This window comes from Anabas testudineus, chromosome 1 (assembly GCF_900324465.2).
Source record: "Anabas testudineus chromosome 1, fAnaTes1.2, whole genome shotgun sequence".
NCBI classification, from domain to species: domain Eukaryota; kingdom Metazoa; phylum Chordata; class Actinopteri; order Anabantiformes; family Anabantidae; genus Anabas; species Anabas testudineus.
Genome location: NC_046610.1, coordinates 169,627 through 223,854, shown reverse-complemented (window position 1 = coordinate 223,854; position 54,228 = coordinate 169,627). Strand labels below are relative to the sequence as shown.

At 42.9% G+C, this 54,228-nt stretch overlaps 4 protein-coding genes across 7 annotated transcripts; 3 read left to right on the top strand and 1 right to left on the bottom strand.

The window, feature by feature from the left end:
* Positions 1–3,515: 3,515 nt before the first annotated feature.
* Positions 3,516–8,011, bottom strand: opn6a (opsin 6, group member a). Its single transcript, XM_026360440.1, has 6 exons — positions 7,882–8,011; positions 6,701–6,906; positions 5,675–5,774; positions 4,782–4,886; positions 4,467–4,690; positions 3,516–4,309 (listed from the first exon to the last, which is right to left on the bottom strand). The coding sequence occupies exons 1-6, from the start codon at positions 8,009–8,011 to the stop codon at positions 3,830–3,832; spliced, it is 1,245 nt and encodes a 414-aa protein (XP_026216225.1). The 3' UTR covers positions 3,516–3,829.
* A 2,675-nt stretch (positions 8,012–10,686) lies between these two features.
* si:ch73-173h19.3 (calcium-binding EGF-like domain-containing protein) lies at positions 10,687–22,070 on the top strand. Of its 3 annotated transcripts, none has more exons than XM_026360970.1 (9): positions 10,687–10,780; positions 11,084–11,171; positions 12,793–12,838; positions 16,975–17,247; positions 18,586–18,705; positions 19,020–19,139; positions 19,566–19,689; positions 19,826–20,018; positions 21,666–22,070. In XM_026360970.1, exons 2-9 carry the CDS (start codon positions 11,085–11,087, stop codon positions 21,825–21,827), a joined length of 1,125 nt encoding a protein of 374 aa, XP_026216755.1. In that variant the 5' UTR covers positions 10,687–10,780; position 11,084; the 3' UTR covers positions 21,828–22,070. The 3 variants fall into 3 exon arrangements, with proteins under 3 accessions (XP_026216755.1, XP_026216754.1, XP_026216753.1); XM_026360969.1 differs by having other exon boundaries at positions 11,081–11,171; XM_026360968.1 differs by having other exon boundaries at positions 10,687–11,171.
* Positions 22,071–25,434: 3,364 nt separating this feature from the next.
* LOC113162031 (serum response factor-like) lies at positions 25,435–33,254 on the top strand. 2 transcript variants are annotated; one of them, XM_026359981.1, is made up of 8 exons: positions 25,435–26,254; positions 28,146–28,415; positions 28,767–28,977; positions 30,410–30,574; positions 31,705–31,809; positions 31,917–32,096; positions 32,212–32,291; positions 32,413–33,254. In XM_026359981.1, exons 1-8 carry the CDS (start codon positions 25,835–25,837, stop codon positions 32,497–32,499), a joined length of 1,518 nt encoding a protein of 505 aa, XP_026215766.1. In that variant the 5' UTR covers positions 25,435–25,834; the 3' UTR covers positions 32,500–33,254. The 2 variants fall into 2 exon arrangements, with proteins under 2 accessions (XP_026215766.1, XP_026215768.1); XM_026359983.2 differs by lacking the exon at positions 30,410–30,574.
* A 9,507-nt stretch (positions 33,255–42,761) lies between these two features.
* Positions 42,762–47,985, top strand: eif4a3 (eukaryotic translation initiation factor 4A3). The gene is made up of 12 exons (XM_026360500.1): positions 42,762–43,036; positions 43,886–43,958; positions 44,040–44,106; positions 44,210–44,272; positions 44,367–44,499; positions 45,595–45,675; positions 45,932–46,073; positions 46,174–46,312; positions 46,483–46,598; positions 46,874–46,981; positions 47,242–47,369; positions 47,802–47,985. Exons 1-12 carry the CDS (start codon positions 42,883–42,885, stop codon positions 47,816–47,818), a joined length of 1,221 nt encoding a protein of 406 aa, XP_026216285.1. The 5' UTR covers positions 42,762–42,882; the 3' UTR covers positions 47,819–47,985.
* Positions 47,986–54,228: the final 6,243 nt, after the last annotated feature.

The following is a 54,228-nucleotide window of genomic DNA, read 5'->3' as shown; positions in this document are numbered from 1 at the left end:
CTGGTGTGAAATACAGTGAGGGAAAAAATTATTTGAACCCCAGCTGATTTTGTAAGTTTGCCCACTAACAAAGAAATGATCAGTCTATAATTTCAGTGGTAGGTGTATTTTAACAGTGAGACACAACAATGACAAAAAGAAATCCAGAAAAATGCGTTTCAAAAAGAGTTATAAATTAATTTGCATTTCCACGAAGGAAAGAAGTATTTGATCCCTTCGAAAAACGTGCTTTAGTACTTGGTGGCAAAACCTTTGTTGGCAATCACAGAGGTCAGCCGTTTCTTGTAGTTGGCCACAAGGTTTGCACACATCTCAGGGGGGATTTTGGCCCACTCCTCTTTGCAGATCCTCTCCAATGTTTGGCAACTCGAACCTTCAGCTCCCTCCACAGATTTTCTATGGGATTAAGGTCTGGAGACTGACTAGGCCACTCCATGACCTTAATATGCTTCTTCTTGAGCCAGTGATTTGTTGCCTTAGCCGTGTGTTTTGGATCATTGTCATGCTGGAGTACCCAACCACGACCCTTTTCAATGCCCTGACTGAGGGAAGGAGGTTCTCACCCAACATTTGACGGTACATGGCCCCATCCATCCTCCCTTTGATGCGGTGCAATTGTCCTGTCCCCTTGGCAGAAAAACACCCCCAAAGCATAATGTTTCCACCTCCATATTTGACAGTGGGGATGGTGTTTTTGGAGTCATAGGCAGCCTTCCTCCTCCTCCAAACACAGCGAGTTGAGTTGATGCCAAAGAGCTCGATTTTGGTCTCATCTGACCACAACACTTTCACCCAGTCTTCCTCTGAATCAGTCAGATGTTCAGTGGCAAACTTCAAACGGGCCTGTAGATGGGCTTTCTTGAGCAGGGGGACCTTGCGGGCACAGCAGGATTTCAGTCCTTCACGGCGTAGTGTGTTACCAACTGTTTTTTTGGTGACTATGGTCCCAGCTGCCTTGAGATCATTGACAAGTTCCTCCCGAGTGGTTCTTGGCTGATTCCTCACCGTTCTCATTATCATTGAAACTCCACGAGGTGAGATCTTGCATGGAGCTCCAGACCAAGGGAGATTGGCAGTTAATTTATGTTTCTTCCATTTGCGAATAATTGCACCAACTGTTGTCACCTTCTCACCCAGCTGCTTGGCGATGGTCTTGTAGCCCATTCCAGCCTTGTGTAGGTCCACAATCTTGTCCCTGACATCCTTGGAAAGCTCTTTGGTCTTGGCCATGGTGAAGAGTTTGGAATCTGGATTGATTGATTGCTTCTGTGGACAGGTCTCTTTTATACAGGTAACGAGCTGAGAGGGCTGCCAATGTCAGCTCGTTACCTGTATAAGATCCACCTGGGAGCTAGAGATCTTGCTGACGGATAGGGGATCAAATACTTCTTTCCTTCATGGAAATGCAAATTAATTTATAACTCTTTTTGAAACGCATTTTTCTGGATTTTTTTTGTCATTGTTGTGTCTCACTGTTCAAATACACCTACCATTGAAATTATAGCCTGATCATTTCTTTGTTAGTGGGCAAACTTACAAAATCAGCTGGGGTTCAAAAAATTTTTTCCCTCACTGTAACTCGATCAGCTTCCAACCACATGGCAGAAGTGATCCCAGACGAGCCCCCAAAAAACTGTTACAGGTACCAGGTTGCAGCACCTGTAAGCAGCTATATATATATCCTGTAATACAGGAAAGAATTAGTGAGACAGGGAGACGTGGCTTTCCTCCGCTGAGCTCTCCGCCATTATGAGGAAAGACGGCGCGAGACACGCTAGAGGCTGCGACCTTTGCCGTAAACCACAGTCACCTGTCATAAACTAATAAATTGCGTAGACACTATACCACTTAACCCTTTGTAGGAAAATAGGTCTTTACCGAAGAAAACACTACATCATCTGTTCCTGTTCACATAAATGTGATCACACAGTTGTGGGCATCACATCTGTCACAACTCATCTGTCTCTGACAACCTGCAAACATACATGCAAACAGTGACACATCACGGTGAAGCCCTTTACACTGAATAAAGAAGGCAGGATTCACGCCTCTATCTCAGAAAGTCTCTCTTCATTCAGACAGACAAGGACCTGCTGGGACTCCTGACAATCTGATCCAGCTCCACACCTTCTACACCACATTCACTGGACCTCTCTATGCTGGGTTTGGGTTTGGTATTGGTTCATGGTGTCCCCGTGTTCTTTGTAGAAGAATCGGTACAAGTGACCAGCCAGCTCATTGTGTCCACCTTTCTCCAGAACACTGGTGCAAACAGCGAACGTTTTTGTCTTTTTGTCAGTAGACCTCAACCTGAAATGGCATCTGGGCCGTAAACATGACCCCCGGCCTGTTGATAAGAACTTCTGGGTTTGAGCAGTTCTTTGTTGCAATCAGCCTCCTTGTTTCTTCCGTTTCCCCTTCGTTAACACGGGCCCTCTGCCTTAGATTTTTGGATGTTGGATCATATAGCTTTTGACTCAAACTGTACTCTGTTTATTAAGTATTTTGTGCTCACAGAATCTTGCCTACCTGACACGCTCAGCCATTTTGTCTCTACTCACCTCTCTGCTCCAGTCAGCACACATAACGTCGGCATTGTTCAGAGGACCTTCACACCTTGGTTCATCCACCTGAATCCCTGTTCTTCTCGTTACTATCCCAATAAGCCATTTTGATAAATGAATGCAAATGTGCCTATTATTCATATGTTTGGTCTGCTCAGACGTGTGCTTCTGCTTAGAGACCCCATCCTTCATATGTGTTCCACAAATGCTACCTTTTATTAAAGCCAGTTGAAATCTAATGTTAGAGTAAAAATGATTTACTCAGTGATAATTATCTAATTCTCTTATTACATTTTTGTTTGATTATTGTTTCTTACTTCTTGTCATTATGAAGGATATTTGTTTTTGATGTTTAATCCTGTCAGCAACAGGAACATGTTATACTCTGCTAATGCTGCACTCTGCACACAGACATAAAACAGGACAGGTCAGAAAAAGGTCAGCATTCTCAGAGTTGACCAGTTCTTGTTGCTATACACCTATGAGCAGTGTTTCATCCTTATATGGAGTTCTTTTTCCTTGTAAAATGATCATCCTTTAACCATACCAGCCCCCATCTGTGACTTCAGGGTGTGTCTCATTTGTAATAAAAAGCTTGCACAAAGGGGGAACGGACGGAGTTGGAGATAGGAAATCCTGGGTGAAGCATTTATGATGCTAAGACCTCAGGCCGGCTCCCCTTGCAAGTAAAAAGGCCAAGTGTCCTTGTTGTGCTTTATTGTCTCCATCTCTTAGTGTATGAATGGTGTTGTGTTAATTTTGGACCCAACATCTGTACCTGCCAGGTTTCAATTATCTTATATCTTATCTTACTTTTGTTTAATAACTACTGTTTTAAGGACATTTTAACAGGTTTTCACAAATTCAAAGAGCATTTTAGGGGTTGTCATGGCAAGACTGATCGGGACATCTCTGGAATCATTTGAAACAATTGATCCATTTGTCCTTTTTCCAGATTTATTAACGTTGTAATGAATGACTTTACTCTGGCGAGAAGGAACGTGATAAAACAATCATTCATCCACACTGTGAGATGGTGAAGCCGGTGGTAAAAACATTCCACAGTAAGCAGTTATAAAAAGTTTAGGATTTTGACTAGACCAGAAACTTCTACCAAATCTCAGTGAAGGCTATTCTACTATGGGTGCTGATGATTTGAGGTCATCAGTTAGCTGGACACCTGCTAATGTATGTCTAATCTAATCAGAAGTCATTTCATGTATTTGGTTGGCTCCACCAGCAGCTGGTCGGGTGTGGTGAATCCATCAGAGTCTCTCACATTCAAACTCAGAGCTGGACTCAGAGGGTCGGGGCATGTCAATGTAGAACACCTCCTTATTGACAGGTGGCGGTGTGCGGGGAGGACTTCCCATCCCATGGTCCAGGCTCTGAGCCGGGTTGGGCTGGTTCCCAGGTGAGTACTTCTTCTCAGTTCGGATCAGAGGAACTTTGAGTCTGGCTCCAGCTCCTGCAGCGGGCCGGGCGTCAGCCTTTGGCTTAAAGCGCTTCAGCCTGACAGAGTCTTTGGCGTCACGGGCACAAGGAAGCAGGACGGCTACGTCTTTACGGAACTTAGAGCTGAGTCCAAAGTAGATGAGGGGGTTGTAGAAACTGGCAGACTTGGCAAAGAGGCGGGTGAAGATGCTAGTGAGGTTTGGCACATGGAAGCCACAGGCAGACCACATGGACACCACGGCGTATGGAGACCAGGCCAGGATGAAGGCTGTACAGATCACTATGGAAACCTGGAGGAGACAGGGTCGACTGATTATTTAATCACTAAGACGCTGAATTACAAACTACTGAACCTCACCTCTACCCAGGACCTGATTGTTTGTTAAGACAGTCTGCCGTCAAACTGGACTCAGCGCCCATCCTGTGACGTTATCAGTATGAACTCACTATTGTGACGTCTCTCTCGAGCTTCCTTTGGCGGTCGGTCAGGTCTCCCTCTGCTGACAGAGCGTTGCCTCTCTTCACTGTGTTGATGATGGACACGTAGCAGAAGAGCATGACGAGCACGGGGATGAGGAAGCAGGAGATTAGGATGGAGATGATGTAGGATCTGTAGACGCTTGAGTAGTTTGCTTTGGCCCAGTCGATCTCACAGGTTCCATACCCGCGATCTGCAGAGGGATCACAGGTTCAAGGTTAGGGTCAGAGTCAGATCAGTTAAAGCAGGATCTGAAACACAACATTATTTTGTTGGTTTCCTGCCTGTGTAGCTCCCCCAGCCAAGGAGCGGAGCTCCAGACCAGAATCCAGCTGAGATCCAAATCAGCAGCAGACACACAGACACGCTGGTCCTGCTGATGTGACGAGCTGAAAAACAACACAATCAGATTTCATATGTAAACGGGGACATTTCAAACACAAAGTACAATCTGTATCAAGCAAAAAGGAAACTTTAGCTTGGTTCAGACCAGATGTCTGATACAACTAACCTCTCTGTAAACTGACTGCTGCTAATTTTGATCTAGTCTGAAGTCAATCTTTGGATTTTAAAGTGCATCTTTGTGAAATTTCCTTCTGCTTCACTTTATCAGCTAAATGTGAACTTTTTTTGTGAAAATGGAGGAATTCAGAAATGTTTTTGCTGATGTGTGAGAGACATTGGCATCACAACAACAGGACTTCAGACTAACTATCACCTAAAAGAAAAGTAGAATTTAAGGATGAAATGTCTTATTAGACAAACCGAAAGGAAACTTGAAATCTGTTTCATTATATGTGGAATCACAACCCCCCTAACCCGCTTCTCAGTAAGACCAAAATATGTTGTAGCTCCTTGTTAATAAACGGAATGGAATTTTAATCACAATGGGAGAAAATCAGAGACAAAAAAACACCACTTGTGGTAACTGGACACAACAAAGCTGGAGACTGAAAATGTTTAATAGCAGGTATAAATATAAACATGCAGAGGAAAATATCCTCAACCCACGGTAACTAAAGAATTTCCAACATTGTCACATGGACCGTAAAGGCCACCATTTGGTGGTCCTGGTCCAGATATTAACTTGCAGCACTGGTTTAGTGGTTTCCAAACAGCCAGAAACTCCTAATGATTACAGGTGAAGCACTGGTAATATGAAGGTTGCGACTCAGACCTCTGCTCGGGTGGCATCCTTTGATGTAGCGAGTGATGCTGATCACTGTCAGAGTGTTGATGCTACTCAGACCAAACAACAGAGTGAAGAAACCATCCACCTGGAGGAGACACCAACAGACTGTACGTCAGAAACCCAGAAACACAAGTCCAAGTCCGAACAATCCTGTTTAATGACAAACTCTCCTGGAAGAAAACCCTTACTCTCTGAGTTTCTTCACCATCAGGTGGGGCTGGATGGTGTTGGGTAATCCAACATGATTTCCCCTCCCCTCCAGGTGTTCATAGATGACATTAATGTTATGGTGGCATCATGCACTCCGCTATTGGTTATATAGGTGAAATGCAAGGGGTCCAAAAGGTGACCTGTGTTAATATTAAAAATTACTATGATTAATTGTATTACCAGTGAGGTTAATGCTACAATTACTGAAGGACTGAAGGTCAGCACAGTTAAAATGCTGATGTTCTGACTCTGCAGGATGTTGTTCATTAGAGATTCGGCTCATATGACAAGAATTAAACAGATTCTTTCAAGCAGCAGTTCCCTGCTCTGTAATAAGAACTCGGTCATCACCTAGTTTGACACGGTGACACCAGACTACAAAGGTATCAGGCAGTCTTGCATTAGGTGAGTCTCAGGTGTTGTGTATTTGTGTGTTTTAGATGTGGTATTACTCCTTCTCAGATGAGGGTCTGGTGCCTCTCTTCTGTCTGTTTCAGATGTGCTTCTGTTGATTGTGGTGGCTGTGGGGGAGCAGTCATCTAACTATTGGTGGTTCAATTCCCTGCTTCTCCTGTCACATGGCGAAGTGTCCTTGGGCAAGATACTGAACCTCAGGTATCTCTCGGTGAGTCAGGTCAGCTCTGCTTTTGGTGTGTGTGTGTGTGAGAAGCAGTGTAAAAACACCTTGAGAGGTAAAAAAAAAAACGTAGAAAAGTAGAAAAGCTCCATATAAGAGCAGAACATTTCCCATTTACCGTTTGACTGCTGTGTGATTCTTAGGGTGTTTCAGGTGTTTGGTACCTGGCAGGTCCAGACAGAGGAGATGATGTAGTCGCTGTCCTGGAAGATGTTGAAGATCTCAATGATGCCTCTAGAGTATCCAAACACTGAGATGCTGGAGTCAGAGATGGCCAGGTTAAAGGTCAGGTAGTCTGTGGGCTGCAGCGTGGCCCTCTGTCTGTACAGAACAAAGAGGACGATGCTGTTTCCAAACCAGGACAACCAACCTGAACCAAAACACAGAGCAGAAACACTCAGGTACAGTACTAAAGCCAGCAGAGAGCAGCACAAAGTCTGGTGTGTCCCACATCACTCCTGCTGCTGTTTAACCTGGTTCAGATACTGGTGCTGCTGTTTCACACTGCAGATAATCCTGTGTCCTCTCCCTGACCTTCCCACAGGTCACACATCCAGGTTCTAAGTCTCAGTCATGAGACAGAGAAAATTTGACAGAAGATTCAGGAAAAAACTGAGTGTTTCCTACATTACTGGACTCTCGCTGCCTTCTGTGGAACTCACTTTTACATCGGAATCTGGACAAACCATAACCAATGTTTTTAATGTTGCTTTATTTTTCATTTCTTTTATTTGTATTTTTTAATTTTATCTACAGAGGAGGAATGTGTGCTTGTGTGTGTGTGATGTTCTTGTACTCATCTTATGTCAGGTGATCACAGAAGATTTCGTTGTACTTTGCTCAACAGGTTCAGAGGGAGCCCAGCACCAGCATAGGGAAGCTGATGTAGATATTAGATATAAGAGTTGTTTACTGCACCATGTGAAGAAATTTGAAACAAAATGGAGGAAAAGCCGAACGTCTTTAACACATTACGTGTCAGAGTGTGTCCGATCAGAGGATTTAAATTAGAGCTGTACACAGAACTGCAGATTCTACAGACCTCTTTGTGTACTAACCTGCTGCACCAATGACAGTAGTGCTCGTTTATTACTCTGAGTATCCAATGCAGGATAAAATCTACCTTAGCGCCAGCTCCTGGCACGAACGAACGACTCGTTCTGAATGGTTCTGAGCTCCTACCTACTTCACACAAACACGTCTGTCAGATGAAGGTAAAGAAACAGGTCTGCAACCGTTCAGAACTGTTTCCAGAGTATTTGTACTGTGTAGTACTCTGGTTTACTATTACAGTGTAGTAATACTACAGATTAGTCCCTGTGTTGCAGTTTGTGTGTGTACCCACCCAGTAGCAGCAGGTAGACTCCGATAATGGTCTCGCCCTGGTCGGACAGAGGGGGGTCTCTGCCCCCCAGGATGAAGCTGTGGTTCTTCCAGGGGGGGCCTCCGGCTGCCGAGCCGCTGCTCATCGACATGTTGGGAGGAAAATCAGAGCTGTTGCTGATTGTGCAGTAAGTGAAGAGAAACAGGAAGTCTGTTAATCTGAGGTAAATATAGAACCTGATCCTGGTTCAGCACCAGGAGGATTGGCCTCAGACCAGCACCACGTATGAAGGTTGGGGTCAGAGGTCACACAGCTCATCTCTGATTGACTGATTGATTGATGATGTAATAGACTAGCTGCAGGTGAATACATACTAGTACTAGTAGTATTAGAGTACTAGTGTATTTCCATCTTATGTAACTTGTTTTCAGGGGAAAATACTGAAAATACTTTTACTGCAAATGCTGGAGAGGAGAGGATCTGCAGTTTTTTTAAAATAGAAGGTTTTAAATAATTTTATATGATTATATGATCTTATATCGAAATATTTAAAATGCAGCTGAAAGTCTCTAATACTTTGTGTTTGTTAGTAATACTTACTAGTTAGTAAGACTCAGTTAGTAGTACTCAATATAATTAAAATGCAGTAAAACTTGCTGAACAGCTCTATCAGTAAAGTACAGATACTCTATGTACTGAGTACTTTTACCATTTATGTTTACAGTACATTTTGCTTTTGAAAGATCTATTTGACAAACTAAATAAACCAACCAAATAAATAATAATAATGTGGGACACCAGAAAAACTTTGCATCCATCCGAGGTTCTGTTATATACATTAAGGTGAAGTGCAGAGCAGTACACACTGTATCAGTACTACTCTGCAGTAATGCTGTGTTGTGGCTGTAGTTTTATGACACGTCTTTCTTAACAAAAAAGTTAAATATGAGCTAATGAGCAGCACAGTGGTGTTGTGGTAGTCCAGGTCTCTTTCTGTGTGGAGTTGTTATGTCTGCCCGTGTCTGTGTGGGTTCTCTCCGGGTATTCCGGCTCTTTCCCACTGTCCAAAGACGTGTGTTAGGTTGTTAACTGGTGACTCTAAGCTGCCCATAGCTGTGAATGTTTGTTTGTCTCTGTGTGTCAGCCCTGGGATTTACTGGAGACCTGTCCAGATGTAACCCTGCCTCTCATCCAATGACAGCTGGGATTGACTTCAGTACTCCTGCAACCTTTAACAGGAAAAGCAGGTAGGATGATGAATGGATGGCTGAACTAATCAGCTGCGTTAGCAACTGATCCTGAGCCAGTTTCACACTTTGACCTCTCAACCCACAGATTGCTGAGTGCGTCAGCTGAGCAGCAGCAGGAAGAAGAGGGTTTCCTGCTGAGGCTCCTCAGGAGTGTCCTACTATTTATAATAATCATTTAAGCACCAAACCCCTACCAACTTCACAGTGTAAGGTTTAAGGCCTTACAGAGGACCAGTAACTGCAGATAGGTACTTCTACCTGTTCATGTGTAGATCAGTGCTCACAGCTCACTGTTGCTGTGTTAAATCCAGACAGCTGCTCATTAACAAGCTTCTAATCTGCTAGTCTGCCTGGGAAAGTATCAGGTCCGTGGTTGGAACGAATGACAATAATAGAAAGAAGGTGACCCTAGAAGGGTTTCCATCTGACCTGGAACTGGCCCAAGAGCCCAATAAATTTGATTCCAGATTTGATGTGAATGAACAAGAAAACAACTGCTTTGAAAAATAATCTGAGCACTTCTTTTCACAAGTCCTGTCTCTGAGGAACAACAGGTTGTGCAGACTTTCAAGCATTGCAAAGCTAGAACAAGTCCTGGTCCTGATGCCATCAGCAACTTAACTCTGAGGATTTGTGCTGAGCGGCTTGCTCACATTTTCAATCTGTCTCAAAGCAGCAAAGCTTGCCGACTCTGTGGAAACAATTGACTGTGGTCCCTGTTGCTAAGCTCTCCCACCCCAGGTCACTGAATGATCATAGTCTTGTGACATTAACCTAACTGGTTATGAGTTAATTTGAGAAATTAATCTGAAAGGTCATATTGAGCCACACAGGTCCCCTTTTGGACCCCCTGCAGAGTCTTCTTGTATCTGTTATCTTTCCTCAGTGTTAAACAGAACGTTCATTTAGTGGTTAAAGTTAGTAGTAAATCAGTGGGACTCCATTAAGCTGACCTCTGACCTCCAGAGGAAGCAGCTGCTGAACAAAGTCCAGTCTATCCTGTCTGACATCCCCTACACTCTGAGGTTCAATGTTCTGCTTTCTGGTTCTCTCTTCAGAGCCAGAACCAACTGAAACAAACACCTGCTTCTACCCCCAGCGATCATTATGGTGAACTTGGGTTTGCTGATGGAGACTGTGAGGCCCAGTGGCAGCAGGGTCTTGTTTCTCTTTTCATCCTCACCAGATTTAGTAACAGTGAATGACTCAGTAATGACTCCTGCACCCTTTTGGAGAAATACCTTTTCCCCTGCTTTGCACCTCCACCTCCTCAGCTCCTGGTGGATTTCAGGTCTCTGTTGTGTACTTTGGTAAAGTACTTACTGTCAGCGCATTCAATTTTACTTACTGAAGATAAATGTTTCTAATGTGCAAACAGGAAAAGTAAGGAAAGTAAAGTAAAGTTTATTACTAGAAATCCAACATGTTCAGTTTAATTCACGAACAGATTCAACAAGCTGATTTCACTGTCACAGACACATTTCTTCTGCAAATTGCTGAAAAAAACCTGCAATGAAATATCAAGCGCAGTGAGCGGCAGGGGGCGGCACCGCACCGGTCCGTCTCTGCAGCGCGCAGCGGCAGAAGTCGACAGCGACACCGCCCGCCTGTCCGCCCCCTGCTTCTCCGGATCAAACGCACCTACAGGTCAGAAACACCGGAGAGTCCAGGTAAGACCGCTTCACTTTGACGTCCCACGGTGTATTTCTGGGCTGAGTGAAACCTGTACGAGGATCCTGCTGTGGACCTGGAAGGACCAGGTCTGTGGTGGGCTGCAGTTCGTTCGGTTCCCCTACTGTGACGGTGGATTACTGTTCGCTCTGTTGCAGAAGCATCACACTTTCCAAATAAAAGCAGAGAAAAAAAGAGCTAAGACAGGAATACTGGGGAAGTCTGAGCTGAAAAAGGTGTAAAGTATTAAATATTAAGATGGTGAACTCGAGAAGTTTGAATTGTTGGTTGTTTCTCAGCAGGATGGAGACGCAGCACATTTTCCTCTCTCTCAGTGTTTTCATCGCCTCCGTTTCAGCTCAGCAGGTGGAGGAACGTGTGACCTTCTCAGTAAGGACCCAAACCCTACTTCTATCAACACCCCATCAAATTTGTACCAACAGTGAGATTTGAAAAAGTCTCACTGTTTGAAAGGACTTCACACAGATTTAGGTTAAGAAAAACTACCAAGAACACGATGAACAGGTAGAAAATGAGGATGTTGGTGAAATTAAAGACTTTGCTCATTTTTATTCTATTCACTTTGGTTGAAAAAGTTTCAGGAGAACAGTGATAAATCCAACCTCTGCTTGGAGTTTTTCAGCTTTAGACAGCGAGACACTGTGCACATTCTCCACAAACTGTAGCCACCAGAGGCAAGTTTAAGATCAGTAAAGTCACAGTTTAAAGGTCCACTATTGTGCTTGTCAGTCTAAGATACTTTGGTCTTGGATGTCTCTAGAATGTGTCTGTAAATGTTCATGCCTCCACTTCCTGCCCTCTGTCAGAGTTGCTGTTTTCAGGGTCTGTGGCTTAGTATGCAACTGAGATGTGATCCTGTGAAGGAAGGTGGGGTAACAGCAGCAATTGTCGCCCTGCTAACGGAAATCGTCTTGAACTCCGTTTTAGCACTGACAGTGGCTGGTACAACCACATCATTTCTAATGCTTCCATATAACTTACCACTTGCTAACAAAATAAGGTCTAGATGCCTGAACCAGTAGCCGAACCCACCTTTGTGTATGGGGCTGGAGCCAGTATATTTGAATGTGTTACAGAGTGCATTCAATGTATACTGAGCAAACGATGGACCCCTTATGTAGCTGTAAAATACAAACAACAGACCTGATGTTTGGAAGAGACACAACCACCGTATTTGTGTAACTCACTACATGTCGACAGGAAACAACCTGTCGTAGGACTGTTTCAAGTTCTGAAAGAAAAGCATATATTCTGTCTGTTGTTAGTTTATACACACACAACTAACTATAACTACCTACATACAAAAAATAAAACACCAGTCACAGGACTTTTTTCGTTTGTTCTTATACACACATCAACTTATTTACAACCAGAACCAGACATCATGCAGTTAGCATAACATGATAAATGACTACAGTTACTACACAGTAATATATCAAACATGTACTGACTGTTGGAGGAGCACAGCGGACTGGATCACAGCGGAATTGATCCTACTAAAATCTCAACTTTGATGCAAACCCAGCACACCCCCCAAAAGACTTGAGAACTTTAGCTGTGCCATGTTGATCCTATCACAGCGAGTAAGCGGCAATGGTGGAAATCCAGTTTTGGGCTGAGTTTGTCTCGGGCAGTGATTGGACCGAGCCTGAGGCGGGACTATGTGACATCAATCCTTCCTGATGTCAGGAAGGTGAAGGATTCTGAACAGAGGATCAGACTAAACAGCAAAATGTGAAAAAAGGAGGAAGAGCACTTCTAGAGTTTGCACAACAGGAGACCTTTGAATAAACCAGAGAACATTGTGAGATGACTTAGGCAAAATCTGAACTTGTGTCCACACAGGACAGAGAAAATACGTAATCACTGGGTCAGTACTGACATGTTGTTAGGAGGCAGTTGCTATGGTAACTCTTGGTGGTTGCCGGGGTTATCTTTGTGTATCCTCACAGCATCAGTAGCTGATCAGTAACCTCATGTTGTCTGACAGTGTACAGAGGGATATGAGTTCCACGTGGACGAACAGGAATGTAAAGGTGAGACAACACACTGATCTCAAATCAATGATCAATAACGAAAACTATAACAAATAATAACACTTCAGGATAAAAATTATTTGAAATAAAAATTAAAAAAAAGTATTTTCAGGTCAAACTGTTTCCTTATTTTCCAGAGATTTGTGAATAAATTCATAAAAGCAAACTGTGAACACAGAAACATGAATGTGAAGCAGTTCATGTGAGAACAACGGTGACGTTGTTCTAATCTACACTGTAAGAAATGTTTGTAGAAGTTACGGTAAAAAACTGTTAAATAGCAACAGTATATTACCGTTAAATGCAAAACAATATATCACAGTAATAGATACACTTTTTTACTGTTAATCAAGAAACAGTATGTAACTTTACTTTTTACTGTGAAAGTATGTAGAAAACACACAGTTTTACCGTTAAAACATAAAATTTAGCTAAAATTAATGGGAAAATACCGTAAGGCCACAAGCAAGTAAATATCGTAAAATTAATGGTATTATTTGGTTTAAATGACAGATTTTGTTGACGTATACATTGAAATTTACGGTTTAAAACCTTTTATAATTCAACAAAAACATTTTCTTTTTTCTACAGAAAGGAGATGTTAAAAATATGATATTTATGTTGATTTTGAAATAAAATATATGTTTACATATACTGTTATTATCTGTCATTTTATGTTATACACTTGTAAGGCTTTAATGTGTGATGGAAAACTAAAACATGAATAATACATTTCTTGAAGAAATTAAAGTCATTGGTGTTGAAAAATACCAAATATCTCATGTATCAAGTTTCTGGAAAAGTTTGTCCTAATTATGTTGTTATTGGTTTTGCTTTTGACCTCTGACCTCTAATGTACCTACAGCACAAACTGGAAATATAATAAAACGGATTTGAAATGCGGCCCACACTGGGATCAGCCTCCATACTGGTAATGACCAGGTCCATCACAGTAATACTTAGAGTTATGTAGATGGTCTTCACTGAACATATGGTGATTTACGGTAACATATGGTTTACTGGTTGTAAATGTATTTTATTTTATTTTATTTTCTCAAACTAACTGTGAACCACCGTCATTTAAAGACTAACAGACGGAGCACTGACGTATTCAGAGAGCGGGAAACTGTGGTTCAAATGTTAACGGACGCTGAACAGTTGGCGCCTCTTCTGTCCGAGCAGCACCGCGGAATACAGCGTCTCCTGAATGTTACCCTGGAGGAGCAATGTGTGGAGGTAAGTTTGAGCTTTAAAATAACGCTTCGGTAATTGTTCTTCTTAAAAGTTACGGTTATTGTAATTGACATTAAAGTTGAGGTTAACGACGTGTTCCCTAAAACGTTATTTACTTAACGTTTTTAACGGTAGCCGCTAGCTAACCTTAATGCTAATCTTACAAATTAACTTGCTAGCTAACATTTGTCTTACATCTAACTGTCTTAGATATATTTGTGTTAAACATTAATGTGTTTAGCTAGCTAGCTAAGTGTACAACAAAATGTGTAGATGTAATTTCTGTGATTTCTGCTTACAACATTGAAGTACTAAGTCCTTCACGGCAGACTTCATCGTAATGAACCACATTGTTTATTCAAGTGTTGAGCTGGTTGCAACGAGACATTTTGTAGATATAGAGCTTTTAAAGCTCACATTTAGTGGAGGCACAAGGTATCTGCTCTTGTTAATGTTAGCGTTACTGTTGGGAGGCAATAGCGCAGTACCAGTGTGAAAATGAGCAGTGAACTGTCCAGTAACAGGATGTACTAATGTTTTCAAGGTCAGATCTTTCTCTACTGGCCACATGTCACGAGAACATAGATATTTCTCTAGCAATCTCTTTTAAGTTAAGTAAACTGCATTTATATTTAATATTTTATATTTAAAAAATAAATAATATAAAAAATTATATTATTTGTTTAGTTGAGTCTTAGTTATCTGTCTTCAGTACCTTGTCTAACAAGTTGTTTTCTGGCTGCAGAGAGGATCACGACAGTCCAGAACGTAAACATGATGGGCAACTTGAGTCTTAAAGCCAAACTGGTGCCAACATCTGCTTACTGTTCCAGTTTCAGAACATCGTTCCATGTCTGTCTTCCATCATGTCAACCCCAAATGTCAAGGCAAATTAGAGGTAAGCTGTGGCATAGTTTAGCAAACAATATGTAGATGCAAGCACAATTTCAATTTCATAGAGTTTATGTTCCTCAAGAAAACAGCCTCATCGTACACAAAAGAAACAAGCAGTCTAAAATGTGACTGTGGATTTTGTGACTGCTTCAGTGAATGTATAATTGTATTGTTGTTGTTGCATTGTGTCTTAGTGACAAATATGTTAGTGTCTGTGTGTCACACTGATACTGTTGATAAACATATGACCTGTAAAACTATATATCAGATATCTGTGTTTAGGCATTATGCTTAAACGCTGCATCAATGTAACATTTGCTTCTGTTTTCTGGCTGCAGAGAGGATCATGCCAGTCCACGTCATACTTGACGAACGCGAATGATGACAAGACCTGTTCAAAGTTCCAGTTCCTGAACATCATTCCACATCTGTAGAGGACTTGAGACTTCATTCAAGTGTGAACCGTATGAGTTAAACACCGCTGATGTTTAGACAAATTAGAGGTAAGCTGTATTATTGCCCCCCTCATTCATGTTAGTGTAATAAAAAATACAAAGATGCAATCAAAATTTAAACTTGACTCAACTTGATCTTTCTCAAAGCAACAGCTTCAATATACACAGAAGAAACCAGAACTCTAAAAGTATAGTTGTTAATTGTCTGACAAGTGGAGACATCTGAGTATTTAGGCTGGTAATGCTGTTGATTGCTTGGTGATTAATATGTCAGATTCTATATTTTGCCCATATACTCATAACATGCTCTGCAAGACTATACTTCAACTTTCCATCACGTAAAATTAATTGGAACTGCGTATGTAAGGCTGTATATATGTGTGTGGGTATAATGCTCATCACTGCATCAATTTTAATTTTGCTTTGTTTCTGTTTTCTGGCTGCAGAGAAAAACCTGCCAGTCCACAGTGTGCACCTTATGGACATCTTGGGAATCTTCTAGAAGAAATGTTGACAACATACATCATGGGTTCTAGTTTATGGAATATCACGTTCATGAGAGACTCTAAACCATGTTGATCACCATCTTCAGTCATGTCTGACCTATTACTCATCCTGGGCAAGTGGCCACATTTTCTTATGATGTTTATATTGTTAATTTCACTGTACATTGACCTAAAAATACATGCTGTTTTTCAAGCTCTTAAAACTACTTTGTGAGTTAAATGGGCAGTTTACTGGATCAGATCAACACAGAATGCTTAAAGGCACAACCTTTACTTTTAATGATTATAGTTTGTTGTTTTACAATGTATTTATATGTTTATTTTGGAATTTATTATAAGTAATTGTGGACTGTAAAATCTATGCCAATCAGCTGTAATGCCTTATTTGATTTACCGTACTTTTTACAGTAAAATTCTGGCAACCCCAGCTGCCGGTATTTTACCGCAACTTTTAATCTTTGTAATAATGTGTCATACATTGTCACCCTATTTTTTACGGTTAAATTCTGGCAACCACAGCTGCCGGTATTTTACCGCAACTTTTAATCTTTGTAATAATGTGTCATACATTGTCACCCTATTTTTTACGGTGAAATTCTGGCAACCACAGCTGCCGGTATTTTACCGTAACTGTGAATCTTTGCAATAAAATGCAGTAATGTTGTATACTGTTGTACTGTGTTTATAACTGAAAAAGAACTGTATCTAGGTTTACAGTATACCTGTTATTTTACATAGTTTACCTGTCAATAGATTTAACTATAGCAGTTATTTTTATAGTAAATTACCGTAAACAGGTTTACAGTAAACCTGTGTTTTTATAGTAATTTCATGTAAACCAAAAAAGTTGCCAAGTATAAAATGTACGGTTTCTTATTAAATATACCGTAATGTGTCATACATTTTCACCCTATTTTATGCGGTGAAATTCTGGCAACCACAGCTGCCGGTATTTCACCGTTAATAACACAGATTTTTTTTTACAGTGTAACAGGAGCAATGTTCAGTCCTGTGTAGACTTTAAAGGTTGTTTAACTACATTTTCCAGACATCAACGAGTGCGACACGTTACCAGATGCCTGTAAAGGAGGGATGATTTGCATCAACCACTATGGAGGATACTTTTGTCTGCCGCAGAACGCTCTGATCACCATCAACAATGTAGACGAGGAACACACCACCAACCGCGCCCCCCCTCCACATGTCCCCCTCCCCGCTGTACCCGTTCTCCGCAGCAACTACCAGATCACCAGTAACCAGAGGCTGATTTCTGTCCAGTGTCCAGTTGGATTCAGCGCAGACAAATTCAACATCTGCAGGGGTGAGTTTCCTCCAAAATATCTGAACCTTATTGGGAGCAACTAAAAGGCAATGATGGAGCAAAGAGAATATTCAATTCAAGCTTATTTAGATAGGGTTAAATCATAAAAGAATTATCTCAAGACACAAATATAACTTTATACAGAATTATATAAAAAACCCAACAACCCCACTGAGCAGCACCAGAAGACAGTGGAGAGGAAAAACTACCTTTAGAGGAAGAAACCTCCAGTAGAACCAGGCTCAGGGTGGGCTGGTTCCACAGGAGAGGAGCCGCAGCCGCAGGAGGAAACCTGCAGCCTGAGAACGTAGAGTTCTGTTTGGAAGATATGGAACTATGAGTTCTTTAAGAGAAGATGGAGCCTGATTATTAAGGGATTTATAAGTGAGGAGAAGAATTTTAAATTAAATTCTGGATTTTACAGGGAGCCAATGGAGAGAAGCTAACGTAGGAGAAATATGATCTCTCTTACTAAGTCAAGTCAGAACTCTTTGTGCAGCATTTTGGATTAACTGGAGGCTTTTTAATGAGTTATTGGGACAAACTATTAATAATGAATAATGAATTATTAACAGTCCACTCTGGAAGTAACAAATGCATGGATTAGTTTTTCAGCATCACTTTGGGACAGGATGCTCCTAATTTTAACTTTAATGTTTCTCAGGTGAAAAAAGGCAGTTCTAGAGATATCTTTGATGTATGAAGTGAAGGAGATATCCGTGATTAGACATAGTGTCTCTGAGATTTTTAGGCCCAAACAGTATAACCTCTGTCTTGTCTGGATTTAGGAGAAGGAAATTGGAGGACATCCAGGCCTTTATGTCTTTTAAGCAGGCTTGAAGTTTGACTAATTGATTAGTTTCTCCTGGTTTCATAGATAAGTATAGCTGGGTATCATCTGCATAACAATGGAAATTTATAGAGTGTTTCCTAATAATATTTCCTAAGGGGGACATATATAAAGTGACAACAACTGGTCCAAGCACACAACCGTGCATTTTGTTTGCAGGGAGGATCAACACATTCATGAAGTCATTGCTGCTAAGAGTTAAGAGGATACTATGCTCAACAGACCTATGACTCCGTTCAAATAACTGCCCTCCTCTGTGTTGGTACATGGTTCTGGACTAAAAGATGGAATCAGTTCCTTAAATTTGTCCAAAGGATTTTCACATAAACATCTACTGTAGTGAATCTTATTCTTAGGTGATGGGGGAGGACAGCTTCTGTCTCTTTCTGGCCCCAGTTTAGAACTGACGGGAAGAAGGCGCTCTACCAGGTGTGTGCGACTATGTTCAATCTGCGCTCTGTGTTGTCACTTTTTTTGTTGTTTTCTAGATGTGAATGAGTGTGTTCCCAGCAGCCCCTGCCAACACCAGTGCTACAACCTACCGGGGTCCTTCCTGTGTCAGTGTGATCAGGGCTTCGAGCTGAATCCAGACCACCTCAGCTGCCATGGTTTCTCACACACACACATTTTTGTATGGCAGTCAGCGTGAGGCCTCTCATTGACATGATGCATTCCCTAGCCCCCTACTGTTGCATAGGCCATGTTAATTTGCACTGTATCAATTGTTTTGCCTTACCCTAACTCTAAAGCTAAAACCTAGTCTTAACCGCAAAATTGCACTTTAAACACCCATCTCATTGTAAGGACTGGCTAGAATATCCTCAAATTGTAAAAAAGCCCTCACTTCGAAGGTTGAAAATTCAGGTTGTAGCTCAGTAGTTAGTGTGACCTTTGACCCCTATTTGTCGCTGCTGTCCATCAGACGTGGACGAGTGTCTGCTGTCATCCTACATCTGTCCGTGGCAGTGTGTGAACCAGCCGGGCTCCTACAGCTGCATCTGTCCTGAAGGATACCAGCTGCAGGGAACACGCATGTGCCAAGGTACAGTCCTGAAACGCTGGTCCACACACACACTTAAGCAGATGTTCGATTAATATCCAGTATTATTGAAAACATATTATTTCTGCAGCAGCATTGTTGCTAATTATCTGTTGTTTAGAGTTTATAACGAATACACTGATAAACGTAATAAACCCAGATTAGATTAAAAAAACACTTATTAACTCTTTATATACTGGTTTTACTGGATAAACAGGGATGCAAATGTGTTACACATGTCAAACCACACTGGAAGAAAATCACACGAGGACATACATAAGCAGAACAGGTCGACTGGTGGAAATGCAGGAAGCAGCAGAGCCAAGACTACAACCTCTAAAATACACTTCAGAGAATTTAAAATGCTGTTCAACGTAAATGCCACATTCTAGTAGGTCTGCAGTGATGCTGTGTTCTGGTTCTGGTCAGATATCAACGAGTGTGTAACTGGACCAAACTGCAGCGAGGACCAGATGTGTTGGAACTACTTTGGAGGTTACCGCTGCTACCCCAGAAACCCCTGCCAGGAGCCCTACGTCCAGACTGCAGAGGGGTGAGAAGAGTTATAATTAGATTCTGGACTTTCTCAAGGGATTGATTCAGACGTGTTGCTGCAGTGGTCCAGTCAAGAACAACGACAACAGATCAGGCAGGAGCAATGTGTTGATGTGTTGTCTCTGTGTCAACAGTCACTGCAGCTGCCAGTCTATGGGCGCATGCAGGGGACTCCCGCCCTCCATTGTTTACAAGTACATAAGCATCACGTCGGAGCGTTCAGTGCCAGCCGACATCTTCCAGATCCAGGCCACCAGCGTCTTCCCCAACATGCACAACACCTTCAGGATCAAAGGGGGCAACGAATACGGACAGTTCTTCCTCAGGGTGAGCTGCAGCAGTAAAACTGATTGATGATCTTATCTGACAAATTCAGTTATTCTCAGTTTATCTGTGCTCGTCTCAGTCCAATAGCTTAACTAGTCCCAGCAAGTAGAAAGCAACTGACTGTAATGAGCTTCACTTCGGTTCTGTGAATTAAAATATGTGTCACAAGTTTGAGGAAGGGCTCCATAGCCAGACACAACGAGACAGGAACTAGTTTTAAATGTTTAATAAAACATGAGTGCAAGGAAAAGACAAATGAATACTGCAGGGAACTCTGCGGAAGGAGATGGGGTCGGGTGAGTCTGGAGGTCAGGGTGTGAATTGGAAGTGGTAGTAGACAGTATGATGTCACGGCCAAGATGGCCGACCAATGGAGGGCACGTGGAGCAGATAGAGGAGGATGGAGACGGTGGATGCCGGGAATGGCGGCTGGCAACAGTGGAGAGTGTCCTGGGGAGTAATAACAGTTCTGCAGAAGCACGATCCAGATTCTAACACAGATGACTATGATGAAACCCAAAGTCCAATAAACAGTGTAATAACACAGTCCGGGGTTGTGTAGAAGGGCAGGTTAACAATAAGTCCAAGTGTCATGGTTTCGGCCTGGCCCCGGCCGGCCTTTCCTCCCTCACTTTCCCTCTGGACGTTGCCCACCAGCCCCTTTTCCCTCTGCTCACAGCAATCAGCTGAACATTGGACTCACCTGTGTTCCCTTCTCCATACAAAACTCTCCTCAGCTCTTTCCCCTCTGTTAGTTCGTCATCATTGCTCAACCTGTTCCTAGTCTGTTTCCCATGCCTGCTCAACCCTGTCTGCTTAACCCTGCCTGCTCCTGCTCGTCCTCCTCAGCCCTGTCTGCTTCCCCCCTGGATTCTCTGGACTATGTTCCCCCCTCTGAATTCTGGATATTGTTGCCTGTTTTTCTCAGTGAGTGTTTTCCTGCCATCGTGCAGTGGTTTTGTTTTGTACTTTGGTTCCTGATTTGTTACTTTGTTCCACGCCATTGTGGTAGTTTTCTGTTGTCACTTTGTCTTCGTGTTTCCCTGCCTGTTTTTGTAGTGTCGGTTGACACCCCCCTTAGTTACTCTGTTTTTTTGTAGTTTCACCCAATAAATCCTGTTTTCTGTTCATTCCTGCCTCTTTCCCCTCCTTACTCATGACACCAAGAGGCTAATATCCAAGATCAGGGGCAAGTGGCGGCCGGCGTCTTCCATGCTGATTTCACCCTCACACTCCGACATGCTGCTCTGGTTCTGTCACGTACTGAATGATGTACTTTTACCTCATCACACACACTAAATGATTTATTCTTGTTCATCTTAGTATCTAATTCGATCTCAGATGATCTGAACCAGTATAAATCTGCCTCCTCTCTTCATCTGAACTCATTAAACGTAGACACATAATAATAAAAGGTCTTTTCAGTGATCAGGTGCTCCCTCTGTTTTACTGTTTGCTGCATCATTTCATGGTGCACATTAAGATACTTCATAAAAGTTTTCATTCCAGCTGTTCTGTGTCATCCCTTCAAATCTCTTACCTCTAGAAAAAAACAGTTTCATGGTCAACTGGTTGTTGCTGCTGGTGATTGGTGAGATTGTTAATGAATGATTGATGGGTTGTTGATTATTGAATCTGTTGTTGCAGAGATCCAGTAACATCAGCGCCATGCTGGTGATGTCTCGTGCTCTGGTTGGTCCCAGAGAACACGTTCTGGACCTGGAGATGGTGACGCAGAACTCGGCTCTCAGTTATCGCTCCAGCTCTCTGCTCCGCCTCACCATCATTGTCGGGCCATATGCCTTCTAGATGTGTTTCCTGCTTCAGACAGATGTTTCCAGGACACTTTGTTTTTGCGGACGTCTCACTGAGCAGAATTATAGATACTTAACAGGGAAGCTGCTGTATTTACTCTTCAATAACTAATGTGGTGATTTCACTGTTTCAGATCAGGTGCTTGTCAAAAGTAATAGAATACATATTACTGTTCACTAAAGTACCAAAGTAAGTAACTTTTATTCTGTTGACTTCTCATTAAAAACACTACAGCCACGTGCTCTCTGCTTATACAGCTCTTTTCAACATTAGCTACCAAAGCATGTCACTTCTTCTCCATACACCGGTGGTGCAGCTGAACTTCAGGGGTTCACTTCAATGTCTCGAACCACCAACCCTGTGACTGGCTTATTTAATCAAATTATTATGTCAGATAAGATCAAATACATCAGTACTAGATTTCCCTGTACAGCAAGTGGTTTTCAAGTTGTACCAGACGCTTGTATTACTCAAGCAATTATATGCTACCTGCACTGGAATAACCTGTATGAAGATTTCCAGTCACATTTCCGTTTTGATTAATCAATATTTAAATGCAGAGATCTGCATTGGTTAGAGAATCATCGGAGTAACGGTGTCTGAACATGACTTGTGTGTCTGAGGACAGTTTGTGGAACCTGCAGGAAACAGACTCAGACTGGTTGTTTTCTGGTTTCTCTGGAGTCTCTGCTCATGGTGTCATGAGAACACGGTCCAGCACGTTACTCACTTCTTCTTCTCTGCTGCCAGCTGCACATTTCTCAGGAAAAACTGAGCCCGACCCGGAAAATCCAGGAGTCTCATGTTTCACTGAGAGAAGTGAGGAGCTGCAGCAGAGACACGCTGAGGAGAAGAACAACAGCGTTCAGAAATTAAAGATGTGAAGATAAGAAAAAAACTACTGGCTCTATTATTTGTACCAAAGCTGGGTTAGAATAATCTTCTGATACTACTAGTACTATTATTGTAGTACCGGCCTGTCTGGACCTGTCTCACCTCGTCGGAAGTCTTCAGTTCGAAGGAAACAGCGTTACCTGTAACGTCCAATTTCAGATGGAGCCAGTTCACACCCACTGTGCTGAAAATCATATTTTATAATCACACTAAACTGGTAAGACGGATACGGCTCAGAAAAGATTTATACCAGTGAAGTAATACTGCAGTAGTACTACAGGTTTCACAGTAAAAAGTACAGTGTTCATATACAGCGCATCCAGAAAGTTTCAGTGCTTACCTTTTTCCACATTTTGTTATGTTAAAGACTTATTTCAAGATGGATTAAATCCATTATTTTTTAAAAAATACCTCATACTGTCAAAGTGAAAGAAGTTCGTTCGGGTTCAAGTCTGGACTCTGGCTGGACAGTGACATTCATAGTTGTCCTGTTCCTGTAGCCACTTCTTTGTTATGTCTGCTGTGTGCTTAGGGTTGTTGTCCTGTTGATGGATGAACCTTCACCAGAGGTCCAGAGTTCTCTGGAACAGGTTTTCATCAAGGATGTCTCTGTACATTACTGCATTCATCTTTCCCTCGATCCAGACTAGTCTCCCAGTTCCTGTCTCTGAAAAACATCCCCACAGCATGATGCTGCCTTCACCATGCTTCACTGTAGGGATGGTATTGGTCAGGTGCTGAGCGGTGCCTGGTTTCCCCCAGACATGATGTTCAATGACTGAGTGCTGAAGAGGCGGTTGTTCTTCTGGAACGTTCTCCTCTTTCCACAGAGAAACGCTGGAGCTCTTTCAGAGTGACCATCTGGTTCTTGGTCACCTCCCTGACTCATGATTGCTAAGCTTGGCCGGGCGGCCGCTCTAGGAAGAGTTCTGGTGGTTCCAAACCTTTTCCATTGACAGACGATAGAGGCCACTGTGCTCATTGGAACCTTCAATGCTGCAGAACTTTTTCTGGACTCTTCCCCAGCTCTGTGCCTTGATACAATCCTGTCTCTGTGATCTACAGACAATTCCTTGACTTCATGGTTTGGTTTGTGCTCTGACAGGCACTGTTAACTGTGGGACCAGATAGGTGGATCTCTTTCCAAATCCAAGTCCAAGTCCAATCAAATTAATTTCCCACAGGTGGACTCCAGTCAAGTTGTAGAAACATCTCAAGGTCGATCAGTGGAAACAGGATGAACCAGAGCTCAGTTTTAAGAGTCATAGCAAAGACTGTGAGACACTTATGTACATGTGATTTTTATTGTAAATAAATTAGCAAAGATTTCAAACAAGCGTCTTTCACTTTGTCATTATGGGATATTGTTTGGAGATCTTTGATAAAAATAATGAATTTAATCCATGTGAAGTTAAGTGCTGTGAAAATGTTCTGGATGAACTGTACATCCAGGATCAGTCTAAGCAGACAGAAAAAAGTTTTCAGTCTGTCAGATTTCAATTTTCACTTCTCTCAGTTCACTTTACATAGTCTGGTTCAGACCGGATAGAATATTAGAGAAAAACCTAGAAGAGGACAGGATTAGGAGCCAGTGAAGTTTTGCGTTTCTAACTATTACTTCTAACATGTGGACCCAGCTATGAGGTTCTGTGTGAGCATCTAGTGTTTCACACGAGACACGAGAGCAGGACCTGCTGCTGTTTAAAGTCAGACAGTCTCATTTCATCGTTACTCCACTGAGCTTCATCTGCTGCTAGACTCAGCTCAGGGCAACGACGGCTCGAACAGCAGAAAACTGTTGAGTCTCAGGAACAGCTGGATCCTGTTTCTGTTCTGTAACCAAGCAGCACCACAACACTATGTCTGTGTGTGTCTGTGTGTGTGTGTGTGTGTGTGTGTGTGTGTGTGTGTGTGTGTGTGTGTGTGTGTGTGTGTAATGTTGCCCAACAGTCTCAGTTGGTCCAGGATCAGTGTTTCCACATCCTGGAACATAATAGACTGAATCTGCAGTTTTTAATTACATTTTTAGTTCTTGAGACTCCAATGTGGTCCTTAAAGACATCTAGGTCTAATCAGACATCTCACAAGCTCACTGAACATTTTTCAGGGACTTGGACAGGATTATAAAAACCTTTCCAGGTTTCGGAATCATAGATTAAACATAAACAGTCTGCAGATCGAAGTAGGATCAGACTGTAACAAGGCAAAACAATTTCCCTCTGGGATTAATAATTGAGTCTTGAAGCTGGTCCTGTTTCAAATCTGGGCTGAGGCGCCCCCATGTGGCCGATCCCTGAGGAACCGTGGGAACACCGAGGAGGAGCCGCTGGTCCCCTGTGATCACCAGAATCTCTGGGACTGATGTTCTGTTTCTGTTTATTGAATTTATTCAAAATACAGAAAAAACAAGGTTTTGTTTCTTTTCAGTATAAATTATAAAGTTTTTTTTCCCGGTAAAACTATTTCTTCTTCTTCTTTTGTAGTTTTCTGTGTGTAGTCCTGCTGGGAGCAGGTCGTTGACCATATAAGGAGCGACTTCGCCATAAAAGGCAACCAGTCTCTATATATGGAGGAAAGTAGTTCTCCTGTGTGACCCATTTAACGTGGTATCACTGCGCAGAGCGCCACCGCTACAGTAAATGATGTAGAGAACGTTACTGTTGTTGTTTGTGAGAAAATAGACCATATTTCAACAGCGGATGGATATGCTGCTCGTCATTTCCTTATGTGGTGCGGAGTGATCTGGGGGCCGGATCTGCCTGATTACTGTAGGAAAACACAACTTTTTAACTTTATTCTTGGATTTTTGTTCAAACTTCTTCAAGTTTTATGGAGGAAACGTTTGCAAGAGTTCCCGCTGGCGTTCCTCGGCAGCTCGGCCTCAGCTCTCGGTGATTTACGGAGTCTCATGATGGACAGATAGCTGTAGTTGTTGCTAAAGTAGCCGCTAGCTGGTTAGCTCAGTTAGCTGTGCGGCTAGCGGTCCTGTTAGTTCACTCTGCCCGCACTGGGAGCTCCGAGTGCCAGGGTGAGTGTTGGTGTTCACACCGCGGGCATTGAAGCTTTGGCCCGCCGGGAGGAGGAAGTTTTCAGGCCTGGGGAGGGGAATGCTGCTGGGCAACGGCGCTACAATGGGCACTAGAACCGGAGCCGGCCGGGCGGGTAACGGTACCGGGGTGGGCAGCCACACCGACGGAGGCCAATTTGAGGACCGAGAATACAGCACCGATATGGTGTACAGCGGCTCCGAACAGGACTCGGACTCCGGTGATGACGAGGACACGGCGGGTTCGGGCGGAGACAGGAGAGGGGTGAAGCGGGAGAGGAGCGAGACGGAGGTCGGGCACCAGTCAGCGCCCAGCTCCGTAGGCCTGAGCGGGGGTTATAGCGGGGTCAGCGCCGGGGTGCCAGGCGCCAAACCCGGCAAGAAAACTCGGGGGAGAGTGAAGATCAAGATGGAGTTTATAGACAACAAACTGAGGCGGTACACCACGTTCAGCAAGAGGAAGACCGGGATCATGAAGAAGGTGAGGTCACTGGGTCACCGGTTTGTTTCGAAGAATCACGGTTCTTTAATTAAAATGGTCTTTAACGGCTTATTGTACTGCTCAGACCCTGAGTGGTGTCCTACCGAGACCGCAGCTGGTCCTCGGACCACCCTGTAGACACCTGACCTGTAATAGTGTGATTACTCTGGGTAGAATCAGAAACCCCAGTGGTTTCTTCTGTCAGATTACTGATGAAGATAAACCAGGTGAGCTCAGGAAGATTCTCACCTGTGACTAGCTGAAGGTAGGCAGAGTTAATTAAATATAGTAAATAATTAAATCAGTGCTAGATAATGAGGATTGTCTGTGACATGAACTATCTCCATAAGTATAATTGCACACTGTCCCTGAGCAGGAGGCAGAAAACATGACCGGAGATGGTGACGCATGTGTCTGAGGCATTTGGTGCAAAGTCACCATGGTAACCACCACTATCTGTTAGACCTGGTCCATTGGGGCCATGGATCTGCTGAAGTTGTGCACATTTACCTTATTAAACCTTTTTGTTTTGTATGTTTTTTTAAGTTAATTGTTTCTAATAGTGTTTCTGATCTATTCCTAACTTCAGCCTGTTTACCTGCTCAGGTATCTATATATGTATATATTTTCCCAGTGCCTGGATCATCAACCTGGTTGTTAAACACCTGCTGTAGACTCCTCCGAGATTGACATTAGTTGCCAATCTTTGGCAATTTTAATCAATCAGCATTGGCCCGTGTTTGAGTTTATGCCATAGATGAATGTGTAAAATTATTTAGGTCTGACTAGATCACTAGATAATCTCACTTATTTTACAAGCACTTATAATGAGCAGTAAATCAGAGCAGTGGATCTGAAAATACAGTCTGTTTGCACAGCAGCCTCTTTTCACTGGGACCGAGGCTGAGCGCAGCTCCTCCACACGGAGAACACGTGGAGCCCAGATGTGCTGAGACTTGACTATTTTGTAAATGTACAACGTTACACTTGTTACTATAGACACGATCAAAATGATTCGAAATCCACTTAAATGGTTGATTAAAAAAATATCTGTTAACGAAACAGTCTCGGAGTAATAGGCGTCTCCCTGAAGTTCCAGGAGTCTCACATGTTTTAATAGCAGCTCCCTGATGCCAACGAATTATAGAAAGTCTCCCAGATATCAGACATGTCCTCTATTCTTGTCATTAGCAGATCTGCCAGACCAATATTTTTAAATGCTTGAAATAATTAAAGCCACAAAGCTTATTCACAAAGCATCTTAAAAGAGCTCCTAAGATGAAGATTATTGGTTTTCAGTGTGGACTACATGCTTATCAATCTGATACTAAAACAGTCTGGTCAGTGATCAGTATCAGCTTAGAATATGTTCTGGAAAGAGAATTCTGTACATCCAGCTGCATTAATACTTAAACCATCTGGATGATCATTGTCATTTTTTTTCTTTTTACTACATAGTGATAAGTGAACATGGAAATGAAGAGTCAGGAAACAAAGACTTTAGTTTTATAACAATCTCACAGACCCACTTCATTTAATAATATGAAATTATATGTTAATATGTTATTAAATTATGTTAATATAAACACTGACAAACAGTCCAAACACAGTCACACACTCACAGCCCAAATCATAAAGTCAGGGCAGCCGTTTCTCTCGGGTCATCACAAGATGTTTTTTAACAGCGCGTCCTCCCTAAAAATGGCGTGAACCACACCGTCTCACTGAGATAAAGGGTTTTGTTCTTTCCTAGATCAGAGTCGCTCTGAAGTTTTCTAAATCACACTTAGACCAGGACTCTCAGCTGGGACTGTTTAGACTAAGTTAGGAGCTGTGAGAGTTTTCTAACAATGTTCGTAAATACGGCCCCTGGTGCCCCCACCCCCCACAGGCATATGAGCTGTCCACGCTGACTGGCACCCAGGTGCTGCTGCTGGTTGCCAGTGAGACGGGTCACGTCTACACCTTTGCCACCAGGAAGCTGCAGCCAATGATCACCTCAGAGACGGGGAAGGCTCTGATCCAGACCTGCCTCAACTCTCCGGACTCGCCCCCCCGCTCTGATCCCTCCACAGACCAGAGGATGAGCGCCACAGGCTTCGAGGAGACTGACCTCACCTACCAGGTGTCTGAGGCAGACGGCTGCTCGGAGGTTGTCAAGGTAACGGAGGTCACAGAGTATAAAGCATGTGGTGTGGGGGACAAGTCATCCACTGCAGGGGCTGGATATTACTGCTGTAATTTGTTCTGTTTCTGACAAACCTCCACGATAACACATACTGTACTAAAGTCACCTGAGGTTCCACCTGTAGTTCTTACTTCAATTCCTACAGAGAAGGTGAAGAAGAGGATGTCTGAATGTGACGCTGCACTTGATATTTGTAGAACTTGGCATTTAAGGCAGGTTTTGTTTTAGTGAAGACCGTTGTGCCGCTCACTGAATCGAGATTTACGCCTCAGCAGGGACCTCCATCTTTGTGACATCCTGTCTTCTCTTTGTGTGTCCGTCCAGGATATGATCAAACCAAGCTTTACTACGGCGAACCTGCCCAGCACCACTCAGCCCACACCATCCTGCTCTTCATCCTCCTCATCCTCAGTGTCCATGCAGGTGCAGACCAGCGCCCCCTCCTGGCAGCCGCCTGCCTCCTCCTCCAGCAATGGGACAGTGCTGAAGACGCCTGAAAGTGTCGTGCTTGCTGGAGGCTTCACCTTTATGCCAGGTAGGAGGGCAGGGTGTCCTCTTACCTGTGGCTCACTGGCTCACCTGAGTCCATGTGTCCACTGTGTGACAGCTGCTGCTTCACCAGCTGTTTGTGAATCAACCAGTCAGTCAGTAAGAAGGTGACAAGCCGGAGTCACAAGACTGTTTTTTCTGTGGTTCAACAACCCTAATACCAACCCAGTTGTTCCAGGAGAATTATAGTTTTTCTATCAGAAATCAAGCAAAAATGGACAAACCCAGATTTATCCCAGAGTTCACTTTAACACTGTTCCAGCCCCAGACGTATACAGATCACTGTGTCAGTGGTGGCGATCATTTTGTGTCTTTGTGGTTTTATCATCTATATTTTGTCATTGAACTCTGAAATATTAACACTAATGCTCTAGTTCAGGGGTCGGCAACCTGCGGCTTCGGAGCCGCATGCGGCTCTTTCATCCTTATATTGCGGCTCCGCGTGGCTTGGGGAAAATACATTATAGTTATTTAATTGAATACAGAATGAAAAATAGAGTGATACTAAGAACCTTCCAAGACCGGACAAACTCGTGTTTGAAACATTGAATTCATCCCAGACACCTACATAAACACGAAGAAATCTACATTTTAAGTCCTGTCGATCTTCGGCTCCACATACGTATGTGAGCAGCTATTCTCCATCATGAACTACGTTAGAAACAAACACCGCTCACGCCTCACAACAGCTCACTGTGTAAAGATGAAAGTGACTTCGTAAAGCCCCGATCTGCAGACGCTTTATCAGAGGTTCAGGTGCAGAAGTCCCATTAACCAAGTAAAATAAGTATTTATTCAGATAATTTGCAAATGTTTATTTTTCATTATTTAATGACGTAGTGCTTTTTTTCCCCATTTATTTTTTTAAAATCAGATTAAAGCTCCGCTACACGCTCCGAAAGCCCAAAGGCGATATAAGGACGATGGCTCAGGGCATTTTCTGTTTGCTACATAGATAATTTAAGTTCAGCTTTTTAATTCATTCTTAAGAGACCATCAATTCGGGGTGTTTTTTTTTTCTTTTCTTTTTTTTTTTTTTTTTTTTTTTTTTTTTTTTGGGTCATTATTTTTTTGAAAGTTTAAAATGTGTTCGTTACATGAATGAAATTAAATTTTCTCTGTAGCACTTAATAATTGTCATAAGAAACACACGATAGCTGTTTACACAAAGCGTAAAGGTAAAAAAATAAAACTATATTATCTTTATTTTAGATGTTAAAAAGTATTTGCGGATCCTAGTGTTTTCTTTTCTATGGAAACCGGGTCCAAATGGCTCTTTGGGTGTTAAAGGTTGCTGACCCCTGCTCTAATTATAGCTGCTGGTTCAGCATCTGGGTTCAGGACTGAGACCTGCAATGCAAACTCTTCAGTCTGTGATCTGCTAATCTGTCCCCTCCCCACCCTTCACCTGTCCACAGGTGCATCACTGCCACCTGGCACACATACTATCCCCCTCAGCCAGCTGCAGGGCCAGCCTCTGGCCATCCAGGGCCCCGTGGCCCCGGGCCCCACCGCTACGCTACACGCTTCATCCACACAGCCGACCACGCTGCTCCGCCTCCCCACCACCGTGTCCCTGTCAGGTCAGCACGCTGCTACACCCCTTGCACACTTGAGAGGGAGAGGGAAAGAGTGTGTGAGTGTATAGTTATCTTTGTGAGGACCAGTTTGAGCTATACATGGTTGTGTGGTCCTCCAAACCTGGTTTTAGTTTTCAAGATAGAATCTGGCACGGTGAATATAATTTAAGTTATAAATTTAAAAAATGTTTAAAGTTGGGGTGGGGTTTGGATCATGCAAAACGAGACTGAGTGTCCTCACAAAGATAGTGGTATAAACGTGTGTGTGTGTGCTCAGCTTCTTCAGTTCAGAAATGGATGATGCTGGATCTACTGAATAAAAGAATTTTAAAAAGAAAAGTGTCACCTCTTGGTGCAGGACCTGAAGCTGGACCAATGTCATTTCCGGCTTGCTCCAGAATCTCTGTGTTACAGTTGGAGGACTCTTTGGCTGTGCTGACACCGCACCTGAGGAAAAGACGAGTTTGGGGAAGCTGATCGGAATACACCACTGTGATTGGTTAGAAACGTTCCTGTCACCAGCGAAAGGATATCCATCCTTGAAGTGAAATGGCTCCAACCAAACCAAACTTCCTGTGTCCTTCCAAAGCACAGAAAATTAATTGAACCGTCAGTCATAGAAATAGGAAACTGTACATGTATTAACAGGTTCAGCGTCTGTTGTGTCACACGGCCTGAACAGAGAGCACTGAGTATGCGTGAGTAGGTCGACATTTAGTCTGGGCGTGTGTACAGAATCCAGCATTAACAGTTGCAGCTTATGGTTTCTACGAAGGCAGATTACTCACAAAAGGTTCAGGTTGTCCAGGGACAGCTGGTTAGTGATAAGATCACGGCACTCCATGTGGGCGACTGGGGTTCGAATCCCAGCTGTGGCTTACCTCTACTAGGGGTCCTTAGGCAAGACCTCTTTACACTTACCCTGCCTACCCTTGTAAGTCACTTTGGGTAAAAGCGTCTGCCAAATAATAATAATGTAAATGTCAAACCGATAACTGCAGTTAGTCAGCGACCAAGGGGAAAAACCATCAATTAATTTAGATTAGAATAATAGAATCTCTCAGCTCATGTCCATCGGATGTTAAGTTTTGAAAATCACCACATAAAATGCAGCTTGTATGTGTGTTCATCAGGTGGAGTGTCTCAGCAGCTGCAGACCATCCAAGTTCAGCCCAGCAGTCAGCAGTCCACCACCAATCAGAGCAACTCAGACATACATGGCCCCGCCTCCTCCACAGGTAAAGTTTCTTATTGCAGGAACAGATATAATTAGTTAAGTTAGGATGTGCAGGTTGCCCTTCATGTGTTCATGGTCTGATTTAACCTTATCTTTCTCTTCTTGCAGCCAGTCTTCCCACCTCGATCGTCTCATCTTCCTCATCCTCTTCCTCAGTAGCGAGTCACATGATGTATCCCGGAGGTCATACGGTGATGTACGCCACATCAACGCCTTCGCTTGCCGACGGCAGCCTCACCGTCCTCAACACCTTCCCCCCAACAGGCCACACCCAGTCACATGACCCTGGTAAGGTTTACGTTAGAACCCCAGGTATGGGTTTAAACCGCCGTGGGATAGTTTGGTTTTACCTGCTGATCTTTCTAGCAGTCAGTCGCCAACACACATCTTTTGCTGTTGTCAGGCGCCGTCCAACAGGTCTTCCTCGCCTCACTTCCTCCAGTCGCTGGTCAGATCCCGGTGTCTGCAGTCCAGCTCCACCCGGTAAGACAAAGAAGTTCTTTACAGTATTGATATGAACTTGCACAGGATGTGTGAAGGTCTGCAATAGTAGAACTACTGTAGTACTTGTGGTGTGCTCCTGTGACTGATGTTTTTTGTGCAGATGGTCATAAGTCAGCAGAGCAGCAGCAGCAACCTGACGGAGCTGCAGGTCGTCAGTTTGGATGTCCACCAATCAAAAGATGACTGACGCCACACGGCACGCACACACACACAGAGCTGGACGTCATCAGAAACAGAAATGGAAACGTCCTTATTACGATTGTAATGTCATGAGATGAAGTCCTAGAAGTTTGATGGCTGAGGATTCGGCGTAGACACCAGGCTGCAGAAGAACGTCGCAAAAGAAAGAGGAAATCAAATAGTTCAAGTGCTGTTGGTTTTGAACAGTTATGAGGACGAAATAGAAAAAAATCAGCTTCATTCTAAATTATTCACCCACGATGATGTCATCAGGCTGACGTCCAGGTGTAGTGATGATGCCACTCACCTGTGTGTGTGTGTGTGTGTGTGTGTGTGTGTGTGTGTGTGTGTGTGTGTGTGTGTGTGTGTGTGTGTGTGTGTGTGTGTGTGTGTGTGTGTGTGAGAGAGAGAGAGTTAAACAGTATTTGTCTTATGAATGTATCTGTTTTTACTCTCAGTATCTTCACGTGTTTCTGTTTCACTTTGAGATAAAGAAAGTGCCAAATACGTTAAAGGGACAGTTCACCCAAAAACTATTAATCATGTTTAGGTGGTTCTTGGTTCTCTCAAGACCAACCTGCAGACAGCAAGTTAGTCTGGAAGCTTTTAGTTTTACTGTGCTTAAAGGTTTAAAGCAGGTTTACAGTCTGAATTCACATTTTAAAACGTGGATTCTTAAATGAACTGGTGTAGAAGAGAATACATGTAGTGACAACATATTGTTTCTGCTGTTTATTTTTATAAAGTCAAGATGTGTTGGCACAACAGAGTCACTCTTTAATTAAAAGTTTTTAATTTCACCACCAATTATTCCAACCGTTGTTTTCTGTAAATAACTGTTTAAATCATTAGATTTATCATGAAGTACAAGTACGTGTATGTATGTACACAGAGTACACAGCTCCTGATCAACTGTTGTGCATTCAAGGACGCAGAGTTTATCATTGAGTTAAAGTGTCGGACTATCGATGGGAATCAAACACAGACTGATCTGATCCAGGATCAGCTTTGCTCTGTTTGCAGGACCACATCAGACCTGAAGACTTTTTTTCTAGAGGTTTTCAGAGCTTTTGACTTTTAGCAATTTTTTCTTTGAGCATCACAAACTGACATAGGTCGGACCTGGGCCTTTTGACCTGTGACCTCTGGTATGGGTCGGATCTGGGCCGTGTTTTCATTTCTTCATATACCAGCGTCACCTGCAGGTCATTAGCTGCAGGTCGTTTCCTCTGAAACAATCAATAAAAAGGCGTTTGAACAAAAAACATGTCCGAGTCATGTTCCAGACCCTCAGGGGCCCCAAATATTCTCTGTGATCAGTTTGTGGGAATGTAGTCAGGTTTAAATCTGTTAGTAAATCAAAGTGCTTTTTGAACTGAATTTGGTGCAGGCCGCTGACTGAATTTCAGTAAAACTACCTTATGTGTTTTACACTTTATTAAATAATCTGAGTACAGTAAAGAATAAAGTGCCTGCATTTAAAATGCCATAAAGGTATGTACATGTATTCAGTAACGTTTACTTCATTTAATATATATTAAATCCTTAGACTGTAATAAATCACTTTACTGTGGTGGTTGAAGGAGGAGATAATTTTTTACAGGAAATAATTTTCCGGTTTGTGGGAAGAATAACCCCAGACAACCATCCAGCGGCCATAGTCCAGTGTGTTCCCGGGGCCAGAGCTTCTATTTAAAACTCCTGTGTAAAGACAAAGGGAAATAGTAAAATTATAATTCACACAGGCGTTAATGACGCCCGATTACGACAATAGGAAGTCACTAAAATTATTGTGGAATCGGTGTAACTTTGTTAAACAATATCGGACTCTATCAGCCCGCTGGCTGTCTAAGTGGTGTCCCGCAAACAACGTGGGCTACAGAGACTAAACCTGGGCGGAGTAGAAGAGACGGCATCCATCCCACTTTAAATGGTGCGTCTCTAGTCTCTAAAGTTTATTAGACCAGTGATTCTCAATTAGTGGGTCGCGACCCACTTGTTGGGTCATTTTCAGTGGGTCGCTGGCCTTTGCCTGGGCAAAAAGATATGTTGAAATTCCTGTGCTTTAATTTTGAAGGGAAAGTTTATGCAGTAGGTGTCGATTATATCCTGTAATGCTAACTGGCACTGTTTCACAGCATAGAAGAAGACCCGCAACATTTCTTTTCATTGTTCAGAACTCAGCTGCAAGACTCTTTCTAGTTAAGAGCCTTGCAGCTGAGTTCTGAACAATCTGGAGCTGATTAATAGATTTATGGCTGAGACAGGTGAACAGACTGTTGCAATAGTCAAGGCGTGAGGAAATAAATGCATGACACGTCTGTGTCATGAAATTATAGAATTGAACGTGTTTTGGAAATATTTCTGAGGTGATTAAAACATGTCTGAACAAGCTTTGTGACATGATGCTCAAAGTTTAGTTTACTATCAAACCAAACACCAAGACTTTTAGCAGCAGGCTTAGAATTATGTAAAAGAGAATCTGTGCAGGGCAAAATGTGTTTGGCTATATGTTGTGGACAGATAACAACTATTTCTGTTTTGTCAGAATTCAGCTGCAAGAAATTTTGAGCCATTAATCTCATTTATACATCATGTAAGGAACTTACATGTCATCAGCATCACAATGGAAAGAAACACCATGTTCACTAATAATTTGTCCTTAAGGGAGCATGTACGGAGAGAATAAGATTGGCCCCAACACTAAACCTTGAGGGACTCCGTACGAAAGGATGACAATGACTTGCAGTTGTTAACAGAAACACAAAATGATCTATTAGACAGGTAGGAAGAGAACCAGTCCAGTGCAGTACCTTCTATTCCAGCCCAGTGCTTTAGTCAGTCCAACAAAATGTGGTGGTCTACTGTGTCAAAAGCAGCACTAAGATCTAGGAGGATAAGAATAGAGCATAGTAGGACGGTCTCTGTGCTGTGATGTTTGCGAAAACCAGATAGGAATTCATCAAAAATGTTATAGTTGTCTGCAGCTAGAAATAAGTGTTTAGACACGTACTTTTCTAAAATCTTTGATATGAAGGGTAGTTTGGAGGTCCTGCAGGCAGACTGGAGTCAGGTATGAAGACTGAGGATTCTGCTGAAGCGCCCTATTCCTCTGCCTAAGGTGGGACACCTGGGACTCAGCTCACCTCTGTGTCAGTGGATCTCCAACTTCCTAACTGGCAGACCACAGGCTGTAAGGATGGGTGGACATGTCTCAGCCTCCCTCACACTCAGCACTGGAGCACTGGACTGTACTCACTGTACACACACGACTGCGTAGCCTCTACCAACGGCACCACCATCATCAAGTTTGCTGATGACACCGTCGTGGTGGGCCTGATCATTGACAATGATGAGACGGCCTACCTGGAGGAGATTGGAAATCTGGAGCACTGGTGCCAGAGGAACAATCTCCTTCTACACAAAGGAGTTGGTAGTGGACTTTAGCACAAAGCAGGAGAGGAACTACCAGACCCCTGTCATCAACAACAGCCCAGTGGAGAGAGTAGACAGCTTCAGATACCTCGGTGTCCACATCAAGCAGGACCTGTCATGGTCCTGTCACATTAACACCGTGGTGAAAAAGGCCCGCCAGCGTCTCTACCACCTCAGGTGCTTGAAAGACTTTAGACTGCCCTCCAAGGTGCTCAGGAACTTTTACTCCAGCACCACAGAGAGCATCCTGACAGGAAACATCACGACCTGTTTGGGGAAACAGCACCATGCAGGACAGACAAGCTCTACAGAGGGTTGCGATACAGACTCTCAACCAGCACACCACATAGTACTGACCCACTTTACACACTCATGCTTCATGCTTCTTGCACTCTCTCTGGACATTCAGGACAATCATCGACCCTAGTGGTCACTGCACACCTTTCATATTAGTATTTATTCTATTATGCACAAGTCCCTTTAAGTATGAACACTTTATAGAATACTTGCACATCCCCTGGACACTTCTATTTCTATTTATACTACACTCCTACCAACACAAAATTCCAAATTCTATATTTTGCTACATTGTTCACCTAGGTACACCCAGGTTTTATTATTTTCTTATATTTTTCTTATATTGTACATTGTACTGTGCAGATATTTTATTCTTGTACAGATATTTTATTCTTGTACAGATATTTTGTCCTTAGTCAAATCTACTTCTGCTTGTACAGATATTTTATTCTTTATTCTTTTATTCTTAATTTTAGTTAAATCTACTTCTACTTCTTTATTATATTTATTTCCTATAAACAGTCTTTAATAGTCTTTTATTTTTTAAGGTCACGGGCAGTCGCCTAAGCATTTCACTGCATATCGTACTGTATATGACTGTGTATGTGACAAATAAAATTTGAATTTGAATTTGAATAGGGCCAGGAATAAAGACAGACTTGTCACAGGTAAAAAGGGCATTAAAGTCCTTCTTAGTCAGTTCAAAGTGCTGACGAGTGGTGTCACAGGATCCCACATGAACAATCACCCGGACAATGGAAGGAGAAAGTGAGTAGTCGAGTTGAAGAACAGGATATGTCATATGTAAAGCGGTTGGAAGGGCTTTACCAGAGTCATGAAGGCTCCTGCTCCTGGCTCCTCTTCCTCCTAAGCATCACAACTTATGCCCAAGATGGCTGATGGTTAGGTGTCGCGCAGAGGGAATGTAACAAACAGTTGGAGGGATCCAGCAGAGCCGTGTCCTGGAGGGCTATGGGGTGTGAGGCAATCCGCTTGGACTGCTCCGAGGCTACATCGATGACGCCAGTCAACAAGGAGTTCATTGGTTTTACCCAAAATATAAATAAACCCACTCACTGTTTTAATCACACCCTTGATCTTATTCTGGCATAAGGTGTGGAAATTGATCATTTAATAGTTTTTCCCCAAAACCCTCTTTTATCTGACCATTTCTTAATTACATTTGAATTTACAGTACCAAACTTTAGTAAACCTATTGATAAGATTCACTACAGTAGATGTTTATGTGAAAATGCTGTCAACAAATTTAAGGAACTGATTCCATCTTTTATTTCAGAGCCATGTACCAACACAGAGGAGAGCAGTCCTCTTAACTTTACTGCTTCACTCGGAACAATACTTGATACTGTTGCTCCTCTGAAAATGAAGCTAGTGAATCAGAGGAAGTTATCTCCATAGTACAATTCACAAATCCGTAGCTTAAAGCAGAGATCAGGTAAGCTGGAAAGGAGGTGGCGTTCCACAAATTTAGATGAATCTCACCTAGCCTGGAAGGAGAGTTAACTAATACACAAAAAAAGCCATTGACTATGACCATTTACTATTTCCTTTTCTGCAGGTATCCTCGGCCTGGAGCTGTACATCTTCAGAATCCAGGTGACCTGCCCAATGTTTTTGCAGCTTGTTGTTTTTACGTGCTGTTCTTTTCTCTCTTCTCTCTCCACTCACCCCAACCGGTTGAGGCAGATGGCCGCCCACCTTGAGCCTGGTTCTGCTGGTGGTCTCTTCCTTTAAAGGAAGTTTTTCCTCTCCACTCTTGCCTAAAGCTTGCTCAAATGGGATTGTTGGGTTTTCTATGTAATTTTCTATAAACTTACTCTGTAAGGCCTTAAACCTTAAACACTGTAAAGTACTTTGAGATGACTTCTGTTGTGATTTGGCGCTATACAAATAAAGTTGAATTGAATTGAACTCCCTCTGCCCATCTCTGTATTTCTCCAGCAACATTCTCAGAGGAAATACTGCATCTGTTGAATCTTTCTAGGCATGAAACCATATTACTGCTTACCTCTCACCCTTAGCCTAGCTTCCACTACTCTATGGCTCATCATCTTTATTCCTCTGTAGTTTCCACAACTCTGCACATCTCCTTTATTAAAAATTGGTACCAGTACACTTCTCCTGAGAAACTACTGCCACCTCTCCTAGACACTTCCATACCGAAGTGAGGCTGAACAATGCAACCAACAAGTGTTTCCGCAACTGTTGCGTTGTATTAATCACAGAGACTTGGCTGAATCACTCCATACCAGACTCGGCTATCGAGCTAGCAGGCTGCACGGTCTACCGCCACGACAGGAACGGTGACTCCGGTAAGAGCAGAGGAGGGGGGCTACGCATCTACATCAATGACAACTGAGTTTACCGTCGTCATGGTAATGGCCGTATATGTAACACCTGATGCTAATTCTAGCGTAGCCATGGAGGTGCTGCACAATACAATAAGCAACCAGTAGAACTCTCATCCTGACGCAGTGCATATCATAGCTGGGGACTTCAATCAGGCTGATTTAAGGTCAGTTCTCCCCAAATTTGATCAGCACATTAAATGTGCAACAAGGGGTGCAAACACACTGGACAAAGCCTACAGCAACATCCAAAAAGGCTACAGAGCAACCCCTCTACCACATCTGGGTTTGTCTGATCACACGTCCTTGTTGCTGATCCCAGCATATACCCCCGTCAGGAGGAGAGCCCCTCCAGTGACAAAGACTGTAAAAACATGGCTGGAGGGCGCTTCACAACAGCTGCAGGACTGCTTTGAGGACACAGACTGGAATGTGTTCGCACACCAGGACCTTGAGGAGCATACTACATCCGTGCTCTCTTACATCAACTTCTGCATTGACAACGTCACCGTGGTCAAACGTCACCGGGGTCAAACGTCACCGGGTGTACTCCAATCGGAAACCCTGGATGACTAAAGAGGTCCAGGTCCTGCTGAAGTGAACCAAGTGCATCCTGAGGGCAGTGAACCCCAGGAAGGCTGCGGGACCAGACGGTGTGACTGGGAAGGTCCTCAGGGAGTGCGCAAACCAGCTCGCTGGGGTCTTCACCAACATTTTCAACTCGTCACTGTCTCAGTCCTACATCCCACCATGCCTGAAGTCAGCCACAATTGTCCCGCTGCCAAAAAAGACCTCCATCAGCAGCTTCAATGACTACCGACCAGTAGCTCTGACACCTGTCATAATGAAGTGTTTTGAGAAACTGGTCCGATGTCACATCATGTCCTACCTCCCACCCACACTCGACCCACTACAGTTTGCATACAGAGCTAACAGATCGACAGAGGACGCCGTCGTCACAGCGCTCCACACCACCATTTCCCACCTGGAAACACAAGGGTGTTATGCTAGGCTGCTCTTTGTCGACTTTAGCTCTGCATTTAACACAATACTGCCGGACAGACTGTCAGCAAAATTGTTGGACATTGGACTTCCTCCCACCACTTGCTGTTGGATCAGAGACTTTCTCTCTGACAGAGTACAGAGAGTCAGAGTGGGTCCTCATCTCTCCACAGCCCTGAGTTTAAACACCGGTTCCCCACAAGGCTGTGTGCTGAGTCCTCCCCACACCCAGACAATGTAGTCATTAAGTTTGCTGATGACACAACTGTGGTGGGGCTTATCTCTGGCGGTGATGAGACAGCATACAGGGATGAGATCCAGAGGCTGGTGGGGTGGTGTGCAGACAACAATTTGGTCCTAAACACCTCAAAAACAAAAGAAATGACCGTGGACTTCAGGAGGAAGAAGTCAGATCTGCAGTCCATTGTCATTAATGGGGAGTGTGTGAAGAGGGTGCCAAGCTTCAAGTACCTTGGTGTGCACATAGATGAAGACCTCCAATGGCGCTCAAACACTGCAGAGGTAATGAAAAAGGCCCAAAAGCATCTTCACTTCCTGAGGATCCTCAGGAGGGTCAACCTGAAGAGAGAGCTGCTGGTTGCCTTCTACCGTTGCTCCATTGACAGTGTGCTAACATACTGCATCTCTGTGTGCAAGCTATGCTATGTTTCAAGCTGCACCATGGCACACAAGAAGGTTCTACAAAGGGTCATAAACACCACCCAAAAGATCATTGTCTACCCTCTTCCCTCACTGAAGGACCTCTACAGCACCCGCTGTCTTAGGAGGGCACGCAACATTATGAAAGACTGCACACACCCAGGACACCGGGTGTTTAAGATTCAAGATTCAAAAATGTTTATTGTCATATGCAAAGTGAGGAAACGAGTTTCCCTGTGCAATGAAATTCTTTCTTTGCAGTCCACAGTGAATAACAGCTGAAAACAGTACAATACAATAGGGTTTAGAAATAAGAATAGAATACAAGTAAATAAATAGAATCAGGTAATGTAAAATAAAGTATGTGCAAATAGTATGTGCAAAATAGTGCAGTACAAAATGTGCAAATAATACAGCAGCAGTATCATTAATATGGTAACATATTGTATGTTGTGGGAGTTATGCATTTGAGAGTCTGATGGCTGAGGGAAAGAAGGAGTTGCTTAGTCTGGACATCCTGCATTTCACACTCCTGTACCTTTGTCCTCCAGTGGAGTTCTGATGATCTTCTCAGCAGTCTTCACCACTCTCTGCAGACGTTTACGGTCTGCCACAGTAGTGTTGCCGTACCACACAGTAATGCAGCTGGTAAGGACACTCTCCACAACACAGCTGTAGAATGGTTGCCCTCTGGTAAAAGACTGAGGTCACGGACAAACAGACTCAGAGACAGTTTCTACAATAGAGCAATAGCCCTCATAAACACACACACAGCTGGTTTAGTTGATTTTTCTAAGAAGAATGTATATTCTGAATATACAGCTGGTATGCATGTGTATATTTATATATATTTGTGTAAGCTGTTTTATTATTATTATGTTGTTTTCTTCTCTCTCCTTGCACCAATGTAGGACAGTTCGCAATTTCGTTGTACTGTTGTACCAAGTGTGACTGTACAATGACAATAAAGCTTTATCTATCTATCTGTCTATCTATCTATCTATCTATCTACCTGCACAGATCCTCTTCAGTGCCCTTCTCACTTCACTGTTACTAATCTTTGCTACTTGTTGCTCCACAACAGTCACCTCTACTACTCTTAGTTCTCTTGATTTAGCAAATGTTTTACGTCAGATGCTCTTCCTCACACAACTTTCTCCATTTACCCAGACATGGGACTGACACATGATGACACTGGATTGTGCCCCCTTGTGGTTGCATTAATCTGGACTAATTAATACATTAGGTTTAAAAATAAATCTAAATTGTGTTGAAGATATTCTTTTTGTTCACAATTGGTACCTGGCAAAGGTCATTTGTTTATTTGTGAAAACCACAGAACTCTGAGTAACTCTGAGAACTCACAGCACATTGAGGTTCTCTGGTTCTACTGATTGTAACCCTTTGTTGTTATTGCTGTTACCAATATCATCAACTTTATTAACTTTTGAATGAATAAAGGTTTAAAGAAAGACTGGACTAATAATCGAAGGGTATTAGATACACAAACAAGCTGCTACATTAGTTGTAATAGCATCAACTGGTTTTAAAACAGTTAAACTACTGCAAACAGTTGTCATCAAATCGCTTTGGCTTCTGTTGTCTGAAAAGTCCTGTTCTACAGCAGTGGTCTCCAATCTGTTTGCGCCAGTTTAATATCAGACAACATTTCCACGGACCGGCCTTTAAGGTGTGGCGGATAAATACAACACAATTTTTCTAAATACATAGAGGTCTTCGATCAAAATGATTTCTGCCAAATGAAGTAATGAAGCAGTTTTGAAGGCTTCATGGCCTCATTAGAGAGCCGGTTGCAGCATTGAGCGGACTTGGTGCGTCGCAATAAATCCATATTTCCAGTAGGACTCCTGGTACTGTCTGTTAAATGCACCTTTCTTTTTCTGTGAAGTTGTAGGTTCTTCTTCTGTCTCTGCACTGGCTCTTTTACCCTACTCAAAGAAACTTTCCAAAGATATTTGTTTTTTGTTCATTTTTCTAGCTTGGAGGCTTCAATTTAGCGGTAATATATATATATATATATAATATATATATATATATATATATATATATATAATATATATATATATATATATATATATATATATATATATATATATATATATATATATATATATGTATTACTGTGTGGTACGGCAACACTACTGGAGCGGCCCCATTAAGAAGGTAGAGGTGTAGGTAAGACAGGTGACCGAGGCATCTTGACATGCATCAAGAATGAGTCATAGACAGATGTGGAGGAGAGAATCCGGTAATTTTCCAAAATAAAACGTCGTTCAGAATCAGATAGTAAATAAAACGGATTTAATGTAAGTTATGGATTTTTTCTGTGCGGCCCGGGATCAATTGATCCACGGACCGGTGCCGGTCCGCGGCCCGGGGGTTGGGGACCACTGTTTCACGTCAAACAACGTGCGTGGAAAATTCACGCTCTCGTTTTTACGTGTGACGTCAGGCGCTGCGTCGCTTACTGTACGCGTCATCTGTGCGACTCGCACAGCGCTCTTTCTTTCCCCGTGTTAGCAGTTAGCAGTTAGCTCGGCAGCGAGGAGGAGCACATTAAGCCGCATTCTCTGTGAGATTTAGCTGAATTAAACACTCAGACGAAGATGGCCGCTGCCGGGGCTCAGGGCAGAAAGAGGATTCTAAAGGAGGAGGACATGACCAAGGTGGAGTTTGAGACCAGCGAGGAGGTGGACGTCACCCCTACTTTCGACACCATGGGTCTGCGGGAGGACTTGCTACGAGGCATCTATGCCTACGGTAGGCCGGGGATCGGCGCGGCCTTCAGAGAAAAGTTAGCTCAGGATGCTAAAGCTGGTTGTTAATTCCGCAGTGTTTTTGAATATACTAAATACTAATAAAATACTCAGTTATGATCGATAAACGTCATTACTGATATTATCCCAATACTAATATAATGAAAAAAAAAAAGTTCACGTTCGCTTTAGAATTGTCGTTAGCTCCTTTTGCTAATGGCGGCTAAGGTTTAAATATTCCGCAGTTTTTACCCGTGAGAAGTCCAGACGTCGTTATTCTCTGTAAAATTACCTATTTCGCTGCCGCTTTTTTAAGGGTTTGTGACACTTTAATAGATTATTCTGGTGTTTTGATTCACTGAAACTGTTCAAACTAAACGAGCAGTTTGACCCTTAGTTTTAACGTTTTCCTCCAGTTAAAATCGAATGTGCGGTCGTGTTTACGTGAGCAGCAAAATTAATCTGGAAACAGGTCGAGATTTGGGAGAAAAGTGAAACACATTAAATATTCAGAAATGGGAGCGGAGTTCCGTGGGTCAGATTCGCAGTAAATAAGAAATATGGCGAGCGGCTAAATCAGACGGTGGTGGTGATTTTATCACCAGCGTTAAAATCAGCTTTTTCGGAGCTTCTCTGGTTTCTTTAATCAGACAGTTTTAGACCCTTAGTTGTTCATGTCTCCTCAATGACCTGAGCACAAACTGAAACACATCACTGACTGAAACATTTTATTGCAACTGACAGATGAACACAGAAATTAGGTCTATGATTGAGACAACTGCAGACTCAATGTTGGACAGACCAGACCAGCTACTGGATCCATATGTTTGACTCGGGTGTTTTACTCTCCCAGGTTTTGAGAAGCCGTCTGCCATCCAGCAGCGAGCCATCAAACAGATAATCAAAGGCAGAGACGTCATCGCTCAGTAAGACCTTTACTGTCCCCAGACATGTGATTGTGTTTGTAATCAAGATTTCCTCTAACAGCTGGTCTCTGGTCTGTTTAGGTCTCAGTCTGGAACTGGAAAGACGGCAACTTTCTGCGTGTCTGTGCTGCAGTGTCTCGACATCCAGGTGAGTTTCCCAGGACCCAGGTCGCAAACTGATTTAGACTAAGAAAGACAAGATGACACACACACACACACTGGTGACCTTGTGATGTGTTTCCTGTCTGCAGGTGAGGGAGACCCAGGCTCTGATCCTCGCGCCAACCAGAGAACTGGCTGGACAGATTCAGAAGGTAGATTCAGCCTATCATTGCTCTCAGCTAATCACGTGAGAGCAGCTGTGATGTCACAAGGTGCCTTGTGTCTGATTGAGTCCTTCTTCTTCAGGTGCTGCTAGCTTTGGGAGATTACATGAACGTCCAGTGTCACGCCTGCATTGGGGGTACCAACGTCGGGGAGGACATCAGGAAGCTAGACTACGGTCAGCATGTAGTGGCTGGCACACCTGGACGGGTGTTTGGTGAGACACATGAGCTCTGATGGCTGTGGTCCAGCTGTCATTCTCATATCTTCCTAATTCTCTCCTTGTCTCCTTTTACTTTTTGTGTCCTTATGTTTAAATGTACGTTGTCAAACACATCTGTTCTCTCTCTGATGTCATTTGATATCTTGTCAAATGAAAGTGAAAATGAGCTGAAATCAAAGATGATTAGTATTATTATATTTAATTATTATAGCGCCAAATCACAACAGAAGTCATCTTTAGGTAGTTTACAGTGTTTAAGGTTTAATACCTAACAAATGTAACCAACAAAAAAAACAAGAAGCAGCAAAAACACTGGACAGGTTGGTAGGACCAGTAACTGGAGATGTACAGCTCCAAGGAGGAGGATACCTGCAGAGGAGAACAGAGAGAGGGAGACAGAGAGGAGAAAACACAACTACAGGAGAGAGAAGACACAAAGTTAATGACATGAAATGGTAGAATTTGAATAGATAGAGGAGAAAGGACAAAGGAGAGGAGCTCAGTGTATCAGTAGAGGTCCCCCAGCAGACTAACCTATAGCAGCAGAACTAAGAGATGGTTCAGAGTCACCTGATCCATCTCTAATTATAAGCTTTATAAAGAAGGAAAGTTTGAAGTCTAGTCTTAAATGTAGAGAGGGTGTCTGCCTCCAGAACTGGGAACTGGTTGAAAGCTAAAGGCTCTGCCTACTATCCTACATCTGGAAACAGGGCAGGGCAGCTGCTGTTAGACCCCACCGACAGCTGGATGCCAACTGACCTGACTCGTGTCTTCCTTTGCCTTGTGAAAATACACTAGAGGCAGCCGCATATATGAAGACTCATTTCTAGACACAACACAGAGCCAGACATTTATGACCACTCTCATCTGAACATGTCTGGGATCAGTTCTCACTCAGCATGTGCGGAAAGATGTTGTTCTGGTCAGCTGTGGTGGGGGCAAGAGGAGCACACAGGGTCTTGTTTCATGTAACAGTTATTAGACAAACTCGACACAGACAGGACTTGATGGTGAAAAAGGACCGTGACACATCGACTAGAGTTGGCTTCTGAATTCTAAATGGCCAAACGTTGTGTTGTGTCTTTGCAGATATGATTCGTCGCAGGAGTCTGAGGACTAGAGCCATCAAAATGCTGGTTCTGGACGAAGCAGATGAGATGCTTAATAAAGGTGCAAAAGTCACATGAACACAAGCGCAACTAAATAAAGCTGCAATGTCACAGTTCAGCATCCTCTGCAGAGGTGGACTGAGCTCGGATGGAGTTCTTATTCACATCTTCAGGTTAACTTAAAACATGGTAAAAAGTGAATGGAGTTCAGTGCAGGGCGAGGCTGTAGTGGTCAGATTTTGGTGGAGCTTTATGTGACAATCTGATGATGGAAACTGGTGGACGCCGCGTTCAAGTCATCATTTTTCTCTGTTTAGGTTTTAAAGAGCAGATCTACGACGTGTATCGCTACCTGCCCCCGGCCACACAGGTGGTTCTGATCAGCGCCACACTGCCGCACGAGATCCTGGAAATGACCAACAAGTTCATGACGGACCCGATCCGCATCCTGGTCAAACGGTTAGTGGAGAGAAACGTTGAGTAAAATTCAGAAATATTCAGAAGAAAGTAATGAAGAAATCCACTTGGTGTGACCTGGGTGACTGTTTGTGTCCCTCAGTGATGAGTTGACTCTGGAGGGAATCAAACAGTTTTTTGTGGCTGTGGAGAGAGAGGAGTGGAAGTTTGACACTCTGTGTGACCTGTACGACACTCTGACCATCACACAGGCCGTGATCTTCTGCAACACCAAGAGGAAGGTCAGACATACAGACACAGTACAGACAGTACACACATATAGTATGAACACATTCAGCCAGAGTTTTCATGGTTTCCGTGAACACACCTTTCTGGCACTGAGACAGTCCAGCCAGCTGCAGCAAAACCTTCAGGGAAATGTAGTCTCTGTGTATGTGTGTTTGTTCATTAGGTGGACTGGCTGACGGAGAAGATGAGAGAGGCTAACTTCACGGTGTCGTCGATGCATGGAGACATGCCTCAGAAAGAGAGGGAGTCCATCATGAAGGAGTTCAGATCAGGAGCCAGGTAACACAGTCAGACTAGGACCAGGTCTGAGACCTGAGTCAGCAAGCAGTTATATGAACAGATTTATTCTTAGTTGTGTTGTTCCCTGCTTCCCCTGAGATAGTGAGATCGTCTCACAGCTGTGTCTGCTCTAACTTTACTTCAATGAGTCAATGACGATTTGAAGTTTTGCGAATGAAACGTTCGCACAGATGAAGCAGGGGGAATCTTTGGGATTCATTCTGCTAACAGGAACAGCTGTGGTGTTGATATTCAGCTTGTTTCTGTGTTTTCAGTCGCGTGTTGATATCGACAGATGTGTGGGCTCGAGGTTTGGATGTTCCTCAGGTCTCTCTCATCATCAACTACGACCTGCCTAATAACAGAGAGCTCTACATCCACAGGTAAGTGCTGCAGCTATCTTCTTTGTGTTGAAGCTTCTTTTTCTGCTTGGTCCCAGTCACTCACTAAGGCACTCATTGTAGTTTTTTGTGTAGAATTCAAACAAATATTATGAATGTTATTATTTTACTGTGGGAAGCAGAAGATGTTGACTTTCTGAATCTGAACCAGTCTCTGCAGTGTGTTTATAGGAAAAAGAAATCAGTTTCTAAAAGTTATAAAACATCCTGATGCTTCTTTAACCTCTGACCTCCCGCTCCAGGATTGGCCGATCCGGACGTTACGGCCGTAAAGGTGTGGCCATAAACTTTGTGAAGAACGATGACATCAGGATCCTCAGAGACATCGAGCAGTACTACTCCACCCAGATCGACGAGATGCCCATGAACGGTACGAGCCGCTGACATCACGGCCAATCACCAGTTCTTATCTTTAAGTATCAGTTAACAAAATATTCTTTTGGTTTTGGTTTGAGAGGAAAGAACAAACGGAAAAGAGGAATAGAAATCAACCAGAGGAAATGTTCCCATCAGAGACCACCTGCATTTCTGAACCAGTCCTCTAAAGGTTGGGTTAGGGGTTTGGATTTGGATCTGCGTCCAAAACTACAGACGCAGCCGTCAGGATCTGTGCGTTTAACTAACTTAGTTACACACCATGAATTTGACTTCCGTTCAGGTCGGGTAAACGGACTCTGCTTCACTTCAGGTCCTGATTAGCTGTCCCCCTGTAGCAGGGGCCTCAACCCAACTACAAACCCAGATGTCAGATTTATCATCAATGATAACTAAAAACTAATGTTTGTGTTTTCTGTCTTTGCAGTGGCCGACCTGATCTAACCTCACCTTGATATGATGTCACGTCAGAGCCCCGCCCCCTGACTTCCTCTTATTTCCTGTCTTTTATTTTAAGCAGTTTTAAAATTTTCTGTGTTCGACTGTTGAGGTGAAAACGACTGTAACGGCAGCAGATTTGATTTTGTAAATAAAGTTGTTTTGGATCAGTCTCTTTGTTTGAATCTGTTTTGAAACTGAAACAGGAAGCAGATTGGCGTCTCGTAGTCTCTGAAAGTTTATAAAGTCGCAGAGTGAAGGTTTTATTTTTACATATTATTACGTACTAAATGTATCAGGAGATATTCAGCTGATGGTAGAAACTAAATGTCGCATTGTTACAATGATAAACTGACTATCGTACAAAAACATGTACACAAATTTAAAGCTTTTGAATGTCTCTATAGTAACATAACAAGTGTAGATACAAATATAAAGTCTGCTCAGCCGATCCCACTAATTCATCATCATCATCATTTACAGACCCCCAGGGCCGTACTCTGAATTTCTTTGTGAATTTGCAGATTTCCTCTCTAACCTAGTTGTTTCTGTAGACAAAGCGTTAATTGCTGGAGATTTTAATATTCACTTTGAGAATCCAGAAGACCCTCTGAGAACAGCATTTATGTCCATATTGGACGGGCTAGGAGTAGATCAGTGTGTAGTAGGACCCACTCATAAAGCGGGTCACACTTTAGATTTAATAATATTCTTCGGATTAAGTATAAGAAATTTACTTATGCTCCCACTGTCTGAAGTTATCTCAGACCACTATCTTGTTTCAGCTACAGTGTGTCATACTAATAATGTATACTCAGCGCTGCGCTATCGCATTAAACGTACATTTACATCAACTACCGCACAGAGCTTTATTAGTAATCTTCCAGAGTTATCAACTTTGATTGGATCACCGTCTGACACCACAGAACTAGACCAGGCGACTGAATATCTCGAGTCGTCATTACGTTATACCTTAGATAAAGTAGCTCCAGTTAAAAGAAAAGTCATTAGAGATAAGAAACTCACTACCTGGTATAAAGATGACATGCGCGCCTTAAAACAGACTGCTCGAAAGTTAGAACGTAAATGGCGCCAAACTAAATTGTTAGTATTCCAGATAGCATGGAAGGAGAGCATCCTGAACTATAAAAAAGCTCTTAGTGCAGCTAGATCAACGTATCTCTCCACTCTCATAGAAAACAACAAAAATAACCCTAGATTTTTATTTAATACAGTAGCCAAATTAACTAGAAAGAAGAACACTGCAGATATCTCCAAAACAACGTTGGGCAGTAGTGAGGACTTCATTAACTTTTTCAATAACAAAATTGTAAATATAAGGCATAAAATTCAAGCTTTTAAACCAGACAATTTAGTTGACACAGGTGACGAGCTAACCACAGCAGATCAGTACCTAGATTACTTTACTCTTCTTGAAGAGAATGAACTAATTTCACTCATCTCTTCTGCAAAATCTTCAACCTGTACATTAGACCCTATACCGACACACTTTCTAAAACAGAAATAATAGAACCCCTGCTGACAATCATAAATTCTTCACTCAGCTGTGGGTATGTCCCAAAGTGTTTTAAATTAGCAGTTATTAAACCGCTAATCAAGAAACCTGATCTCGACCCTTATCAGCTGTCCAATTACAGGCCGATATCAAACCTCCCCTTTATCTCAAAGATTCTGGAAAAGATAGTAGCTGGGCAGCTATCCTTGTATCTTCATAGAAAGAACATACACAAACTCTATCAGTCAGGATTTAGGCCTCATCACAGCACAGAGACGGCCCTTGTTAAAGTAGTAAATGACCTCCTATTGGCCTCTGATCAGGGTAGCGTCATGATGCTTGTGCTACTCGACCTTAGTGCAGCTTTTGACACCATTGACCATAGTATGCTCCTTCACAGATCAGAAAATGTTGTTGGAATTGAGGGAACGGTCCTCTCCTGGCTTAGGTCCTATTTGACTGATCGTTATCAGTATGTAGATTTAAATGGCGACTACACCACATGCTCTCCAGTGGAGTTTGGTGTTCCACAGGGTTCAGTTTTAGGCCCACTGCTTTTTTCCCCTCTACATGCTTCCTCTGGGCAACATTATCCGTAAGCATGGTATTAACTTTCATTGTTATGCTGACGACACACAGTTATATGTTTCATCAAAACCAGATGAGATCAAACAGCTTAATAAAGTTGAGCAATGTGTAAAGGATAAACGAGACTGGATGCTAATTAACTTCCTTCTGCTAAATCCTGATAAGACAGAAGTACTAGTTATAGGATCATCTGCAGCTAGAAGCAAGATTTTAGAAATAGCTGTAACTCTGGATGGCCTTTCTCTTACATCTAGTGCAACAGTAAAAGACCTTTCATTTGAAGCTCATGTAGATAATGTCACCAGGACAGCTTTCTTCCACCTCAGAAATATTGCCAAGATAAGGAATATTTTGTCACTAAATGATGCAGAAAAATTAGTCCATGCTTTCATCACCTCTAGGTTGGACTACTGTAATGCCTTACTGTCTGGCTGTTCAACCAGGTGCATAAACAAGCTTCAGTTAGTTCAGAATGCAGCAGCGAGAGTCCTCACTAGAACCAGAAGATATGAGCACATCACGCCTATCTTATCTACACTTCATTGACTCTCCATGAAATTTCGCATTGATTTTAAAATACTACTTTTGACATTTAAAGCATTAAATGGTCTTGCGCCGCATTATCTAAGTGAACTGCTAGTGTCTTAGAACCACCACGCCTACTTCGATCAAAGGACGCTGGCTGCCTGTCAGTACCTCGTATCCTAAAAACTACAGCTGGGGGCAGAGCTTTTTCCTACAAAGCCCCAAAGTTATGGGATAGCCTTCCAAATAGCGTTCGGGACTCAGACACAGTCTCAGTGTTTAAGTCTAAGCTGAAAACCTATTTATTTAGTCAAGCATTTTGTAAATAGATCTGGGAAGGACTCAAGGACGTAGAGCATTATGGTGAACTGGTATATTTAGATGCTGTCTTCCCCACTCTCACTGATCACTCAGGTTTGTTGATAGTGAAGTGTTCGGTTGCTCTACATCCCAGGGAGCCCTCATGTCTGTGTTTCCTTCTGGCCCACCCTTTTAGTTAGGCTGTCATAATTATTCCTGCCGGAGTCCCTGCTGCACTATACTAAATATACATGCACCTCAAACTTTATCTGACTGTGAATACAACTAACTGCAATCTCTCCTCTTCTCTTTCTCTACCTCTCTATTTCCCTCTTCCTGTCTCTCTGTCGAGCTACACGTCATTCCACCCTCTGCCCTCTGGACCTGTCTGACTCGTCCTGATGCCCAACTTCTGGCTGGAGATCTCGTCTCCTGGATCCACCGTCTGCCCTATGGGATGCGTGTGGAGACTGGAGTTGGCCAGACTCTACTATGAAGTCGGTCTTGGCCTCGGCGGACGTCGGAAGCCGTTTCTAGGAGGTCTTGACTCAAAGCTTGATAGTCCAGGAATGGAACAAGTCTGCCTGCAATTAACTAACTGGACTCCACATTAACTTAAAGACATTAACTGTTATACTGGACTACCTGCTGCCTACACAGCATAAGATAAGATAAGAAAACCTTTATTAGTCCCACAATGGGGAAATTGCATTTTTACAACAGCTTAAATACTAGAGTGTCAGAAAGACAGTCTGACCAAAGGAGACGAAATACTAAACTGGCACAGTCCGAGATAAATAGGCTATGAAACCTGACAGTATAAACAGTTCAGTAATAAATAAAATATATACATGTAAGTATAGTATATGTAGCAGTATGAGTATGTACAGTATATGGATATTACTAGATGGCAGTATTGAAAATGTACATTGTGTAAGTTGGTTTATGATTATTGTCCAGGTGTAATATGAGTATGTAATCACCCATATGAGGATGGGTTCCCTGTTGAGTCTGGTTCCTCTCAAGGTTTCTTCCTGTTGCCTTCTCAGGGAGTTTTTCTTGCCACCGTCGCCCTCGGCTTGCTCATCAGGGACAATCTGATTATTATGATTCATACACATTCACTGTTCATGTACTGTTCTTTGGTTGTGTAAAGCTGCTTTGTGACAATGTCAATTGTAAAAAGCGCTCTACAAATAAAATTTAATTGAATTGAATTAATGTTATTGCGACGTCTGTAAAACTTGAACCGACCTGTTTTGGAGGCGTGAAACTTCATTTGAATGTGTCGTTAAGAGCAGTTAATGGTCCATTACTGTGTCGGGTGGTTTACTGTTCCTGTGCCCCAACAGAGACGGAGACCAGCTTCATATGTCTCTGTGCGTCCTTTAGTTAGGATCACACCTATTCACGTTTGAAATAATACGGGATCCGGGCCTTGGGCGTTTTCCTCTTCACCTGGTAAACATGAAACATGGAACCGTTGAGGATCAAGATCACTAATTCTCATTGGACCTGTCGTCATTCGCTGATCTTTAGTTCTTCATACTCACCCCTCCCCTCTGCATTTTCTGGTCTCCACCCACACTCACCTGTGCTGCATCTAGTCCAATTAGCTGCTGACTATAGTTTTGCTGCTCACTCTTCATCTGATCATTCAGCAGAGCTCAGCTCAGAAACTCACCTGTTGTACACCTGCTTTCTTGATCCGCTGTTCCTGATCCGCTGTTCCTGGAGCTCAAGTTCGTTTGCCCTGCTCCACATCTTGTAGCTGGTCAGTTACTTGTTCCTACCTTACCTTGCCAATATTACCAGCTGAGCACTCACCTGCTTGTGCTGCCTGTGGCGGTCTGTTTGTCTTTCTCTCTCCAGTAGTTTGACTTTTTAGGTTTGGAAGAGCACAGGACATGGAACACTCATTGTTCACACAGATACGTTAGTGACAGGTACAAGCTTCACCTAAGAGCCTGAAATGAAACTCATTCTGAGGATAAGTCTCTGGTACATGGCCCAGGTTCTCTTGGATTTGGAAACACTGTGTTTAAAGTGTCTGTATTCTGCTTCATTTAGTTTTTGTGTTATTCTAGGGCTCCAGAAGTTAATGTTTCTTTTCTGCAACAGGTGCGACTTCTGCTCAGCCCACTCAGATCTGTGCAATGAGTAGAAGTAATTCTGATGTGAAACAGAGTTGCCTTTGTGTTTTTATCTTACAGGTTTAATGTATTCGTTTTGCAGCTTTAGCTTCATATATTAGGAGTATAGCTTTGTAGAGAACACAGAACGATTGTTGGCAGTATAACATCATTCATGAGCCATATAAGAAATATATTAGAGTTTCCTGCTGCCTGCTGGGGCAGGTTGTGAAAACAGTCATATATGAAGTGAAGAAAAACACATGGAACTAAGTGTGTCGCTGCTCAGAACTCTACTTTTTTATGGTTTTGTCTTGGAAAAGCAAACAATATTAATTTTACTTTCAGTCAATTGGAACTGCTGCACTAGGCATTTGTAAAAAGTTCAGTTAGTAGTTGTGGTTTTTATTTATTATTGTTGCTGTAATTAAATTATTTGACAGCAGTATTTAAATTGTCTGCGGTGTTATGTTAGACACTGTTTTATAAAATGTCATGGTCCATTCATAACCTACACTTTTTATTTAGGTAATTACAGTGTGCAATTAACCTAATAATTTAGGTCTGTCCACTGACAACAGTCCAACTGTTTTACATGTGCTGTCCTCTGATATCTCTTTATCTTTCCAGGTCTTGTGTATGATGGTGTCATTCCCAACACGGATAGCACCTTGCAAGGCAGCAGCTGCAACTGAATCAGGTTGCACATGTTACAGGTTACACATCCAGGAGCTGTTACACCAGGAGAGCTGGACAGGGCCGTAGAAGAGCAACAACCCATCAGTAGGACCAGAATCTGCTCTCTTGTGCAAAAAGGACCAGGAGGAGCACTGTGAGTCCCACAGAATGACCCCTAGCAGACTGGTGTGCACGTTTCTGACCAAACTGTCCGAAACCGCCTACATGAGGACCCGACATCCCTTAGTACGACCTTTGCTCACAGCCCAGCACCGTGCAGTTTGACTGCCATTTGTCAGAGTGTCAGATCCACTGTCAGCACATGTGACAGACACAGATTCTGGAGCACCTTGGTGGATGATAAGCTGCCTGTAGTATCATTGAGCAGTATAGGTTGTGGGCTAGTGATGGTTTAGGGAGGCTTATCCTTGGACTACACAGACCTCTGTCACAGCCAACAGTAGCCTGATTGCAGTGAGGTACGACATTTCTCTAATCCCTACTACCCTACTTTGAATGAAATAAAAACTGTGTTGGTGATCTGAATAATTTCAGTGGGGCAAATACACAAAAAGTAAAAAATCAGGAAGGGCAACATCAGGACACACACAGACCAGCTCCCGTGGTCTGTTTTACTTAAATCCAGTAAAGTCTTGACTATTATAAAGTCTGCATGA

What these genes read in the sequence shown, in the direction of transcription:
- opn6a (XM_026360440.1), bottom strand. Translation starts at nt 8,011, where the DNA reads ATGTCGATGAGCAGCGGCTCGGCAGCCGGAGGCCCCCCCTGGAAGAAC. An exon ending in CCTCTGTCTGGACCTGCCAG is followed by an intron (nt 5,775 to 6,700) that starts GTACCAAACACC and finishes TGTCTCCTCCAG; the next exon opens with GTGGATGGTTTCTTCACTCT. An exon ending in TCGAGAGAGACGTCACAATA is followed by an intron (nt 4,310 to 4,466) that starts GTGAGTTCATAC and finishes TGTCTCCTCCAG; the next exon opens with GTTTCCATAGTGATCTGTAC.
- eif4a3 (XM_026360500.1), top strand. Translation starts at nt 42,883, where the DNA reads ATGGCCGCTGCCGGGGCTCAGGGCAGAAAGAGGATTCTAAAGGAGGAG. An exon ending in GAGTTCAGATCAGGAGCCAG is followed by an intron (nt 46,599 to 46,873) that starts GTAACACAGTCA and finishes CTGTGTTTTCAG; the next exon opens with TCGCGTGTTGATATCGACAG. An exon ending in AGAGAGCTCTACATCCACAG is followed by an intron (nt 46,982 to 47,241) that starts GTAAGTGCTGCA and finishes CTCCCGCTCCAG; the next exon opens with GATTGGCCGATCCGGACGTT.
- si:ch73-173h19.3 (XM_026360968.1), top strand. Translation starts at nt 11,040, where the DNA reads ATGGTGAACTCGAGAAGTTTGAATTGTTGGTTGTTTCTCAGCAGGATG. An exon ending in AGGAACGTGTGACCTTCTCA is followed by an intron (nt 11,172 to 12,792) that starts GTAAGGACCCAA and finishes GTTGTCTGACAG; the next exon opens with TGTACAGAGGGATATGAGTT. An exon ending in ACGGACAGTTCTTCCTCAGG is followed by an intron (nt 20,019 to 21,665) that starts GTGAGCTGCAGC and finishes CTGTTGTTGCAG; the next exon opens with AGATCCAGTAACATCAGCGC.
- LOC113162031 (XM_026359981.1), top strand. Translation starts at nt 25,835, where the DNA reads ATGCTGCTGGGCAACGGCGCTACAATGGGCACTAGAACCGGAGCCGGC. An exon ending in GCTGCTCGGAGGTTGTCAAG is followed by an intron (nt 28,416 to 28,766) that starts GTAACGGAGGTC and finishes GTGTCCGTCCAG; the next exon opens with GATATGATCAAACCAAGCTT. An exon ending in CACCACCGTGTCCCTGTCAG is followed by an intron (nt 30,575 to 31,704) that starts GTCAGCACGCTG and finishes TGTGTTCATCAG; the next exon opens with GTGGAGTGTCTCAGCAGCTG.